The sequence below is a fragment of the Megascapheus bottae genome, chromosome 23, assembly GCF_031878675.1.
Source record: "Megascapheus bottae isolate mThoBot1 chromosome 23, mThoBot2.hap1, whole genome shotgun sequence".
Lineage (NCBI taxonomy): Eukaryota > Metazoa > Chordata > Mammalia > Rodentia > Geomyidae > Megascapheus > Megascapheus bottae.
In genome coordinates this window covers 25,960,907-26,032,995 of record NC_143531.1, presented here as the reverse complement: position 1 = coordinate 26,032,995, position 72,089 = coordinate 25,960,907, and the positions used below count along the sequence as shown (strand labels likewise).

General features: G+C 42.1%; 1 protein-coding gene across 2 annotated transcripts; it reads left to right on the top strand.

Moving 5' to 3' along the window:
• The first annotated feature begins 15,693 nt into the window (after positions 1 to 15,693).
• Positions 15,694 to 35,290, top strand: Usp38 (ubiquitin specific peptidase 38). 2 transcript variants are annotated; one of them, XM_090356899.1, is made up of 11 exons: positions 15,694 to 16,420; positions 18,262 to 18,397; positions 18,631 to 18,699; positions 19,814 to 19,943; positions 20,445 to 20,546; positions 24,640 to 24,798; positions 25,343 to 25,536; positions 26,821 to 26,914; positions 29,024 to 29,130; positions 31,057 to 32,416; positions 34,155 to 35,290. In XM_090356899.1, the coding sequence occupies exons 1-11, from the start codon at positions 15,739 to 15,741 to the stop codon at positions 34,314 to 34,316; spliced, it is 3,195 nt and encodes a 1,064-aa protein (XP_090213025.1). In that variant the 5' UTR covers positions 15,694 to 15,738; the 3' UTR covers positions 34,317 to 35,290. The 2 variants fall into 2 exon arrangements, with proteins under 2 accessions (XP_090213025.1, XP_090213026.1); XM_090356900.1 differs by lacking the exon at positions 18,631 to 18,699 and having other exon boundaries at positions 15,695 to 16,420.
• Positions 35,291 to 72,089: the final 36,799 nt, after the last annotated feature.

Here is a 72,089-nt window from a genome sequence, read left to right as displayed (position 1 = left end):
CAGAGGCTTCTGAATGCTCTCACTCTTGGACTTTTTCTCCCGACCAAGGTGTTTTTGTCTGTAGAACACTTCCTTTAGCTATGTGTGCCTCATCCTTTTTTTTTTTTTTTTTTTTTTGGTCGGTTGTATGGTTTGAACTCATGGCCTAGGCGCTATCCCTTAGCTCTTTGACTCAAGGCTAACTCTACCACTTTGACCATAGCACCATTTCTGTTTTTCCAGTGCTTCATGTAGATAAAAGTCTCACATTCTTATTTGCCTGGACAGGCTCTGAACTGTGATCCCCAGATCTCAGCCTCCTGAGTAGCTAGGATTACAGGTGTGAGCCACCTGGACCTGACTCTATTTCAGTCCTGTCTCTAAAGAAATCCTCCCAGTAACAGTGACCCAGAGGGTCATTCTGTCTAAAGTGCCACCGAAAATATCATTCCTTTTCTTTTTACTCCCACTATTCCTGTGTCTTGAAAATTAGTCTCTGCTCATCCTGCACTTTTAGTTGTTCTCCATTTTTCTAGTCATTCTTTATGTCAATCTGTGAAAATCTCTAGATATTTCATGAAGACAAAGTTTTAGAATCTGGTATACAGGCATTGATTTATGTTATCCTTGTGGAAATCACCAGGAGACTGAGTATTTCTGAAACTGTGTGAAATTAGTTTTCATCTCTGTTACATTTCTTCTCTAAATTGGATTGTGATGAAATAGTCCTATACTGGGAGACTGCACTGTTGCATTTTTATCTTAAACAAGGCTGACCATAAAACAAATTTGAATAGTTCTTCATGCTCTTGACAATTTCAACAACCTTCAAAGACTTAAATTTTTATAGCAAAGCTGCGTGTGTTGATATTGGCTAGGGGAGGAAAGAGAAAGGAGTTGCAATTGACAGAATGAAGCTACTTGATGGTACAACATGAAGTATGTTTAGCCTATCTTTAACATAATTTTTATGTTTATTGTATTATTTCTGTGTAGTTACCATTAGGTATCTTACTGTAGGAGTGGATTATAGGAATAGCTCTACTATCTACATTTTTATTTAACCTACTGTTTTGTAATGTGTTCTGTGTGATCTATGATAGAAGTAAATGGTAGATGAAACACAGTGATTAAAAATAGATGAAATAAGAAACCATCAAAAACAAACAACTGCAAAGAAAATGAGTCTAATCTAATAGAGATACAAATAATTTTTTCTAAGTAGAAGTACACTGGTTTCACCACTGCCATATCCTAACCACAAGTTATTCATGTATTTTTTTATGTATCAGCAAATTTACTTTGGAATTCCTATTCATTTGTTAGACATATTACCAGTTTCCTTATTTAATTAAATAAAACGTGTGATGCAAGATTGTTTTATATTTAAGAAAAGCCTGCTAAAAATAAATGTAACTTGCATAAAATTATGCTTTAACATTCTCATGCTACAGACAGTTTTACTATTACATTTCATTTCAAACTTGCTTTGGAGAGTTCTAAAATGCATGTTGAGAATGTCCTCTTTAGACTTATGAGAGGGAAAATAAAAGTGATTATGTAGTCATTGTGAGATCAGATAGCAGAGAACTTACTTCTTGCAAAGCTGGTTAAGTTGTTAGGATATTCTTATTCTTTTTTTTTTTTTTTTTTTGCCAGTCCTGGGTTTGAGCTCCGGGTCTGAGCACTGTCCTTGGACTTTCTCAAGGCTAGAGCTCTACCACTTGAGCCACAGCACCACTTCTGGCTTTTTCTATGTATGTGGTATCGAGGAATTGAACCTGGGTCTTTGTGTATGCTATGCGAGCACTCTACCACTAGGCCAAACTCCTGGCCCCAGGATATTCTTATTCTTATGGTTTTTAGTCAAGGAAAAAGTTACCCTAAGGAAGCTTTCAAATTTGTCAAGCTTTTTTTTTTTTTTTTTTTTTGCCAGTTCTGGGGCTTGAACTCAGGGCCTAAGCACTGTCCTTGGGCTTTCTCAAGGCTAGAGCTCTACCACTTGAGACTCAGCACCATTTCTGGCTTTTTTTTTTTTTTCTATGTATGTGGTGCTATAGAATTGAACCAGAACCCGGGTCTTCGTGCATGCTAGGCAAGCATTCTACCACTAGGCAAAACTCCCAACCCAAGCTGCTTTTTTTTTTTTTTTTTTTTTTTTGGTCAAGCTTTTAATCAGAAATGTTAATACTTTACCAGAGAGGTCATGAGACTATTTTATTAAGTTTGGGAATCATATCACAAACATGGTTAGAAGAGCTTAAGTTGTTGTTCCGTTTCTAGGCTTAATTTATTAGATTTACAAGAGCTGATTTCTTAAGGGAGCTTTGTTTGTTAAAGTCATAGTCTTGCTTAGTCAGGCATTTGAAGAATTTAAAAGGAGAATTAAGGATATTAAATTTATTAAATGCCATTTAGAATGTTTTAGGAAATGTAATTAAGTTTACAAATTGAATTTATTGTCCAAATGAGTTTAGTCTATTCAGCTGGATTAAATGACCATCTATCAAAAGCTCTTTAAAGATTATTGTTTTAACTTTTTCATATATTTTTATTGTAATTAATAGAAGGGTTACATTATATTCACCAGATAGAAGATGCATTACTTCACATACATTGATACCCTTTCTCATGTCTTGGTTCCCATTTCCCTCCCCCTACCTCCTGTTGTTTTAATTTTATAGATATCTATTTGATTTAGAAATTTTTAAAAATGTTTTATATTAACTGGTGATAAAGGTTTTAGAAATATTTAAAATTTATTTTTAATACATATTTGTCATAGTAAAAGACAAAATCTTAGCACCAGATTCTGGTGGCTTACATCTACCAAGATTTGAAGTCAGACCCAACAAAAAAGTCCATAGACTCCATTTTCAAAAGCTCTAGCGGGAGGTGTGGTTCAAGTAGTAGCAGACCAACTGTGAGTAAACAAGCCATAGCAAGCAAAAGGGAGTGTATCACACTGACATATCAAGGTACTTTCTCTAAAAAATAAATAACCAATTTTATAAATTGAAAATGATAATTTTGGGATCCAGTTAATCAATTTAGAAGTCTATGTGACAACAACAGGTCTGTGCCCCTTGTGAGTAGTCCATCTAAGCAGTCCTGGAAATGACTATGTCCAATTAAGAATGGTAGACTGAAGCTAGGGATGGTGGCTCACACCTGTAATCCTAGCTACTAAGAAGGCTAAGATCTGAGGATCAAGGTTCAAAGCCAGCCTGGACACTAAAGTCCATGAGACGCCCATCTTCAATTAACGAATAGAAAAGTGGAAATGGCGCTGTGGCTCAAAGGGTGAGGTGGTAGCCTTGAGCTGAACAGCGCCCAGGCCCAGAGTTCAAGTCCCACCACTGATTTCCCTCCCCCCCCCCCAAAAAAAATGTTAGACTGAACACTGAGGAAGCCTGGAATGGAGGAACTCAGCGATTCCAGGAAAAGAGCAATGACCTAGGAATCAAACATTCTAGTTTTGTATATATCTTAGAATTAACTATCTGCATCATGTAACAAGTATTTAAATCTCTTACAGTGTTTTTCCAACAAAACTGACAATACTGATTGACAAGTCTCTTCTGATTTTTTTTAGTTAACAAGTAAACTTGAAGCCGGAATTTTACAAAACAGTTGGAATGATTTCTATCTGCAGCATGATGAATTTGTGCCAAGCTATCGTATTACTTATTAATACATCTATCAAAGACCCTCGATATCCACTAAATGTGGGGCCATGTGATCCAGAGAAGGTAGCTGCCAGTCCCTGCTCCTGAGAAGATGGTAAGTGAAGGAAATTATACCAAATAGTTCACAACAGACCCTCCATGCCCTATGACAGTGTTATAGTATACTTCTTGGGGAAAGGGCTGCCCAGTCTTTTAAATGAATATTTGAGACTAGATTTTCTTGATTGATGAGTATTCCTCATCTATAATTTTTCCATTTGTAGTTTGTCTAGACTAGCTGTATAAGCATATATGGTACCTTTCCTTTTACAAACATTAAAAAAAAAAAACAACTTTACCTCTAAAGCCAATTGGGGGAATCCCTGTTTTTTTTAAGGAAAACAAATGTTCGATCTCTGCTAATTTATATGGTTCTAAAACCAAGCTACCTGGAAAATGAAGTTAGAAAAAATTCATTCACAGGAAGATATTGTTCATCTTGACATTTCATTCAATTTTTATAGGTTTTGTTTGCAGTTGAGTAGCTCAATTGAATCATAAGATATAAGCCTACCACAATGATTAAAAAAAAACGTTTTTAAACAAAACAAGTAAAAGCCAAACTGAGCTCATGGAATTTTATAATCTTAAATAATATCATAATTTTATCAATTTCCATAGTACTGAATTCTTCTGCAGTGTTCATATTTCACATATTCCATAAATCTTCATCAAATTTGTACTGAATAGAGAAGTGAACAAAGGAATGGATAAACTTAAGAGATAGGGAAAGATATTCAAAAAAAGCAAAGAAAAAGACAGGTAGAATTTAATTTTGGACTGGTTTTTTGACTTGCTTATACTTACAGAATGTATCAAAGTAATAGCATGTGATTTCAAAGTATTGGATTGAAACTTTTGAAACTATTCTCACTTTTGAATTTCTGCCTCAGATGATCTTACAAATGCAGCCGTACATATAAGAAAAGTTCCCCAACACTTCCAGTGTACAACTAGACAGACACACTTGCAGGGAAGGGGCTAGATTGCCACAGCTAGTTGAATGACTCCATAATAGACCAACAGAAAAACCACTCAGATGAGCCTAACAAGAGCAATTTAAAAATGGGGGGTGACGGAAGTATGAGGCTGCTTTGTTATGAATCAAAATATCTCATTAAGAAATTTGTACCTGAAAATAAATCCTGACAACAGAAATATGAGAAGTGCATTGTTGGATTTGAGACCACATAGCAAACAAAGACTTCAGAAGCATCAAGGATGAGTCAAAAATGATAAAACAGGGGCCAGGAGTTTGGCCTAGTGGTTAAAGTGCTTGCCTAGCATGCACGAAGACCCGGGTTAGATTCCTCGGCACCACATACATAGAAAAAAAAGCCAGAAGTGGTGCTGAGGCTCAAGTGGTAGAGCCCTAGGCTTGAGAAAGTCCAAGGACAGTGCTCAGGCCCTGAGCTCAAGACCAGGACTGGCAAAAAAAAACAAAACCTGTTGCCCTTGATGAATTAAGACTCCATCAAAGCATATAGGAACTGCCATGTTGACCCTTCTAGACTGTGTCATGTGTGTGTTTTCTGTTCTCACAATAGCATCCCCCCTCCAAAAAAAATGGTTGCTTTTTATTGGATATCAATACCAGGATTTAGAGAATTTTTCAAGTATGCAATATAAATTTTCTTTCCTAAGTATAATTTTGTTCACAGTGAAAGTGAAAAAGCTGTTTATTAAACCATCTAGTAGCCTATTTCTACTTTGCTATTCATTTTGCAGACCTACTTTTCTTTACCATTTGGTAATTTATTCATCATAAAATTTATTACAAAATCACAACACATGAAATATAAACAGAAGAAGGATGAATGAACTAGAGAACTCTGCAACATTTATTTATGGACAATAGCATGGAATGAATAATGATATTCACGATCTAGCTGAAAATGGTATGTCCTGAACATGGTCAGAATATCTGAATATTGTCAGATTCTATTTTGATAAGTTACCCATCATGTAACTGTGAAATTATAGAGAATGCCTATAGAGAATTCATATTAACACCCACAGACAAACTTGGGGAAATTTTCTCAATAATATGATTGATGATAAAAAAAATTTTGGCTGAAGGTTAAAACTGTACCCAGGACTTAATTACTCCAGGAAAGTCAAACATTAATTTTTTTCTCTGAAAATATTTAGCTTAAAAATCTTACATGGTTTCTTTATGTACACAATAAAACTTGTCTCAAAATCTATTTTTATTAGAATACCTAGCTACACAGCAATAATTTAAAAAATTATGTTATCTCCCTACTCCCTACTTTTCATGTTAATAAAACAATGCAAATCTCAGTGTTTCTAAACAATCCTGTTTTGGTTTTTCCAGCACTGTTGACTCACTGTCCTAAGTTCCTCATGTCATGTTCCTCAAATTCCCTTAAAAGATTTTATCACCTAAGACTTAAATAAAAGAGACATTTAGGAAAGAAAAATAGATTTCATAGAGCTCATCCAACTAAAAGAATCTGAAAACATCTCAGAAAGGGTAAACCTACAGAGCTTAAAACATCACCATCAAATAATAGCTCCAACCATCTCCCAGCCCTCAAAGTCTTTATATAACATCTGAAGAACAAGAACTTGTAGATCTAGCTTTGCTCATATAAAAGGCAGTGAAGAAAGGTTAATTGGAGGGACCCAAAAAAAACATATGAGTGTAGGGGAAAGTGGAAGCTGTTCCCACAAATAAAAGCTTGCTGGGGTAGGGAGGAATCTTCACAGAGAAAGCAAGATGATTGAACACAAACCCCACCAGCACTGCACACACCCATAAATACAACATGTATGCATCGCTATACAGACACCAGCCCTTCTCCATTTGTAAAATAGATGTTTCTCACTCCTCTCCTGTCTAGCTTGTGTTTGCCAATCTCTTCCTATACCATGAATATGTTTACCATGATTCTTCAGCATCCAAGATCTTTCTGTAAGGATTTTATCTCCCCTTATGACTATGCAAACATCTCTCCATGCCAAAAATAATTCCTTCCACCCTGGTAGTGCTGAAAAATAACTTGAGTTCTCCTTGCCAGTTAACCTCTGAGGAAGAGATGCCAGTGTAGTCTTGATTTCCTTATCCCTGCACCAAATTCCACTGCATTATGGCTCTGAAAATATACTCGGAATCAGCAACAATATTGGCTGATGGCTCCATGAAATATGTAGAATCCATGTCTTTAAGATGATGAAAATCATTTAAGAACATGAGTTGTATGGTCACTTTCGGATTTATCTTACCGCAGGCTATTTATTTCACTCCATGGTCTTGTCAATAAAATATTGTGAACAAAAAAAATATATCACATGTTTATCTTGAAAAAGTAATATATAAAAAAAGCTTAAAGAATTGGCTGGTATATGGTAAGTACCATGTAAATGTATCTATTATTTTATTGAACTTTTTATGACACTGGACATTCTTGAAATTCTCAATTCCTTGGACTTTTGTGACTCTTCAATTTCTTTCTTGCTCTGTTCCAAATTCTTCTCCCTCCATCTACCTCTCAAATACTGATGTACCCCCAGAGTTTCCTAGTCCCTCTTCTTTTTTCTCTGGAATATTTTACCATCCTCCCACAATGCTAACCACTAATATCTTCTCATGAGTTTCAATTCTCCTCTTTTTCTTTGTTGCTTTTCTCTCTAATCAACTTGCCCCTATCTGTATCATTCAGGAGAAAAGCATGCCACAAGAAAAGAATGGCTGTCAATTTCACAAAGCAAAACATGAAAATGTATACGTTATTAGTGCTTTTAAATCAAACATTAAACCATGTTCTAAAAAACATTCATAGAGCAGAATTTTTCTCTATTAAATCTTTTTAGAGTGGTCCTATGGCACAGTACCCATGCCCAGAGTTCAAGCTCTAAGACTGACCAAAAAAAATCTTTTTAGTCAACTTTAAAAAAATAGTATTTTCGGGGCCGGGAGTTTGGCCTAGTGGTTAAAGTGCTTGCCTAGCATGCATGAAGACCCGGGTTCGATTCCTCGGTACCACATACATAGAAAAAAGCCAGAAGTGGTGCTGAGGCTCAAGTGGTAGAGCTCTAGCCTTGAGAAAGTCCAAGAACAGTGCTCAGGCCCTGAGCTCAAGCCCAGGACTGGCAAAAAAAAAAAAAAATAGTATTTTCGGCCGGGAGTTTGGCCTAGTGGTTATAGTGCTTGCCTAGCATGCACGAAGACCCGGGTTCGATTCCTTGGTACCACATATATAGAAAAAGCCAGAAGTGGTGCTGAGGCTCAAGTGGTAGAGCTCTAGCCTTGAGAAAGTCCGAGGACAGTGCTCAGGCCCTGAGCTCAAGCCCAGGACTGGCAAAAAAAAAAAAATAGTATTTTCTCATCTTTAAAAACAATCTGAAAAAATATTCAGAACACCTTATTTTTCATAGTTGGATCAGTTCTATGCTGAAATGGTTCTGCAAATACCAAACCTTATGAAATAATAAATGTCTTCATTGCTGCTTTCATGGGAAACAATTTAATCTGTCACAAAATCCCATCTTGGGCTATGTTATTAGAAAGTTATAAAAGAGAGCGAGATTGGAAAATCAAGATTAGTTTCTCCACAGATGAAATCACAAAATCAATGAAGCATCATTATTCAGAGAAGGAAATGTACAGCTTTTACTGCTATTATACAAAACCGAATGTCAAAAGGCAGATTGTCCATATTATCATACAACAAGTCCTAGTCATAAATCTACATCAGTACATGTATGCAGCAGAGGAGAACGTGCTCAGGTTTTATTTTAATGCTTAGAACTGGAGTTGACTCTAAAAGGAAATCTAATTCTCAAAACTCTCATCCTAAAAACAAATTTCATTTCCAAAATAATTTGTTGGTAAATAGCACACTAACTTCTTCCTAGCCAGGCACCAAGAGCTGGTGCCTGTAATCCTAGTTACTCAGGAGGCTGAGATCTGAGGCTCATGGTTTGAAGCCATCCCAAGCAGAAGTCCTAGAGACACGGAATCACCAAAAAGTCAGAACTGGAGCTGTGGCTGAAGTGAGTAGAACACTAGCCTTGAGAAAGAAAAGCTCAGAGACAGCACCCAGGTTCTGAGTTCAAGTCCCAGAATTGATCCACATATATATATACTTTCCTTAGCTCTGTCTACAATAAAAAAAGGAACCTGAGGCTAAGGATAGATATGTTCACTTCTTGTGGAAGGCAGGCTTTTAATACAATATGAAGAAACTATAGTTTTTAACTCAAAATAATTTTCAAGACCTAGGTACTGTACCTCAGCCTCTTTGTGCTCATGCTCTACCACTTGAGCCACAGCACAACTTCCAGCTTTTTTTTTAGTAGTTAATTGAAGATAAGTCTCACAGGGACTTTTCTGCCTGGGCTGGCTTCAACTCTTGATCTCAGGCTCTTGAGTAGTCAGGATTACAGGCGTGAGCCACCTGCACCCAGCCATTCTACTTACTTTTAACATGACTTTCACTGAGACAGGAACTCACGGTTTCATTCAGGCTAACCTCAAACATGCTACATAACCCATCAAAGTGGCTTCAAACTCATGGTCCACCTGCTTGTATCTCCCAAGTGCTAGACTTACAGGCATGTTACCATCACGTTCAGTTTGTTCTGTTTATTGTGTTATTGTTAATATCTTCTGATGCCTAGTTTGTAAATTAAGCTTTATCACAGGTATGTATACATATATAGGAAAAACATAACGTATATGGATAGGGTTTAACACAATCACTTTAGGCACCAACTGAGGCATTGGGCCACATCCCTCATAGATAAGGGGAACAGCTGTACAGGGACTCAGAGCAGCCACCTGGCAGGAAGACATGAAGAAGACTGTCTTAAAGCTGATTTGCACATGAACATTATTTTCAGTTCCACTATGAATACAACATCTGTGTTTGTGCTGCACTTTGCAGTCAAGAACGCTGTTTAGGAGTGTAGGGTGTTTTTAATGCCACATATTTTTAAAATATGCTATATTTTTAAGTATCTTTCCAAGAGGCTGATGAAGACTTAAGGACCCTAAATTTACCTTTCTTTCATCACCTCAAACCATCTTTTAAACCATCATTGACTATTATCTTCCACATTATCTTCATTCTTGATTATCTGAGCACTTATAATGTTCCTTTCTCACAACTTCTGTCCTTCTCCAGATATCTACTGTAAGTGAAATTAAAAGAAAAATAGCTTATGCCCAACACCAAATTTTGACTAAAATCTCACTTTTCTTGAGTCAACAGTGTTGTACTATACAAGTTAATGCCTGTGTTCAGGAAGTTGGTTGAACTTGGGAAGATTCCTTATTCTGTTTATGCTTAAACCTTTCCATTGTCAAATAAAGACAACAGCAATAATCTAACCCAAGAGATTATAGCCAGGATTAAATAATGTAATAATAACTGACCCAGGGCAGTGCACGAAGCTAGGTGACATTATTAAGGTTAAAAAGGTACGATGGTATACATACAGCATTCCTACAGGCTACTGAACTGTAAACAACAGCCTCATAATTACTTCCACCAGATATCTGATAATTAAGTTCAACTCGGTGGCGCTCCATTATTCCATTATTCCATTTTGTTTTGTAGAAGTTCTATTTGATTTTCTCATTCTACAAATATTTATCAAGTGTTATGTGTCAGATGCTTTACTACAAACTGAGAATGCAATGGTAACTAAAAATACCCTTAGCCTTTAGCACTTGCAGAGACTGGGAAAAAGCACCACAAATCCAATAATCATAAAACAAATGGAAAACATTAGCTATCAAAAATGCTACAAGGTGAGGTACATGATGCTATAAGAAGGCCAATTTACCAAAAATCAATTTGCAGAAAGCCAATTTGCCAAGAGCCAATTTTCCAAATGACTGATTCACTGAATTCCCTAACACAATTCACTGAAAGCTACTTTGCCAAAAGCCAATTTCTAGAAAATCAATTTCATGAAAAGTAGACTGCCAAATCATCATTTCGCCAAATGACTGATCCACTGAAGTATTGAGAATTTTTCACATCTTCACAGAAGTTTTGATGCATTCTTTCAACACAGCTCTTACACCCCAAGTCTGACAGCCTGAGATGAATGTTCATTTCACGCTTTCACATTTTAAATGCCAACTCCTGTTCCACTACCCCAGTTATCTAGCATTTCGGTGTAAAATCGAGTGATAGGTCTCTCAGATGCAGTTTGCTGACTCTTCTGCTTGTCTCTGGCATTGCCAAAAAGATAGCTGCTGAGAACCAGCCTAGATTAGGATGATGAACAAATCTGCAAACGTTCTCTTGCCAAATTCTTGTCAGCAAACTGATTATTTGTGGAACTGACTCACAGCTTACCATTCTCCGTAAGATTACCTAAAGCCCAAGTGTTAAACTATAATTGAAGAAACGGGCCTCGTCAAATACTTGGAAGAGAATTTCACTTAAGAAAAAAATGAACTGGGGGCAGAAGAATAAAAATTAATCAAGCCAAAAGGAAAATGGAAGAATGTGAAGCAAAAGGAATAATGTCTGCAAAAAGGCATTTAGAAGAAAGAAGTACAGTGATTACCAGCATTGCCAAAGGCCAATGCAGATGGAATAGAGAACCAGAAGAGTCACAATGTGAACTAAGGCTAGAAATAAAGAGTTGGGAGCTAAAGACAAGGTCTTCCTTCATAGAACTATGATGGGGATTGGTGTTCCTATCTTAGGACTGAGGATCCTTAATGCTTCAAGTAGAATGAAAAAAAAAAACCCTCTAATAAGCTAAGTTTTTAAAAGATCATTTCATTAAGTGGTGCAAATTTTAAGTGGACTAGATTTTGAGAATGTACTTATATAGCCTATTTTCTTCCCTGGAAATTTATTATTGCTTTGGTTCAGGAGAGCATTGATAGTACTTTGGAAATGGGAAGATGTGGAACAAATTAAATCACTTTCAGAGTTGTTCATGAGGTGGGAGAAGATAGGATTTGTTATGATGATATTAGATATAGGGGTGGAGGGGAAAGTCTAATAAGCAGCCATATATTTATGGCTTACCTAATTATGTGCTGGTGTTGTTACTGCACAAGACACTACTAGGAGAAATCTAGGCTTGCATAATATCCTCTCTCAATGTATTGTTATACACGTATCTATTTCATGGCCTTTTATTTTGTCTTTCAAATTTTAAATCACTGAGGATTAAATGTAAGTTTAGTTGAGGAAGACAATTTGTAGCTTCAGGTGTATTGGCCAAATTGAATAAACTTTCTAAAATCCAGAGTCCATCACTTGACAATGAAATTCTTTCTGTACCCCAGTTTATTCAACTTGAATGTATACATTGTAATAGTGCCTTCCTGGAAAGAAATTACTTAACATACTCATAATTCATCTTCCTCATTTGAAGGAAAAAATCTGGGAAAGAAACAAGATGACCTAGTTAAATCTTCCCGTGAATATTTTAATGATAAACACTGGCAAACACATTAATTGCATTTGCTACAGCGAGTCCTAATTTATTGAAACTTCTCAGTGGAACATTCCATTGACTTTATGGTAAGAAAGCTTGTCTTCTCAAAATTATGCAACAGGGTCTGAAAAATGACATGTAAACTAGTAACTGAACATAAAATGGAAGTCATTACTGGAAAAGTTTCCATTTATGTAATAGAAATACATGCATCACCTATGTAAGATGCTAGCTTGTGCCAGAATGAATCCTAGAGTGACATGAAAGAACATGACACAGGAAGGAGGGAAAACAAGATGATTGGGAAGGGGTGGGGAGAGGGGTATCAATGTGTGAGAAGTAATGCACCTAACTGACGAATGTAACTGTAACCCCTCTATACATTATCCCAACAATTTAAAAAAAAAAAAAAAAAGGAAAAAATTCTCCTGCCAGAGGACTCAAGGACTTGACTTCTAGTAACATATTTTGGTAATGAGCTGGGTCAGATAACTCTGCTGCAGACTAGGGTTGAACAGGTCTGTCTCTGCATTCTCCCACCTCTGTCTGTGTGTTTTTCTACTGTTTGGGCTATGACTGCCTCTTTGCCTCAACCAGTATTTTCTTCAGGTGGCTCACAGGCATGGCTGGTTTTTTGAGGTTTTTTTCCCCCAGGGGTTATTAAATGCCAGGTGCCTCCTTCTACCAGCTTCTCAAATCTCCTGTATCTCCTGCTTTCCCCCTGTATCTCAATCTATAGCAGTATGCTTTATTGTACAAAGTTGCAAAAATGGTTGCTCATACCTGTAATCCAAACTAATCAGAAGTCCCTGTGTGACTCAACTCCAATTAAACATGAGGAAAAAAAAGTGGCCCTATTGCTCAACGTGGTAGAACACTTTCAAGTTCCATAACCCCCAAATTTAAAAAAAAATTAAGAGGAAAATTAATCTCCTAATCTTTTATAGTTGACCGTACATAACCACTGCTCTTAGAAATGCTTTTTCTCTTCACTTATCACAAACACATAAACATAGCAAGGTTTTAATTTAGGTTGTGATGGAAATAATAGAACTTCTGGAGTTGGACTTGGGTATTTGTCTCATAAATTTAGTACATCAATAAAATGCAGCTACTAATATCAACTTCCAAAAGCCTATTTTGAGAACCAAGGATAATATATAATATATTGAGGGTGTTTAATAATAATTCCTATCCTTTGCTTTTTATTTTTCATTCTTCCCACTTACATTCTTTCTCAGACTTAAGATATTTACAAAACCAGCTAATTAGCTATTGAGGCCTAAGCCTAACACTGAAACCAAAATCTTCAAGCACGTATGAACTGTACTTTCTAATTCAATGACTAGTGGCAAGGCTTGTTGCCACTAAACTTTTACACAGAGCTATTTTTTTTTAATGTGGTAGTGTTCAACTATGTTGAGTTATATTGTAAAAATAAGATCAAAATGTATCACTTTCCACTAAAAGTCCTTAAGAGTAATCTAATGAATATATTAAATATATTGGTAAATATCTAATTTAAAGGAGTGAAAGAAACAAAGGGACAGAAAGTTTTTTTTCTACAGGATATTATTTATTTATTTTGCCAGTCCTGGGGCTTGACCTCAGGGCCTGAGTACCGTCCTTGGGCTTTTTCCTCTAGGCTAGCACTCTGCCACTTGACCCACTGCACAATTTCCGGCTTTTTCTATGTATGTGGTACCAAGGAATTGAACCAGGGTCTTCATGCATGCTAGGCAAGCACTCTACCACTAGGCCAAACTCCCGGCCCTCTACTGGATATTGTAAATGAACTATTTTTTTTCCCCCTAAGTTCTGTCTGTAACATACTGTCTGATATCACAACTATATGAGTCAAGCTTTAATGGAGCTATAATTAGGCAGCATTTTCCAAAGTAAAGCCTTCTGATTTAAAAAAAACAAAACAAAATTCTTGCTGTAAATCTTTGGAATTCAAAGTGTACACCCACGATAATGGCACATCTATGTTACCATGTATATACGTTTTGTTTTCACTTGTTTATAATATATATACATACATACTTTCCTATGTATGTATATGATCTCTAAACATATGTAATATACTTACACCACATATATTAAGATACTTACAGGTAATATGTATTATGTTGCTGCTTACATCTTACCATTTGTACTAAATATGACTACACTATTGTAGCATATTACATAAAAATATTATATACTAAGCTATTACTATGTGTAATGTACTTAGGTGGTAAGTACACCTGAGTATCTCGTGTACTTACTGGACGTGGGTAGAACACAGAGACACCATACAAACACTGCCATTTCTTCCTCCCCCCCCCCCCCAGGACACCTGAAAACTAACCCGTGGCACCAACGTGGTGCCCAGCTGGGCCGGCCGCTGCCGCCACCACCCCGAGCCCCTGAGCGGCGGAGTGGGGGCGGGCGGGCCGCGGCTGGGCCCCGGCTGGACCCCGGCTGGACTCCGGCTGGGCCCCCGCTGGACCCCGGCTGGACCCCGGCTGGGCCCCCGCTGGACCCCGGCTGGACCCCGGCTGGGCCCCCGCTGGACCCCGGCTGGGCCCCCGCTGGGCCTCGGCTGGACTCCGGCTGGGCCGCGGCTGGGCCCCCGCTGGACCCCGGCTGGACTCCGGCTGGACCCACGCTGGGCCCCCGCTGGGCCCCCGCCCCCTCCTCCAGCCGAGTTTTCAGCGGTCCTCGCTCTTCCCCTCCCGTCCCCAGCTCCGGCCCCCTCACAAGACCTCACTAGCGCTTCCGCGCGCGAGACCCGACCCGGCGCGCGGTCGGCCGGAACTCCACATCCGGGTCACCGCAGAACTCCGCCCTGGAGTCTCCTCCCGGAAGTTCGCCTATGACTCGACACACGCTCTCCAGTGACGCCGGCACCGCCGCGGGGACTCGAGTGGCAGCAGCTGCGCCTGCGCCTCATCGAAGGGGCGGGGCGGAGAAGGGACGGGAAGCCGGCGAAGGAGCGGGAGGGGACGGGAGAAAAGGAAGGAGAGCGGGATTGGCCTGGGCGGGAGGAGGGCTGGGCCGGAGGGCTGGACCTTCCGGAAGTTCTTCGAGCTTCACTTCCGGCTGGCCGGCACTTTTGAATCCGGGTCAAGGGTGACCGCCCCCCGGCTTCCTCCCCGGCGGGTCGCGCGGCCCCGTCGGTGACAGCGCCTCCTGACTCAGCCCGGAGCCGGTTTCTCCGCCTCCCGCCGGCCGGAATCCGGACGCCCTCGCCTGCCGTGGGACGTGAAGGCGCTCCGCCGCGTCCAGCGCGCGGCCCCGGACCCCGAGCCCCCGCCCAAGCCGAGCGTCTCGCGGGCCGCTCCGCGCGGATGCCCGGGAGGACCACGGGGCCCGGGCCGGCGGCCGAGTCCCGGCCTGGGGCGCCTTAGGCCCGCCGCGCTCCGCGCCGGGCCGTGATGGGCCTCCGTCCCCGATAGATGCGACGGCGGCGGTGGCGGTGGCCGGTCCCGCTGCTGCTGCTGCTGCTGCTGCTGCGCTCCCCGCTCCCGGCTCCGCTCGGCCTCGGGGCCGCCGCCGCCGCCGCCCGATCCTCGCCCCCGGGCCGCCGCCCCGCGGCACGGCGACCATGGACAAGATCCTGGAGGGCCTGGTGAGCTCGTCGCACCCGCTGTCGCTGAAGCGGGTGATCGTGCGGAAGGTGGTGGAGTCGGCGGAGCACGGGCTGGACGAGGCGCAGTGCGAGGCCATGTTTGACCTGACGACCCGGCTCATCCTGGAGGGCCGCGATCCCTTCCAGCGCCAGGTGGGACACCAGGTGCTGGAGGCCTACGCCCGCTACCACCGGCCGGAGTTCGAGGCCTTCTTCAACAAGACCTTCGTGCTGGGGCTCCTGCAGCAGGGTTACCACTCGCTGGACAGGAAGGACGTGGCCATCCTGGACTACATTCACAATGGCCTGAAGCTGATCCTCAGCTGCCCGTCGGTGCTGGACCTCTTCAGCCTGCTGCAGGTGGAGGTGCTACGGCTGGTGTGCGAGAGGCCCGAGCCACCGTTCTGCGCCCGGCTCAGCGACCTGCTGACCGACTTCGTGCAGTGCATCCCCAAGGGGAAACTGTCGGTCACCTTCTGCCAGCAGCTGGTTCGAACCATCGGCCACTTCCAGTGCGCGTCCACCCAGGAGAAGGAGCTGCGGGAGTATGTGTCCCAGGTAACCAAAGTGAGCAACTTGCTGCAGAACATCTGGAAGGCCGAGCCCTCGACCCTGCTGCCCTCCCTGCAAGAAGTGTTCGCAAGCATCTCTTCTACAGGTAAAGGTCGTTCCAATTCTAAGGGAATATCGCACACCAAAGCAGTATGTCTGCCTCCGGGACACACACCCTGTTTACACAGTCCTGCCCTGAGCAAGAGCTTAATGGATGGCAAATTCGAATTCCCCCTCCCCCCCAGCCACCCCCCCCCCCCGTTCAGTTTTCTTCTAACCCACTGTCCCCTTTCGGATTGCCATTTGGTATCTTAAAACCAGGCAGCATCCCTGTTTTTTAGAGGTTGAGAATATCAAAGTTTCAGACTTTTGGTCAGTAAACAGGTTTCCCAATTCCCCAGCCTCTGCTCAAGTTACAGAATGCTTTGAGGATGACAGATAGGATGTAAAGCTTCTATTCATTAGTGACTAATAGTATAATAACAGGTTATCATGCTTTTGTTGACTATGTCCCTATCATCTTGTAATGAGGGCTTTTATTTGTCTGTTTTTGAAGTCCCATTTTTTTTTTTAAATTTTTAATGCATGGGTTCTGTCGTGGTCACTTTAGGTAGTTTTTAAATATTGGTATTCTCTGTCTATCAATAGTGTATGTGGTAATGTTAGCAGGAGTACAGGTAAAATAAGGAAACCAGGGGAACGAGGATGTTTTCCCGTCATGAGTTGCACCCTCAAACCGGGGAAGACTCAAGTGATAATTCCTGGCTAGAAAGTGCTTTCTCACCAGGAAGTTTACATGTATCTGTGTTCTTAAAAACCTTGGTACTTTGGAGTCTATAGCTTTCTAAATAATATAGGTCCAAAGCCAGATACACTTCTTTACTTGGCACAAGTATTCTCTCTAATTATACTACTCAGTATTCCAAATTACAGATTTCCTTATTTTAAGGACAAAAAATGAGAGTAGAATTCTGTGTAAATACTTTACACATTTATGGGGCCGGGAGTTTGGCCTAGTGAAAGAGTGCTTGCCTAGCATGCATGAAGACCTGGGTACCTCCGTACCACATACATAGCAAAAAGCCAGAAGTGGTGCTGTGGCTCAAGTGGTAGAGCCCTAGCCTTGAGAAAATCCAGGGACAGTGCTCAAGCCCTGAGCCCAAGGCCAGAACTGGCAAAAAAAAAAAAAAAAAACTTTACATGTTTAATACATACCATCTATATATTTACAATATTTGAATTGATTTAAAAAAAAAAAAAAACTGTAGGAAGAGGCGCTGTAACTTGAGATGAAGAGGCGCTGTAACTTGAGATGAAGAGCTCAATGACAGGGCCCAGGCCCAGAATTCAAGTCCCACAACCAACTTAAAAAACTAACAACAACAACAACAACAACAAAAAAACAACTTGTAGTTTACTTATCATAATTGTTAGATTTTCCCCTAGTTTTTTTCACCTGTGGTAATTAAGATGTTCAACTTGGATTTTTTTAAGTTTTATATATAGTTTAAGCAAAATAATAGCTTTTCACTAACTTTAATTTCTAAGTTTTAATCCTTTTAGAAATTTTTGAAACCTTTTTTCTGTTGTTTTTTTTTTTTTTTTTTTTTTGTGACAGTCCTGGGCATGAGCTTGGATTTTCTCAAGGATAAAGCTCTACTACTTGAGCCTCAGCACCACTTCCAGCTTTTTTCTATGTATGTGGTACCCAGGAATTGAACCTGGGTCTTCCTGCATGCTAGGCAAGCACTCTACCACTAGGCCAAACTCCCACCCCTTTGAAACCTTTCTTAAAGTATCCGAGAGCATTAAAATAGCCTGACATTTCTTTTCTGGACAGTGCTGTTACAAATGAATAGTTTGACACCTTTGTGTTCATACTAGATATATAGTTACTTTCTTTAAAGTGAAACATCATGACACTTGCTCTTCTTGTTTTAAAAATAGATGCATCCTTTGAACCTTCTGTAGCACTGGCGAGCCTGGTCCAGCATATTCCTCTCCAAATGATCACCGTCCTTATCAGGAGCCTCACCACAGATCCTAATGTGAAAGATGCAAGTATGACCCAAGCCCTTTGCAGGTACTTGTCCCTCACACACACGGTAGGTAGTCACTGTAGCTCAAAATAATGAAAGACACACAGAAACATTTAAAGCCAAAAGCATGAAGTAAATGCTTTCAAGTATTCTCCAAGTTAACCGGAATATTGTCTTACATATATATGTGTGTGCGTGTGTTTATGTGTGTATACATATATATAACAGACTTGGCACATTATTTTACCATCTTTTTGCTTGTCGTTGTTTCCTGTAGTCTGTTTCTTCCCTCTGGATTTTTTCCAAAGTACGCACTTCACTTACGCTTTTCACCTGGACTCAATGGGTAATATGTTCCTTGCTTTGCAAAAATTGTTTTTCTCCATCAGCCTTAAATGATTGGACAAGATACAGAATTCTGATTTGATAGCCATTTTTCAAATCACATGTATTGAATATTTAGCATGATTGCCAGGCAGTGTGCAGAGCCCTTGAACACACTGATAAAAATAGCTGCCCTTATTGGCTTACTGTATAGTTGGAAACGCTAAGAGTAATCTAATGACATGCTTCACTGAGACTAATATACAGCTTAATTTTCAAGGGGTTAAAATGTGGGAGTAGTAATAGTTGTCTAAGTTAAATTGCTTGACTTTTCTTACCTTAGTGCTACATAATTAACTATGTATCTTTAAAGTTTAGATTTTTGGAATATATTATATATTAACTAAGGTTGGATGATCATGCTGATTATGGTTTTAAAAATGGACAAAAAGGAACAGAGTATAAAAAAGTAGCTTTTTTCTTTTCTTTTGCTATTATCTGGGTTAGAATGCACTCAACTCGGCTTGCTTGCTTGTTTAGCTTGTACTCTACTACTTGACCCATGCTTGTTTCACAATTCATAATAGTACATTGTTACTAGCTTACATTCATTATGCAAGAGTGTGTTAAAGAGTGCATTTGTAATTGCACATATTATTTTAACACTGTATTCACCAAGAAGTCTTGATTGATACTCAGATGTCTAAATTTAGGTATCTATATTTGACCTGCTCTTGACAGAATAAATTTGTTTTATAAATTCCTAGTATCACATATAGTATCAATTTAAAAGTTGGAATTTATGAAAAATGAGAATTTATCAGAACTCTTTTTTAAGGATATGTGTGTCAGTTTCCAAGATTGGAAACACCTTGGTGACAAGTACCGAGTTGCATTCATTTCTGCATTTTCTTTTTGTATTGCTAGACAGGTTCTTGTGCATGCTAGACAAGTGCTCTACTAAACTCCTTTCCCCAGTACTCATTTCTACATCTCGATCAATGCTGCTTACTAGCAAGCTCAGTAAACGTTGAATCACAAATTGAGTGGTCATCTTCTATAACTCTCATTGTTCCTAAGTAAATCATGATAAGAAAATTTCAATACTGATAACTATATTTTTCTTTCATTTCCAGAATGATTGACTGGCTGTCATGGCCTTTGGCTCAGCATGTGGATACGTGGGTCATTGCACTTCTGAAAGGATTAGCAGCTGTTCAGAAGTTTACTATATTGATAGATGTTACTTTGCTGAAAATAGAACTGGTATGTTGGGGCTGTATCAATCTGGGACTCCTATAATCAGTATTTTTATTTTGGGGTGGTCTCTTTTAAAACATCTAGTTTTCTAATTGTTCTGGTTTTACTTGGAACAGGCCTTGGAAATTATTTAAAATGCCAGGTAATAAAAATTCTTCACTCTTTTCAAGTATTTGATATGAAAACATTTTTGTTAGTCTTAAAATCCATCTAATCTAAGCTTTTTACCCCCATTACTCCTCCAAAATTTCCTTTGATGTCAGTGCCTCCCAATATTGCTAAACCCAGAGATTATTGTTTCTCAGATCTTTTCTAACCTGCAGCAGCACTTGACACAATTTCTTCTCATTATTTCCTTTCACCAAAATTTTAATAACATCTCATGGTAAGACCTTTCAGGAAAAGGACATTGACCTAAATAAATTTCAACCATAGGGAAATAGCTACCGATTAGGTTAATAAATTTCTTACAAATCCTTCAGATGGATGTCTTGTCTTATTTTGAAGGTCTTTAATCGACTTTGGTTTCCTCTTGTGAGACCTGGTGCTCTTGCAGTTCTTTCTCACATGCTGCTTAGTTTTCAGCATTCACCAGAGGCGTTCCATTTGGTAAGTACTGAAACAAAACTTTTTCTACATTAGAAAAGCTATTTTTAAATGCAGTTTGTCATTGAGTCACCTTTGTATGTAATGAAGACTGTAAAGTAATCCTGTTTTTTGTAGCATTATGATTTCATAGACAGTAAGATTGTGAGATTTCCTCCCAGGGAATGTGCTTTCAGAGTACTTGATACCTCACCAAAATGCCCTGCTCATATCCAGTGCCAGCAGCCACCTTACCTCTGCCGGGGACTCATCACTGGGGGTGTCTGTTGTGCTTAACAATGCAGAAGATTTAAATGGTTGAAATGCTTTAAATTTTCAAACCATGAAAACGTCAGTCTTTGCTTTTGAGCCCCAACATTCGGGCTTTTCATTCTCTCTGTCCAGGATCCTATCCCTTTAAACCAGCTACATCACTTGTTTTTATTTTATTATATGAGATTTGCCCTCGTTACTTTCAAGTTAGTTAAGGCAAGAAATGACAGAGTCTTAGTTTGGGAACCTGTCCACTGCTCAGTGATCTAGAATATCACAGGAAAGTAGTGCTTTGGTTTTGTGATTTCTCTAAGGTCTTATACTCAGTTTTACAATCAAAACTCATCAATACCCTCACATTATTAAAACTGTAAGAAAATTTAGAGGAGACTAATTTTGAAGGGCAGAATTCAAATTAGCAGTTTTGAGTTAATAGTGTCACTACCTCAGAGAAGCCTGCACACACGCAAGCTGACCAGTGTCCTATGTCCTCTGAAGACAAAAGGCACTGCATTATATGTTTAAGATGAGTGATTTCTGTACTTAGTGAGTAGTTTGGTGAGTTACATAATCGAAACTTAAACAAAACGTTTAACAAAACCATATATTCCATTTGAGAAAGAGCTTGTTTTTAAGTTTTCTTGGAAGGAGGTTCTCCAACATTCTAATGTTACTTTCCACAGTTAGGGCACAGTAGTCATAATTGTTTTGAATAGAATGTATTTCCTTGCCCTGTAAGCTTTCTCTACGAAAAGAAGTTGAAATTTAAAAGGGGGTGGGGGAGATGTTTTGCTTTGTTAGTGAATTAAAGTAAGTTTTTTGGTTGGGTGGATTTTTGGAGGTGTTTGTGATTGAGTTCAGGACCTCACACTCACTAGTCACTCACTCCACTACTTGAACCACCATCCCCAGACCTAAATAAAAATACTTCTGAGATGGTTGCCAGTGACTCACACCTGTAATCCTAGCTATTCAAGAGGCTAAGATCTGAGGATCTTGGTTGGGAGCCAAGCCTGGCAGGAAAGCCTGTGGGACTCTTGCCTCCAATAAACTACTCGGAAAATGCGGGAAGTGGTGCTATGGCTCAAGTGGTATAGAACTAGCCTTGAGCACAGAGAAGCCCAGGGATGATGCCCAGCCCTGAGTTCAAACCCTCCCCGCAAAAAACATATTTGCTGGATGCTGATGGCTCACACCTGTTGTAATCTTAGCTATTCAGAAGGCTCAAGTCTAAGGATCACGGTTCGAAACTAGCCTGGTCAAGAAAGGCTGTGACCCTCTTATCTTCAATAAACTACCCAGAATAAGCTGGGGGTGGTGTTGTAGCTCAAGTAGTGGACATGTAGTAATGATAGTTAAATCAGCTATAACTCCAGATAACCCAGTGAAAGACTTTGGTTTAGATATTGCTAAGTATGAACACTAACCTTTCAGCATCATTATTATGCATTATTGTCTTTGTTGAGAATATTTTAGGACAAACCAAGACTGATATAATGTAGGACCAGCTTTTTCATAGTGAAAAAAATATTTTCAGTCAATGCTGTTGCAGATAGTTAAAACAAAAACAGAAACTCAAAACTATTAAACTTCATGCATTTCCTCAAACAAAAATTTATGTTTACTAAGTATTATAATTTTCTAAAAACACTTAATTTTACACATTCAATAAAACCCCAACTTTCAAGCATTTAAAAAGTAACAGCCTGCTTGGAAGCATGTCTAAGTCACTGAAGCACTTATCTGCCTTCTGCATCAGCAATTGTGGGAACCACTTCCCATACAGTAGTAGACAGCTGTACAGCCGATTGCAAAGACCAAACCTGTACTAGGAAAGCATGTGAGAGACTTGAAACTTTAACCTTAATAATCACCGTTAACATTCCTTCCTCTCTTCTCATTCTTGTCCTTACCTCTGAAGGGAAGTGAGCAAAATGATTTTAGACCTTTGACTATTTCATCCAGAAATGGGTCTTTATGACAGAACTATTATAAGCACAAGAGTAAACGCTAGACAGACAAAATAGAAAAAGTAATAATTTAGAATGTGATTTTTTTTTTTGCCAGGAATCGAACCCGGGTCTTCATGCATGCTAGGCAAGCACTTTAACCACTAGGCCAAACTCCCGGCCTAAAATGTGATTATTTTGGTCCAGGAGTTTGGCCTAGTAGTAGAGTGTTGCCTAGCATGCATGAAGATCTGGGTTCAATTCCTCGGTACCACATGTATAGAAGCTAGAAGTGGTGCTGTAGCTCAAGTGGTAGAGCTCTAGCCTTGAGAAAGCCTAAGGACAGTGCTCAGGCCGAGTTCAAGACCCAGGACTGGCAAAAAAAAAAAAAATTTAAATTAAATTTAAAAAAGAACGTGATTATTTTGAGCAGGAAGAGTTAATTGGGGCATTACCACAATTGTTGTGATTGTTATTTGTTTACGTGGCTCTAATAGAACTATATTTTCACTTTTAATCATGTGTTAACACAAAAAGTTATCATTAGAATCATTAGATGTAGATATCATTACATGTTATCATTAGAATAGTAATTAGTAGAAAAAAATAGCATCATGCTAATGGAAGGTACTATTTTTTTTATTTTTTTTATTGTAATTAGTAAAAGGGTTACATGATATTTGCCAGATAGAAGGTGCATTAATTCACATACATTGATACCCTTTCACATGTCTTGGTACCCGTATCCCTCCCCCCCCCATACCCCCCATGGAAGGTACTATTTTATAAAAGATTATTTTTTTCATTTTGGTAATAACTTCCTAAATATGTCATTGTCTCTGTTGGCCTTGTTAGCTAATTTTATAGTGAAAGAACATTTTTTTTTTTTTTTTTTTTTTTTTGCCAGTCCTGGGCTTGAGCTCAGGGTCTAAGTACTGTCCTTGGACTTTCTCAAGGCTAGAGCTCTACCACTTGAGCCTCAGCACCACTTCCGGCTTTTTTTTCTATGTATGTGGTACCAAGGAATCGAACCCAGGTCTTCATGCATGCTAGGCAAGCACTTTAACCACTAGGCCAAACTCCCGGCCCGTGAAAGAACATTTTTGTGTTGCTGTGTTTGTGACAATGAACATATAAAAATTTCCATTTCCTTAAAAATAATGGAAGTTTCCAGTTCCCTTTATTTCTAAAACTATCTCTTTTGGAGAGCTGGATCTTGTCAGTAAGAATATCCAGTCTAATGTAAGACATCATTCCTGTGTTTACCGTAAATAAAAATAGTCTAGTAGTTACATATACAAGTTATTTGACACTTTGAAGTAGACTTTAAGTTAACACTAGATGGAACCCTTGAGTTAATAAATCTAAGGAGTTTGGTTTGGTTTTGGTTTGGGGTTTGTTGTTGTTTCTATTAAATAACCTAATCAAACTGGAGGCTTTTTTTTGTAATTGATGACAATAACCGAGAATCCTATCTTATGCCTTGATTTGTGTTCTAGATGGAATGTAAGAGGGAGGAGTAGTATTAAGTTGAACTTATTAGTCCTATAACTTTTTTTTTTTTTTTTTGCCAATCCTGGGCTTGAACTCAGGGCCTGAGCACTGTCCTTGGACTTTCTCAAGGCTAGAGCTCTACCACTTGAGCCTCAGCACCACTTCTGGCTTTTTTTTTTTTTTCTATGTATGTGGTACCGAGGAATCGAACCCAGGTCCTCGTGCATGCTAGGCAAGCACTTTAACCACTAGGCCAAACTCCCCGCCCCTAGTCCTATAACTTTGAAAACCAGATTCTTTTAGAAAATGGCTGTGACTTGATCTGTGAGAGTTCCACCTCTACACTAGTTATTGTGTTGCTCCTTTGAAGAAATTAACAATTGTCCTTTCTTCTCCTCCAGATTGTACCTCATGTAGTTCATTTGGTTCACTCTTTTAAAAGCGATGGCCTGCCTTCCAGTGCAGCCTTTTTAGTTCAGTTAACAGAACTGGTACACTGTATGATGTATCATTATTCTGGATTTCCAGACCTCTATGAACCTATCCTGGACACAATAAAGGTATGGTGGTAGTATACCAATATTTGTGACATGGAAGGCAGTAATGTAGTAAATGAGCGTGTATTCGATGAATAAATATAAAACACTCCTATAATCAGCTATTCTGTTTCTTTTGTTTGGAAAATGCCATTAGGGTTAAGTCCCATTAATGTTTAGGAGATGGATCTTTTATTTGCTATATGCATTTAAATTACTAATCATCCTCAGCTCTGTAATGCCATTAATTATAAGGTGCATTTTTGGGGGACAGGGGGGCCGATTGTGGCACTTGAACTCTGGGGCCTGGGCACTGTCCCTGAGCTCTTCAACTCAAAGTTACCCCTGAGCCACAGCGCCATTTCCAGTTTTTTAGTGGTTTATTGGAAATAAGAGTCTCGTAGTTTTTAGTGCCCCAGCTGATTTTGAACCTCAGTCTTCAGATCTCAGTCTCCTGAATAGCTCAATTACAAGCGTGAGAGGCCACGCCCAGTTTATAAGGCTCAATTTTAAATTTGTAACAGCTTTGGGAACATTTTTAACTGTTACTTCTCTTTGTGACCCATAGGATTTTCCTAAACCCAGTGAAGAGAAGATTAAATTGATTCTCAACCAAAGTGCCTGGACGTCTCAATCCAATTCTTTGGCATCTTACTTGTCTAGACTTTCTGGAAAATCTGAAACTGGGAAAACTGGTCTTATTAATCTAGGAAACACATGTTATATGAACAGTGTTATCCAAGCATTGTTTATGGCTACAGAGTAAGTTTGAATGTGAACTTTTTCTTTTAACTATAGAACTTGGTATGCCTTGACAAACCAGAGATGGTGGGGATTATCTAATGCATTGTTTCTTATAAGTTGCAGCAGTACTAACATTTCCATATAGTTCCTTGATTCAAAATGAGGGTGCTTTTGTTGCTTAGTATGAACTATTAAAAAGTTAACTTACATAATACCTAATCCAGTGTCACTGCTTTTATAATTTTCATGACCTGATGTTTACAAATGTAACAGATGGACTGATTGGAGCTATTCCAAAGGGCTTGTCTCCCATAGACCTGTTCTTAACTATTATCCCAAAACATTGCTTCTGCTACCCCACCATGTTTTTCAACCTATATAATCTAATCTTTGGGGGATGGCATGTTGCATCTACTTGTAAGTATTCTAGTATTTAACAGATCAGTTTCTTTTTTAGTGTTTAAGAAGGGAATGGTCTGCTTCCACTTCAGATGATAGTTACTGAACAAGCATGGAAGTTTGTTCCTTTGGACTCTCCCTAAGTCTCTTGCAGATTCATTTTCTTTACAACTAAGCAAATAAGGAAACAAGGAATGTGAGTGATATAAATGCTGTTTGTAAAGGAATAAAATCATGACCAACTATTTCTAGATATAAAAGCATGGCTGAAATTTTCTCTTTAGTACCAATTAAGTATTCATGAAATTTGTCCAAAAATACTTTCGACTTGAATCCTAAGCTTTTGTTATATCTGCCTAGTGGACTCAGAAACTATTAGATGTAGACTTAGCTTTAGTTTATTTTCTGGCCCCAGGTTTTATTGTGAACATGAAGGGTACTTTGCAAGCAGTCTTAGGCATAACAAGAAATAGCCCATTTCTCACCACTAGAGGTCAGCTAGCCAGCCATCTCACTTTACAGATGACACAGTGCAAAGACTCAAAAGCAGTTATAACTGCCAAGAGCAATTCAAGCAACACATTGTATTTTGTGTCCAGTATTATTTCAGCATAGGAACATGCCAGTTTATTATAGGTAAAGAGCTAGCTCATAGTAAAGTTTTACTTTAAGGATAATAAATTCTTGAAAATCAGCTTTCTTTGTATCTTTTTTCATAAGTTAGTTGGATGTGGTGGTGTACACCTGTGCTGAATGGCTGAGGACGTGGTAGAACGATGGTTTAAGGCCAGCTCAGACTGCACAGGATGCTGTCTCAAGACGGCTCCCTACCCCTAAAAAAGCACGGCCTCTGTGTGCATGTGCACACACACCGAGAAGAATCACTGTCTTACTCTCTTTCAGTTTCAGAAGACAAGTATTATCTTTAAATCTGAATGGGTGCAATTCATTAATGAAAAAATTACAACATCTCTTTGCCTTTTTGGCTCACACACAGGTGAGTAGATGTGCATGCATGTGTTATCTTCATTAATGGTTTTTTTTTTTTACTTCGTTATTCGAGCCATCTATAATGAATCAAGTTGTTTATATCATATTTTTTTCCCAAGATAGCAAATTTACTTAGACATTTTAACTGCCTGAAATATCTAGATAACAGAATGTACCTCCAGCTTCTGTTGCTTCCTTTGCTTCCCATACTTGTATGTGAATATTATGTCAAACTACTGTTTTATGTGCCAGTACTGGGGCTTGAACTCAAGGCCTCTCACTGTCACTTGGCTTAAAAAGTGCAAGGCTGGAGTTCTAGCACTTGAGCCACTCCTCCACTTTCAGCTTTTTGCTAGTTAACTGGAGATAAGAGTTTCTCACTTTCCTGTTCATATTTATTCTTATATTTACATATTTCATTTATTATTTATATAGACTAAATAGAAAGCATTCTTGGTGTTTTGCTATAATTGCTGTGGTCTCCCAGAGGTAATGGAGAGTAGTAAATATAGCTAGAAAAGAGTTTCAGGACTGATGGAATTTGGTGGATGGGAATGTCTTCATTCCTATCTACAAGCAAGAGTTCAAGGCCAGCCTTGACTACATAGTGAGATCCTCCGTACCAAAAAAAAAAAAATCTCTTCATTTCCCCCTTGTGTTTTGGTAATTTTTGTTTCTGTGCTCTTTTTATTAGTAGTCTATGTTATCCATACATATATGTCTATGTATGTATGTGCAGATATCTTATTGCATTTGTTCCTTTTGCATAGCCATGAACATAATAATAATACCTGAGAGAACAGAACAGGGTAAAGGCGGACTGGGCTGGTGGTTTCAGAGGTGTCAGCACAGCCTGGCTGGGTGGTTGTGGTGGGGCCGCCCAGTCCATGTCCTCCTCTTCCAGGATAACCTCAGGGCCCGTCCACAGTCCCCTACAGCTACGTCCACCGACATGAATTTCCAGAAGCTTTCAAAATGGCTCCACCAAGTGGGAGCCAAACAGACTTTCAACACATGGTTCTGAAAGAGAAGCTTCATTTTTAGACCATGACAGTGACATACACTATATTAACTCCCAATCAGATCCATTAGAAAGTACCTTAAAGAAGCTTTCTTGCTCCCAAAAAAAGAAGAGATAACCAAAGGAGAACTAACTCAAGTTCTGTCACAGGTGAAACTTTCTCCATTAGCATTAGATTTGCTTGAACAGTAAAAAAGATTGTTTTTTTATTAGCATGTATTAGTTGGACTGGGGGAGTTTCATTTGATATTTCAATACATGCAACCTTCTAAAAATCTTTCTTATATAATTAATAAAGCTAAAAGTTATTTATATTTTTTAACCTTTTTGCTTGGGCTTTTATCTCCTAATCTTCAAAATCAGTAATTTAGGGACTGAACTATAACCCCAGTTGGCTTTTTAAAAAAAGAGAAGAAAAGCTTACGTGTTTCTGTTTGTGATACAGACAAGTATAGGCTTAGGATGTTAATGAGATGGCATGAAGGCCTGTGCTCAGTCAGTGTGCTGAACTTTATTCAGAATACCATATAACAGGGTAAAGTTTTGCTTAACTCGAATTGCAGAGTGGAAGTGGCACTGTGGCTCAAGGCCGGTAGCCTTTAGATGAAGAGCTCAGGGACAGCGCGCAGGCCCAGAGTTCAAACCCCAAAGCCCAACCAAAAAAAAAAAAGTTGTAGAATGCAGAGTAACTCAACTGAGATTCTCTATTTCTTACTCAGATTTGGTTTTTACAGAAGTGATACAAACAGATAACTGTCATAAAGGGATTATGTCAGGAACATTGTGTGAATTGTTAGAGACCCGGATTCTAATGTAATTTTTTCTGCCACTCATTTAGCTGTTTGACCTCAGGCAAGTCCTATACTTTTCCTAGAGCTCAGTCAGCTCTGGAGAGTACAGAGTTTTAGCAAAAGATGATCCAAACTTAGGCCTAATTAGTTTCATCTGCCTCTGAGTTAATTCCACAACAGGCGCTTTTTTTATAAAGATGGGATATAATTTTGCGTTGTTATTGAGCCTTATATAGTAAGATTTAGCTACTTGTCTGTGCTGTAAAGAATCACTTCCTTGTATTTTCTTTACTGCTGTCAAAAGAGGGAAGCGTACGCACCTAGAATATTCTTTGAGGCTTCCAGACCTCCATGGTTTACGCCCAGATCGCAGCAAGACTGTTCTGAATACCTCAGGTTTCTGCTAGACAGGTATGAAGTGTTTTTAAAGTTCTCATCTGAATTATGTCTTCTCATAACAGTTTATTTCTACTTAACATTAGGTAAACATTTTACATGTTAAATGTTGATCTTTAAAATACCCTTAGGTTTATTGTTGGCTTTTGTTTGGGTTTTTTGTTTTGTTTTTTGTTTGTTTAGGTTTTCTTTTGGTTCCTTTTACTGGGAGTCTCTTATGTTAGGCTGTTATTAAAGTATAAGAAGTTCCTAAAACATTCTTTTCTTTCCCTAGTCCAAAGTAATGGAAGGCCAGACTTTTCTCATATACTTCATCTAAAAAATAGAACAGTGGCTAGAATGCACCCCATGTACACCTACTCAACTGCTCTCTATGAAACCAGATACTTAACGTACTTGAAAAATACAAGATACATTGCTGTTGTTGTCATGCATGTAGGTGATTTTTAAAAATATAGTATAGCCTAGTGGTAGAGTACTTGCCTAGCATGCACAAAGCCCTGGGTTTGATTCTTCGGTACCACATACATAGAAAAAAAAAACCATAAGTGGTGCTGTGGCTCAAGTGGTAAAGCACTGACCTTGAACAAAAACAGCTCAAGAACAGTACCTAGGCCCTGAGTCCAAGCCCCAGAACTGAAAAAAGAAAGAAAGAAAGAAGTAATGAAAATATAACTTTCATTTAAAGTGTGATAAAGTTTATTACTGTTTTAAGTTAAATATTTAAATATTTCTTTGTTTTTTTAATATTATGAATATCAGTAAATATAGCCCACATAAAAAAGGCTCATGTGTTCCTTACTTGTTTTTGTTGTTTGTTTGTTTGGGTTTGTTTCTTTTTTGGGGGGGGATTGAACTCTGGGCCTGGGTGCTGTCCTCTACCACTTTGAGCTCCAGTGCCTCTTCCAGTTTTCTGGTGGTTAATTGAAGATGAGAGGCTCATGGACTTTCATGCCCTGGCTTGCTTTGATCTACAATCCTCAGATCTGAGCCTCCTGGGTAGCTGGGACTACAGGTGTGAGCCACCAGCACCTAGCTTCCTTAGTTATTTTTAAGAATGTAAAGGAGCCCTGAGAGCAAAAATTTAAGAGCTACTGTAATATATACTGCATTAGTGTATAATTGTACGGGTTTGGTTAATTTGATGTCTTGGCCACTTCACTAGTGATAAAGTGTGCTATCTTTGCATTGTACAGATGAGTAGCCTGGGGGTGTGTTCAGTGATGGTTTTGTGCCAGACTTTAGGAGTTGCTCAGCAGACAGACATAAATATAGTTAGGGGATGTGCAAAATTAATATAATGTCCTAAGTAAAATAGAGTGCATAAATAAAATGAGAATATACAGTAATAGTAATAAACCCCTCCCTGACTTTTCTTCTGGATTCTCTATTCAGTTTTTTTCTTTTTTTTTGCCAGTCCTGGCTTGAGCTCAGGGCCTGAGCACTGTCCTTGGACTTTCTCAAGGTTTTAGAGCTCTACCACTTCTGGCTTTTTCTATATATGTGGTACCAAGAAATTGAACCCGGGTCTTCGTGCATGCTAGGCAAGCACTTTAACCACTAGGCCAAACTCCCGGCCCCCTATTCAGTTTTTTTCTTGATTAAAAGAGAAGAAATTTGGGCCGGAAGTTTGGCCTAGTGGTAGGGTGCTTGCCTAGCATGCACGAAGACCCGGGTTCGATTCCTCAGTACCACATACATAGAAAAAAGCCAGAAGTGGTGCTGAGGCTCCAGCGGTAGAGCTCTAGCCTTGAGAAAGTCCAAGGACTCAAGCCCAGGACTGGCCCAAAAAAAAAAAAGAAGGAAGAAACTTATTTTTTTTTAATTAGGTACTATGTTTGATTATGCTAATGTAACTGTTGGTATAAGCCACTAAGATTTTTTAAAAGATGTCGTATGAGCATAAGAGAAGTAGCTATATAATGATATCCTCTTCTGCAGGCTCCATGAAGAAGAAAAGATCTTGAAAGTTCAGTCTTCCCACAGGCCGCCGGAGAGTCTGGGATGTGGAGAGACATCTTTGCAAGAGGTAGCCAGTAAGGCAGCCATCCTATCAGACACCTCTTACACAAGCGAGAGTGAGAAGACTTTAATAGAAAAGATGTTTGGAGGAAAGCTAAGGACTCACATATGTTGCTTGAACTGCAGGAGTACCTCACAGAAAGTGGAAGCCTTCACAGATCTCTCACTGGCCTTTTGTCCTTCCCCGTCCATGGAAGACTTAACCTTCCAAGACCCAGCATCCTTACCCCATGCCCAGGATGGCAGCCTGATGTGTGCCAGCGTACCTGGTCCTGCAGAAGACCCTGTAGCTTATAATCCAGCAACGGCTGCCTTTGTCTGTGACTCCGCGATGAATGAGCGAATGAGCAGCGCTCCTGAGGCATTTCACTGTCCCGAAACCACTTCTGTCCCCAGTGAATCTGCCAAGATTCTTGTCAGTAAAGATGTACCTCAGAAACTCGGAGGGGAGAGCACACCTTCCGTAACAGACTTACTAAATTATTTTTTGGCTCCAGAAATTCTTACTGGTGACAACCAATATTATTGTGAAAATTGTGCCTCTCTGCAGAATGCTGAGAAAACTATGCAAATCACGGAGGAACCTGAATACCTTATTCTTACTCTCTTGAGATTTTCATATGATCAGAAGTGTCATGTGAGAAGAAAAATTCTGGACAATGTGTCACTGCCACTGGTTTTGGAACTGCCAGTCAAACGAACTACTTCCATTTCTTCCTTGTCAGAAAATTGGTCTGTAGATGTTGATTTCACTGATACTAGTGAGAACTTAGCTAAAAAACTAAAGCCTTCTGGGACCGAAGAAACTTTCTGTCCACAATTGGTGCCCTATGTATTGAGTTCTGTTGTTGTTCACTCGGGGGTGTCCTCTGAGAGCGGGCATTACTACTCCTACGCTAGAAATACCACGGGCACAGAGTCCTCGTTCCACATGTGCCACCAGCCAGAGCCGCTGGCATTAGCCCCCTCCCAGAATCACTCACTAGGAAGAGACGGCCCTACCACTGTTATGGAACAGGATTTGGAAAATAAGGAAATGTCAAAAGAATGGTTTTTATTTAATGACAGCAGAGTGACATTTACTTCATTTCAGTCAGTCCAGAAAATTACAAGTAGGTTTCCAAAAGACACGGCGTATGTGCTTTTGTATAAAAAACAGAATAGCACTGGTAGTTTAAATGCTAATAATCCAACCAGTGGACTCTGGGTAAATGGAGACCCCCCTCTACAGAAAGAACTTATGGATGCTATAACAAAAGACAATAAGCTATATTTACAGGTAAGTTATGGAAGATACTAAATCATTGACAGTTAATTGGGTGCTCTATCTTTTACGTGTTCAAGAAATTCTGAAGCTTGAGGCTAGAGTCATATGAAATGAGTTCAGCCTGTGAAATTAAATTGTCATCATGTGTATTAGGAAACATATCGATTAAATACAATATGAAAGACGTTTGATTTTAAGTACAAAAGATGTGCTTCTCGTTAGAAAAGATTATACAATCATGTCACAGGGAAGCAAAGTTGAATGAATGGAAGTATTTTCCTTCCCCTGTCCCAGCAACAGAGGAAACAACAGCTAAAGGTGCTAATGTCTGCAAGTTCTTTGAGTCAGTACTCTAAAGTCTCCTTATTGATCTTCAGATGGTAAAGAACACTATAAAAGGTGAATGTATAAAAAAGAAAGGATATTTGTAATTCTTTAAGAATCTGAGCAACAAAATCAAGGCAGTTAGTAAATAAAAACTGTGAAGTAAACATGTCTTATAGAGGAATTTATTCAAGAATATACTTTTTCCAAATTATTACTTTAAATTAAACCTGCCAACTTGCTACCAAAAAGAACCAACAGCAAACTAGAGGTGAAACTAAGAAAAGAAATGATGAGAACAGTGATTAGAGAGTTCAGGTATATTTTGTGAGTTTAAATGAGTACATTTTTTAGAAACAAAATACATTTGGAAACCATAGACCTCCTAAAAACATAGACAAGGAAGAAATGAGCCATCATACTACACATTTTCAGTTACTTTCTCAAAGGCTTTCAAGTTTGCTACATTACAAAATATCCGGAAATAACACATGATACATTTTAAAGGAATATAGAATTGCTCTGAAGTAATATGAGAACTTTACAGAGAATAATTCAAAATTCTGAGTACTTTCTAGAACTAGTTCACTGTGAGGGATTTAGCACCCAGTAGGATAGCTTATTATGAGGGTAGCAGTATGAGCACTATTATAAAGGGCCGGGACTGTGGCCTAGTGGTAGAGTGCTCACCTAGCACACATGAAGCCCTGGGTCTGATTCCTTGGTACTACATACTCAGAAAAGGCTGGGAAGTGGCGCTGTTGCTCACAAGATCGCTAGCCTTGAGCAAAAAAATGCCAGTGCCCAGTCCCTGAGTTCAAGCCCCAGGACTGGCCAAAAAAAAAAAAAAACAAAAGAATTTACAGTAAGACTCAGATTGATCTGAGTGACATACTGGACAGATGGCAGGTCAGGTGTGGTAGCTTGTGCCTGTAATCCCAGCTGTTTGGAAGGCCAAGACCAACCAGCCTGAGAAGATAATGACATCCCATTCAACCTAAATGTCAGTGTGGCAGTGTACACATGAGATAGTAGCTCTGTAAGAAATGCAAGTAGAGCATAGATCTATCACAAGACTTTATCCAAAAAAAAATAAAGCAAAAACAGGCCAGGGGTGTGGTAGAGGCAGTGCCACAAAGAGAAAACGAGAACATCAAGTAGGATAAGAATTTTTAAAAGAAGCGCTTGGTAGTGGTGTCTGTAAGACCTGCTGTTCCCTTAGAGATACATGAAGACTTTACTCTCTGCTTGTCTTGCTCCAGTGGTAATTATGTACTTTAGTAGGTTGGGGGTAGGTATCCTGGTATCAGTGTTGTTAAAAGTTTGAAGAACACGTAGGATTGAGACGGTTTTAGAATATTGGTGTGTATGATGACATCTGTTGTGTTTAGCATTAGTAATTTCATAAAAACCACTTTAATTTTAGGAACAAGAGTTGAACGCTCGAGCCCGGGCCCTCCAAGCTGCGTCTGCCTCTTGTTCATTCCGACCCCATGGATTTGACGATAACGATCCACCAGGAAGCTGTGGGCCAACTGGTGGAGGAGGGGGAGGCGGATTTAATACAGTTGGCAGACTCGTGTTTTGATCCTGGGAGCCCAGAATGCACTAATACTATGACTGTTAAAATGTCAGGCTGTAACAAGTACCATATCTATTATTTTTCTTTTCATTAGACCCTTATGCTTTAAGAAAAACACACTCAGTGCTTGTTTTTATTTTCTACACAATACATTTATTAACAAAATGCATCATGGGAAAAAAATCTACCTCTTAAAATTCCATTTGTGGTTAAATATGCTTGACCAAAAACATTGAAAGGAAAAAAAAGGATCTGGTCCCTAATTAAGCTGCATTAAATTTGGTAGAATTACTTAAATAGTGTATATTCAGTTCCAGTGAACCAAAAATATAATTCATTTGCATTCTTTAAAAAATGGATTCCAGAGATATGAGAAATGCTGTTCTGTTTTGTTTTTTTTTTTTTTAAGTCCTTTATTTCTGATGTAGTTACCCATTGTTTGATTCAGGTCTTTGAAAATACTGGAGGATCCAGTCTCCAATGATGGCAATAACATAAAATGTACCAAGCTGTCATACCTCTCAGAATTCTGTTTAGTCTGTCTGCAATGACCCTGTATCTGCACTTCAAGTACAGATGCTTTTTTTTAAAAAAGGAATATTTATACATATGGACTGAATTGATTTTAAGAAAGGTGCATGGTCCCATAGGAGCAATGATTTTCTCTAAAAGTTGCTAACTTTGTAGTATTTCTAATGGCTGGAGGATTTTAAAGTTGTGTTTCAGGGAGCTTCTGTCTTGTGTGTGTTCTGAATGAGGTGAGTTCTATATGTGCCTTGCAATATTGTAATTCAGAAAGAAGTCTTTTTTAAAAATGAAATGTCAAGAAGTAATTTTGTGCTCACATTAAAATTACAACTTTTTGAAAGGTATTAGATTTTCCAGAAGTAAAATCTAATGGTTCTAAATCAAAGTGTGGTAGTAAATTTTTAACTCTTAGAAAAATTCAGAAGAAATTAAACCTAGTTAAATAAAAATCTTTTCCATATGTTACTTAATCATTAAAACATTAATAACATTTTTAGAGTTGTACATCTGAGATTTTATTTGAGTCATGTGTTACACGGTTATTTCTATATTGTAGTTTCAGGAAAAGTGTTAAAATGCCAGACTATCCATTAGCACTTTTTTTTTTTTGCCAAGATACTGGAAATAGGTCAAGTCTCCTGGGTCCTGATTGTACAGTATTCAATATTTACCCCAAATATCCTTTTTCCTGAAGGTTTTAACTTATCCATGTTCATCCATTGTTCTGAAGATCAGTCCCATATTTATTTTGAAAACATTTTAAGGAAATAGTGTTCTTTGGTGATCTGGAGTTTTATCATTTTCCCAGGCTTTTGTAGCACTCAAAAAAATAACTCCATCTTTATTCTACTACCTTCCACTGTTAACCTTCAGTTATCAAGAAGATTAGGAACAAGGATTGAATTTAAAATCAGACATGCTTTACAGAGTTAATCAAGATTCATCTTCACTATAAGTGAATGGAATACAGAATTTTTTCCTGTGGGCTTCCTCTTGTCCTAATAGTACTGTTCTGAGTTACCCATGTGTTCATTTATTCATTGGTTATATCACTATACCAGAGTTCGTGAACTTGATTAAGTCATTTAACATTTGGATAAATCATCAATAAAATGCTTCTGGGAGCATCGTGAAAAAAAATTTCCATGAAAGCAATAAGCCCCCATAATTTTATCTGTGAATGTCTTCGTAGTGCAAAGATTGTAGTATGAACTATAGCTGGGTATGATGTACACATCTGTGTACAGGCTACTCAGAAGGCAGAAGGTTTGGTCTGCGCAAGGCCAGCCCAAACAGAGCAGTTAGAAGACCCTTCTCAAGCAACATAGCACAAGAAGGGCTGAGGCAGACGGCTCAAGTAGTAGATCGTGTGGCCAGCTTGCTTGAGGCCCTGGCAATCCCCAGTGCCACACAAAAGGGCTAAATTCTCAAAATGATAAAGATTCAACTGGTTCTGTAATGATATGAGGACCATTTAAATTAAAACGTTATCAGTGACTTGAAGATTTTTAGATTAAAACTATAGTAATATTATGAGCTTAATTTAATGGGACCTGAGTAAGCTTCATGAATCTAAACTTTTTAATAAGGTGATGCTTTTAATTTTTATGATATCCACACATCTGTTATTTAATTGCCATCCTGCTTGTCATGTTAAATCTTTTCTCTGTTTTCAATGTGTATATTTTCCTCCCCTGCTTGTAAAAGTTGTTTTGAGTTCCAGCTGAAGGCTCATTACTATTGCTATTTCTCTTTACTTCAATCCAAGTTCAGCTTAAGTGAAGTAGTTGCTTGTTTCTGCCAGAGAGAGAGCACAGTTAGCCTTTACTGCAAACAAAAATGAAAAGCTAGTCAGGCTCTGATGGCTTAGGCCTGTAATCCTAACTCCAGGACCTGAAAATCATGGTTCAAAGCCAGCCCAGGCAGGAAGGCCTGTGACACTCTTACCTCTATTAACCACCAGAAAGGTGGAAGTGGCACTTTGGCTCAAATAATAGTAGGATACTGTGAGCAAAAGAGCTCGGGGACGGCACCCAGACCCAAAGGACTGACACACAAAAAAAAGAAAAACTAAATTCAAAGGCTTGTTTCTTTGAAAGATGTTTGTGGGTGGATGGAAGACAGGAAAAAGAAATTTCTATAACAGTTCAAAACAGTATCTTTGATTTGGCCTTGGAAGCCCTGTAGCATGTCTTGTGACTCAACACAGTTAGGTATCGAGTTGGAGGAAGGATTCTGGCTCATTCCAGGCATCTTTCCACTGCCTTGTCTTCCAGATAAATAAGGGAGACAGGGCAGCTACAGGACTAAAGGTTCCTGACCTTTGATCCCCCTTACGATGCCAGTACAACCCTTTGGCGCATGGAAATAAAGATCTTGTGTGTGAAGAGGTGATTCTTAAGGCAGATCCAAACAGTCCATTAGCTCTCGTGGGGGAAGGAGAAAAGTATCTCCAATGTATAATTAATGTTCTCTCTCATTAGTTCATTATTTTTATGGTAATGTTATCTACAAAATATTTTCATTTTATATACTGTCACTTTAATGTCCTCTTATAAATGGGGCTGGGAGTGTGGCCTAGTGATAGATTGCTTGCCTAGCATGCACAAAGCTCTGGGTTCAATTCCTCGGTCCCCATATTCAGAAAAAGCCAGAAGTGGTACTGTTGTTCAAGTGGTAGAGCACTAGCCTTGAGAAAGCTCAAAGACAATTGCCAGGCTCTGGGTTCAAGCCCCAAGACTGGCACCAAAAAAAAGGAAGGAAAGAAAGGATTGGTTATTCTGTGCCCAGTACAATTTAAAGGAAAATCTCCAGGGAACTCTCGTGTTACTGGAAATTACTATTGATGTGGAATGCTTCATTCTAAGCGCATACTTCCCATATAATACACTGTAGGCCATGACTACTTCAGAGGAAATCACACTGTAAATGTATAGACAGCATCTCTCCTGTTTACATGCTGCACTTCGTATGCCCTAAAAACTTGGTATGAAGACATAGGTTGTGGGGGGGGGGGGCTTAAACTGTGTCACTGAGGTCTTCAGCTCAAGGCTACCTCCCTACCCCTTGAGCCACACCACCACTTCCGGTTTTCTGGTAATTGGTGATAAGAGTCTCACAGTCTTTAGTGCGTGGGTTGGCTTTGAACTATGATCCTCAGATATCAGCCTTCTGAGTAGCTAGGATTATAGGCATGAGCCACCATGCCCAGCTCGTAGGTAAATCTTGTATAAATGATTCTATAACATGTTCAAGTACAACCACAAGGAAGTTTAAACAAAGAGATCTAAAAGGTAAAAGATAAATTATAAGCTACAAGTCATTCTATATATACATGAGCATTTCCCAAACTATTATGTCTATTATAACTTCATATTATATGCTATTTTCAAAGAAATAAGGATCAACATTTTTATGAAATCAATCTGCATTTCAGAAATTCAAAAGGACTTGTTATGTAAAATCTTTAGCCCCAATGTTATATAACCAATGTGGATTCAACATTAAAAATAGAACCTCAGAAGTCAGCCAAGGGGATTGCCAGCTCTCCGTGTCTGTTACAGCCTGCAGTTGTTTGTCTTTTAGTAAATACATTTTCATGTTTTCCCTTGTGTACTAGACACACACACACCTCCCTTTAGAGGAATGAAAGGTCCTGTGGTGGCTCAGTCAGCAGTTTTCAACTTTAAAATCACTTGGAAAGCCTTTTGTTTAAAAACTACATTCAGGCCTCATCCACGACCATTTAAGCTACGTGGCCACTTGACATCCACATTTTTAACTTCTTCATGTGATTTTAATGTGCAGCCTGGGTTGACATCACTAGGCTATTTTTCGGAACTAAGTTGAGTATTCTTCCAGGTGTAAACATGGGTGTCTTGAATTCACACTAGCGCTCTATGAGTGGGTCCGGTCTACAGCCACACTCCCTCTCACCTCTTAGGACTAACCCTAAGGAACCTGCTTAACTTTGTAGCTAGTGATGATCAGAACTACGATTTTTAACCCAAGACTTCAGCTAGGTAAAGGAAATAACTCTCATAACTTGTTTGACCCGTCAGGGCATCTTGTCTCCTTTTTGTTTTTCTTAGTGGGGTTAAGCTCTGTCCTTCACTTCCTGCCTCTCACCCTGGTTTCTTAAGCAGACAGTAATAAAGGGATGTTTTTCAGGGTGCCTGTTTAGATGGTCTTGATATCAAGATGCCAGCATTCCATGGCAGAGCACCCTGCACTGTGACCCTTCCCTTTCTCCATGATCCATCCACACGTGGCTAAGGGCAGGACGTGGGTATGAATGCCATTCATGCTCTAGTTTTGGTAGTTTTGTGTTTTCCAGACAACTTCATTTTCAGGTATGAAAGAAAAGCTTGAGCTCAATTTGGTTCTGTCTGGAGCAGTTTGTTGTCAAACCACGGTCCAGAGTTAACGAGGAACATATTGAGATCTAGGCTCAGAACATGAAAACTACCTGTTGCTGAAATTGATGGTATATCTGTTTTAGCTGGGAGAGGGGGTGTTGGTTTTGGTTTTGTGGGTCATGGGGCTTAGCTCAGGGCCTGAGCACTGTCCTTGGACTTTCTCAAGGCCAGAGCTCTACCACTTGAGCCTCAGCACCACTTCCAGCTTTTTTCTATGTATGTGGTACCAAGGAATTGAACCCGGGTCTTTGTGCATGCTAGGCAAGCACCCTACCAGTAGGCCAAACTCCTGGCCTATCTATATTATTTTTGCAAAATAATTTCCCTGGATAATTTCTAATTTCTGCATAAATTTTTAGCCAGCATTAGATAAATAGTAATAAAAATAATGTAACATTTGAGTCCCATTCCACTGTAAGTATCCTCAAAGTAATAGTAGGAAAAAAAAAATTCCAGACTAAACTTAGCATCTTGCTTTGGGATGGCCCAAAATTCTTTTTTTTTTTTTTTTTTTGTCAGCCCTGGGGCTTGAACTCGGGGCCTGAGCACTGTCCTTGGACTTTCTCAAGGCTAGAGCTCTACCACTTGAGCCTCAGCATCACTTCTGGCTTTTTTCTAAGTATGTGGTACCAAGGAATTGAACTCAGGTCTTTGTGCATGCTAGGCAAGCACTCCACCACTAGGCCAAACTCCTGACCCCGACTGCCCAAAATGCTGTACTTGATCTTCATGGAAGATACTGGATGCCAGTAAACAGGTTATCAATTATTTGGAACAATTAATGAATATTTCACTATTATAGGAACATAATAGCCCTTGTAGCTGCAAGTACTTGTAGACTTTTAGTACACAACAAGCTAAGTTTGTGTTAGAGACAAAATAGACCGGCTGCCATCTGGCAAACCACCTTCCTGGATCCACTTCTGAGCCGTCGTGGTTTCATCCTCTAATCCTGATCTTCTAGGCAGCTCAGCATCAACAACTCCACGATTGGTTTTCAAATACAATGAGAATAGTCATGGTTGATCAGCCGTGGGCTTTGAACTCTGGGCACAGTCCCTGAGCTCTTTAGTTCAAGGCTACCCTTTGAGCCACAGTGCCACTTCTGGTTGTCTGGACTTTCCTGCTCAGACTGGCTTTGAACCAAGATGCTCAGATGCCTGCCTCCTGTGCAGCTAGGATGACAGAAGTGAGCCACCGGCATCCAGCTTTTTATAAAGAGGATTGTCATTTTTGAAAAAATGCATATAAGCACAATTGGCAAGAGTTTGGTGATAACCTTCAAGATTCATGTTAATGTCTTACTGTCCCCCAGAATTTCCAGAGCTGCTAAACAAGGAGCTAGAAGAAGAGTGTTGGTTTCCTTTGTTTCCTGCCCCTCTCAATCATTTGAGACTTGAAGGAGGGTGGTAGGATAATGTGCTAAAAGTTGACCTGAAGGCTTCACATGAGCTAGGCAAGCACTCAACCACTGAGCTACCCTATTCAACTGCATTTACAATACAGTCACACTACAGCTAGGTGTAGAATTTGCACTCTGCCCGACTGAGGCCAGGAAAAACAGGCTAACCAAAATTAGTCACTCTGAGAACTAGTACGTGGTCATACATCATCACGGACTTGGCTTAGAAAGGCACTTGGCTTTGTAAGTAGAACTACAATATCTCTTCACACGGACACAGCTGACTTCTTGGGTGACTTTTTTCCCCATGGTGTCTTGTCCTCTGCTTCTCTTCTGTGTCACTGTCTCCTTCCGAAGGCAGCACTGGGTATCTCCATAGAAACGTCTTCCTCCCAGGTTACTCATGCATGCCCTTGGGGTGACTGGCCGACCGGGTGGAATCGCTGAAAGCACAGCTCTGATGCTGGCCAGCCACAGAACCACAGCTTACCCTCGAGACACTCCAGCATCAGACACTCCTGCAAGACAGCTGCACATGTCAGAAAGACAGTGGACTTTGCACAACACTTAATAACATTCGTGCAATTCTGTCAGTGCAAAAAGCGCTTTGTTCTCTGCATATGCACTTAACAGGAACTTTTGCAGAATCTAGTGCTAATCTTCTGATTTTAAAAACATAAAAGGTTTTTGTGGATGAGTCAGTCGTGGGGACTTGAATTCAGGGCTTGGACACTACCTTGAGCTTCTTTACTTAAGGCTAACACTGCCACTTTGAGCCACGGCACCATTTCTAGCTTTTAGGTAGTTAAATGGAGATTGAAGAGTCTCACAGACTTTTCCACCCAGGCTGGCTTTGAACTGTGATCCTCGGGTCTCAGCCTCTTGAATAGCTAGGATTATAGGCATGAGCCATGAGTGTCCAGTTTCATAAAAGCATTTTTTTTCTTATTCTAAAAAGAGATCTCTTTCAGGTCTACTAATTCTACTAGTACCATAGTGGAAAACAAAAGTGAGCACAAGGTTTTCAAGGGAAATTATTTGATGCAACTATGCTTTAAACTATTTAATTGTATAGCAGATTTAAAAAATCATTGGGAGAAATTATTTTAGTCATTTTGTATTGAATTTCTTGAAGATTTTCTCAGTACAGATTCATCTATCAAGTCTTTTGCCTTCCTCCTGAGAAATCCTTTCCACTCTGTCCCACAGAAAGAGACTATCTGAAGTGCACTGCACCCAAGGCCAGCTGACATTTGGATTTACTCTGGCCTTGAAGGCAGAATTGACCAAGATTTCTTAGGAACCAACTGAATTGCTGACAAAAGGGAAAAAAAGATACAGAAAGAAGTGGCAGGCTTTGAAGACTTGTTGCATTTTTATAATTTTATTTCATCCTTAAAAGTATTTGGGGGGGCTGGGAGCATAGCCTAGTGGTAGAGTGCTCACCTAGCATTCACAAAGCCCTGGGTTTGAATCCTCAGTATCACATACATAGAAAAAACCGGGAAGTGGTGCTGTTGTTCAAGTGGTGGAGAACTAAAAAAAAAAAAAAAAGTGTCCAAGGACAGTACCCAGGCCCTGAGTTCAAGCCCCACGACTTGCAAAACAAAATAAAACAAAAAAGTGTGTTTTTGTTGGGGATTCATGGCTCATGCCTCGCGCCTCGCTACTTGGGAGACTGAGATCTGAGGATTGTGGTTCAAAGCCAACCTAGGCTGAAAAGTTACCATGAGACTTTTATTTCCAGTGAGCCACCAGAAAACCACAAGTGGCTCTATGGCTCAAAGTGGTAGAGTGCCCGCCTTGAGCAAAAGAGTTCAGGGACAGAGCCCAGGCCCTGAGTTCAAGCCTTATGACCAACCGGGGAAAAAAAAAAGCATACTTTTGCCAAGTGATAGGGGCTCATGCCTGTGATCCCAACCGTGACACTGAGCAGAGACGAGGCAAAACCAGAATCATCGACTTGTGCCTGTTCCTAAACGTCAGTTTTACAGCATGTTGTGGGAAACTGGGTGATGAGCTCATGCTCCACTAACTCAGAGGTTGGGGTGTTTATCTAGAATAACGAAACTTCTCCAGTTGTCAGAACCAAGACACAATTCTTTAAGACCGAAACATAAAGAGCACATGACAGCCACTCTTGCTTAGAACTTTCCTTGTGCTGTCTGTCTGTCCGTCAGGAAGTCGCCGCCGTGGGTCCGCAGGACACCTAAGGGACGCTGGGCTGGGCCTTTCGGGCGGCCCCACGGCAGGACCCAGGACCGCGCGCTGTTTCACCTGCGCATGTTTTTCCGGGTTTTGTTTTAATTGGTTCCTTAAAAACAATCCAAGGGGGACCCAGACGCGTGGAAGGACCCAGTGTACGGGAGTCAAGCACCCTCCACCGGGCGAGTGTAACAGACGTCTAAAAACCCCAGGCCTCCCCTGCTCCTCCCGGTGTCGCCACGAATCCTGGCCAAAGCTTTGTCCCCGCGCACCTCCAGGACCGGCCCCCCCTCCCCTCCCCTCCCCTGTGGCTCCCGCCCCTCCCCGCCCCTCCCCTCCCCTGTGGCTCCCGCCCCTCCCCGCCCCTCCCCTGTGGCTCCCGCCCCTCCCCTCCCCTCCCCTCCGCTGCTGCGGGTCCTCGTCCACGGGGAGGTCCGCTGGCCCCGGGACCCCTCCTCCTTGGGAGCCCACGATGGTCCGGGTGGCCACGGCCTCGCCGCCCCGGTCCCCCCCCTCCCCGCCTCCTCCTCCTCCTCCTCCCCCTCCCCCCCCCCCCCCCCCGCCTCCCCATCTGCCCCGTCCCAGCCGGCCCCTCCCTCCACCCTGGGCTGCAGGGAGCCTCAGCCCGCAAGGGACCAGCGGGTGGCCGGCCGGACGGGCGCGCACGGGCGGAGCGCGGCCCCGGAGCCGGAGCGCGGATGACCCGCGTGGGGCGCGGGGCCCTCGGCAGCCTGGGCGCCGAGGACGCGGTGCGGGCCGGGCCGGCGGGAGCGGCCGCCGGGGCTCGAGGGGGAGCGCGGGCCTGGAGCCGGAGGAAGCCAGGGGGACCCCGGAACAAACCCGCCGGGCTGGGGGCTGGGGCTCGAGGCCGCCGGGCGGACAGGCCAGCCGGCCAGCCAGGAAGGAAAGGAGGGGAGCCAGGGGTAGAGCTGGGGAGGACGGGAGGAGCCAGAGAGGGGGAGGGGGGAGAGGGAGGGGGAGGAGGGGGAGGGAAGGGAGGACCCCGCGGGTGGCCGGCCCTCCCCGCTCCCTGGGGTCCCTGGCCGCCTCTTCTGGCGGCCTCCCCACTGGGGCCCCAGACCCTGGACGCAACCCCGCAGGCCTCCCCGCCCCCCCCTCCTCCCGGCCACCCAGGCCGCAGGCTCCACGTGGGAGGGAGGGAGAGCCAGGCAGGGCCAGCGGGGCCAGCGGGGCGGCCACCTACGTGGAGAGCAGCCGGGCCGCCCCTCCACCCCACCCTCCTACCCCTCACCACTACGCCCCCTTCCTGCTGAGAACACACAGCTTTCCCAGGGAAAACAACTAAACACCACCATACACACACAGACACACACACAATCACACACACACACACAGACACACACACACACAGACACACACACAATCACACACACAGACACACAGACACACACACACAGACACACACAGTCACAGACAGACACACAGACACACACACAGTCACAGACAGACACACACAGTCACAGACACACACACACACAGAGTCTCACACACAGTCTCACACACAGACACACACACAGACACACAGACACACACAGTCACAGACACACACACACGGACACAGTCACAGACAGACACACAGACACACACAGTCACAGACACACAGACACACACACAGTCACAGACACACACAGATACACACAGACACATAGTCACAGACAATCACAGACACACAGGCACAGATAGTCACACACACACAGACACAGACACACACACAGACACATACATACAGACACACACAGAGACACACAGACACACACATACACACACACACAGGGCCTGCCAAGAGCAACAGGGCCAGGTGGGCAGGAGGAGGGGTGTCAGGGTTTTTACAGGACTTCTCCTTGGCTGGGTGAAGACAGAAATACCTCGAGAACCAGCCAGAGCACCAGGCCCTATTGAACCACACAGGAACTTGTCAGGAGAGAGACTGTGTGTGTGTGTGTGTGATTGTGTGTGTGTGTGTGTCTGTGTGTTTGTGTGTGTGTATTTCCTTTGGGAAAATTCTCTAAAGTGGTATTACTCAACCAAGGTACATGAGTCTCTTTGTATCTGTCACTAAATATTTTCTCACCACCCCCCTTTCCTGAAATGCTCCTGGCTCTAAACTTTGTCTCTGAACTTTTTTTTAAAATCCTTTATTATTTTTTAATATTTTTTTTACCAGTCCTGGGCTTGAGCTCAGGGCCTGAGCACTGTCCTTGGGCTTTCTCAAGGCTGGAGCTCTACCACTTGAGCCTCAGCACCACTTCCGGCTTTTTTCTATGTACGTGGTACCAAGGAATCAAACCCGGGTCTTCGTGCATGCTAGGCAAGCACTTTAACCACTAGGCCAAACTCCCGGCCCTTTTTACTTTTTTTTTTTTTTTTTTTTTTTTTGCCAGTCCTGGCCTTGAGCTCAGGGCCTGAGCACTGTCCTTGGACTTTCTCAAGGCTAGCACTCTACCACTTGAGCCTCAGCACAACTTCCGACTTTTTGCTATGTATGTGGGGTACCGAGGAATCAAACCCAGGTCTTCGTGCATGCTAGGCAAGCACTCTACCACTAGGCCAGACTCCCGGCCCTTGTCTCTGAACTTTAACTCAAGTGATATCAAGTGGTCACTCTAAATTGCATTTCTTCCATTACTAACAGGAGCGTAATTCCTGTGTGTGTGTGTGTGTGTGTGTGCGTGTGTGCGTGTGCGCATGTGCTGGTCCTAGAGCTTAAACTCAGGGCCTGGGCACTGTCCTCAAGCCTCTTTGTTCATGGCTAGCGCTCTACCACTTGAGCCACAGTGCCACTTGCAGCTTTTTCTGAGTCATTTATTGGAGTTAAGAATCTCATGGACTTTCCTGCCTGGGTCGGCTTTGAATTGCCACCCTCAGATCTCAGCCTCTTAAGTAACTAGACTACAGTCATGAGCTACCAGAGTCCACTTAAGCTTAATTCCTTCATTAAGTCACTTTTATCCATTAGTAAAAAAATCTATTATTAGTAGCAAATACCCTCAATTCTCTTCTATAGCCACAAAATGACTACATAATATAGGATACAATAATTATTCCACTAGAGGCCTGCTATTTAATAAACAGCAAAGTGTATAATCTTTCTTGAGTTGGAGAAATCATTCAAGGCAAAAAAGAATAGAAAAAAAAGTCTTTGTAGACTTTGAAGTCAGGTTATTGTTGAATATTAGTGAGATAGTCCCCAAAGTAATGTGGAGGTATTTTACTAAAATGTTTTATGAAAATGTGACTCCTATGATAAGCTAATAATGAGACTTCAAATTGACTTCTTATGTATTCTCTCTTCTTGAGAGTTAATGGCCTTTCAGTTGGAAAACATCATTACTGAAGTATCTAGAATTTCTCTTGATCATTGAATAATTCAACAAGTCTACCTATCTAGCTAAGGGAAAAAAACAGTGTTCACACCCTTAAATGAATTAATCAGCAGGACTCAGCTCTCATAGAAAATGCTGTTATCATCTGAGATTACTTAGGATCTGAAAACAAATTGCTAAAAACAGCCAAAAGCAGAGAGATTCCCAAAGGCCCTGAAATGGTCTTTGGACTGAAACCTTGACTGATATTTTCCTTCCTGATGTACACATCCAGACTTGGACCCATTATTGTCACATAGAAGTTCTTGTTTGTCAGGCACTGAGAGCCGTTATTTGGAACTCTCTGCAGGAAGCAGATCCTAAGGAACAGGAAGACTGTAAAAACAAATTTTTTGAAACCCTAATCTGTCCTTTCAGGAAAAAGAATAGAAGTCAGGAAATATAAACCAGGAAGATACACTTGGGAGGAGGGATTTCCCTTGTGCTAATCCATGGCTACCCACCCTCTGCTGAAAGCCGCTGACTTTTAAAAGACTCCTTTGATCCAGCCATCAGAGCCAATCAATCAACTTCCCGATTGTGGAGAATATCGTTCTGATCATTTTCATCTCTTCCTTATTTTTATTTTCAGGACTTAAACGACCATCAGTTATTTACCCACCCATCTTCCTCACTTGGGGGAGAGAGAACCAGTCCTATGCTTTTGCTGACTCCTGCTCACCGTCTTCAGTGTTCTGAAGAGTTAAATATTAGATGTTAACTTCCACTTTGTGTCCGTGGAAGCACGTGGAAGGGACTGCGGGCGGCCTGGGTAATAAAATTGCACAGGCCTCTGTCCATGACTTAGCGTTCTGAATGGGTGGGAGATAGACTTGACCTGCAGTCATAGTACCCTGCCTGCCCTGTGTGGGGAGCAGGGGTGTTTGCTGGGGATTTGTTTTCATGGCACAGCCATGATCCCCTAGGTACACTGAAGTGGGATGTGTTTATTCAGTGGCGTTCTGATTGAGACTGAAGATGAATTCCTGGAAACCGACGAGGCTCACCGGTCAATTACTAATCTCAGGCTTTCACGAGAATTACTGGATCCCCACTCCAACGCTGTCTACTGCAAAGTCCCCGGAGACTTCCCACAGCCACTGGATGGGACTTTGGCTTTTCTACCAACCAGTTTAATTGACATGACCAGTGTCATTGTACCTTTGAAGAATATCTTGCTACTGATTTAAAACAAATTATTGTTACAAAATTTATTGTTATAGCCGGGCCCTGTTGGCTCACGCTTGTCATCCTAGCTACTCGGGAGGCTGAGATCTGAGGATTACAGTTCAAAGCCAACCTGGGCACAAAAGTCCAGGAGACTCTTATCTCCAATGAACCACCGGAAAACTGGAAGTGGTGCTGTGGCTTAAGTGATAGAGCACTAGCCTTGAGCTGAAGAGCTTGTACAGGGCCCAGGCCCAGAGTTCAAACCCCAGGACCGATCACAAACAGAATTATTGTTATAAAGGAGATAAATGGGGCTGGGGTGGAGGTTACAGTTACGTAAGTAAAGAGTATATTTCTTTTGGATGCCACCCGTTTCCTGGCTCTCTCTCAGTCTTGCCCTCCCGTCCCCCCAGGTTGAATAGTTCATTTTCAACACTGTCCAGCAAGGAGCACTGCTGCATTTGTTCACCCTTCGTCCCTCCATTCCTGTGTCTCTTCTGACACTCCCAAAGAGGGATAAATGAACAAAAAGAAAACAAAAACAGCAAAAAGGAAAAAAAAATCAAAAGCTCTTATTTTCACTTCCCAGCACTATAGATTTCTAACGCAGACTGTTTGCGGTTCTGATACTGCGTGGCCTTTTGCACGCGTGAATTCATGAACGGGGCCTGCAAATGCCATGGCATTCATGGCAGCCGAGAAAGCCATGGAATGCACCCCGGAGCCCCAACCTACATCCAGTACGCACTGAGCAGGAAGATTTAGCTACAGAAAGAAAACCAAACGAGCCAGGCAAGATGCCATACATAACCCTACATGGTGCTACACTAGAGCCCTAGCACTGGGATGCTCAAGAGAAAACATCCCCAATGACCAACAATATATCCCCTTGAAGTAAATGCTTGTCTTTTAAAATCTCGACATTAGGGAAGTGAGAAGTGAGAAAATGTGACTGGCAAGGCGTGAAGGATGGAGCAGGGAGAAGCCAGCACAGCGATGTGGTCATCTCACTGCTGCATCATTTTGAAGGAATGGTAGCCCTCAAATTTGGCAAAAGATGGGTCTACACAGAGAAGAAAACCTTCAGGATGCTATAGAAGCCTGAAAGTTCTCAGCTTTGACACCAAGAGCACAATTCATTTTTAAAAAATAATTGCTCAATGGAACCCCACAAAATGCGAAAGCTTTGACTCTGTAAAAGCTCAGATAAAGAGGATGAAGAGAGACTCCAGAGCCAAGAACTTGATTACAGACCACGCACCCAGAATACATCAGGAAGGCTCTCTCAAAATGAAATAGGAGCCTGGGCACCTGTCATCCTAGCTACTCAGGAGGTGAGATCTGAGGATCAAGGATCAAAGCCAGCCTGGGCACAAAAGAATCTGAGACTCTTATCTCCAATTAACCTCTAGAAAAGGGGCAGTGGGGCTTGGCTCAAGAGTAGAGCGGTAGCCTTGAGCTGAAGAGCTCAGGGACAGCGCCCATGCTGAGTTCAAGTTCCATGACTGACAAAAACAAAAAACAAAACAAACAAAACCAAAAACAAAACCGCAATAGGCAAAAGAACCTACCTAGGTAACAGGCAAAGACCATGGCCAGATATTTCACAGAGAAAGGTACAGAGATGGTAAAAAAGGACAAAAGCAAAAAACAAACAAATGAACAAAACCTCATTAGTTATTAGAGAAATGCATATTCAATCTATCAGTACAATTATAATGAAAGATAGGGGCAATACCAAATTCTGGTCAGAATGTGGAGAAGCTAATCATTCACTATATATGTGTGTGTGGTGTGTGTGTGGTGTGTGTGTGTGTATGTGTGCATATAGAGGGAGGGGGGTGGGGGTTATTGCTAATATACTGACCAATAGTCCCAGTTACAGGAGAAACACAAAAATGAAAAAAAAAGAAAAAGAAAAAAGCCAGGTGACAGCAGGAAGCCCTGGTATGCACTGGTGTCAACCAGACAAAAAGAGAACAAAGCGAAGGAAGTCCAATTTTCCTTACTAAGCTGCTCTGGGAGTACAAAATGCTGCTCAAGGATGCAGGAAATACCTTACAACAAAGGGGAACACAAAACACACGAGTCCAGAAGGCACCATATGAATTTTGAGCTTGGCAAAGTCCAGCACTGCACTCCCAGACGGAGGGACCAGATGTGCCCCGGGGAAAAGATCACACTAGAAGCCCAGTGGCCCAGCTTCGCTGAGAGAGTAAATGGAACAATAGCTAAGCAGAAACCACCTTTGGGAAACTACATCCAGAAGGCAGACCTGAGCAAGATCCAGCCGAAAAGGGAAAGCCCCTTCAAAAGGGAAGATGCGCTAACAAGTGGGCCTGCTTGACATGGACAAGCTCTACTTGGAAAGTATCAGTGTCCTGTAATTTCCTGCGTCTTATGGTAAAGGCAATCATGCGTTTACACACACACAGATACACAGATGCCCTAATGCACATAGTATTACAGGCAAGTTACAGCCTGACAGCAGGCTCTGTATTCTGTACTGCAAAACTGTTTAGGGCAATGCCTAGAAAGCAGTATGTTTTCCATCCTTCTTGCAAAAAACAGCTAGACAGAACCCAGCTCTTCTGAGCAGTGACTCAGAGCCACCCAGAACATTCCACTTTCTACGACATCCTTGTTGAAGAAGTCCTGATTAAGGCTATGTCCACTGCAGAGCCTAAGAGGATTAGGAGGGATAGGATGGTAAGCAGACTCCCTTGTTGTAGAATGATCTGTTACTCCTAACATTCTGGTTTCCTTGAAGAATCAATTATCATTCTGCAAAACCAAAAAAAATCCCAATTTTCAGTTGTCTAAGGCTTCCTGCAAATGACATTCTATGGGAAATGAGCAGTTCACTGTCAAAAATCACAAGACATGGGGCCGGGAGTTTGGCCTAGTGGTAGAGTGCTTGCCTAGCATGCACGAAGACCCAGGTTCGATTCCTCGGTACCACATACATAGAAAAAAGCCGGAAGTGGTGCTGAGGCTCAAGTGGTAGAGCTCTAGCTTTGAGAAAGTCCAAGGACAGTGCTCAAGCCCTTAGCCCAAGCCCAGGACTGGCAAAAAAAAAAAAAATCACAAGACATATATAGAGAAGAGGCATCCCGTGAGAACTCGTGAGCTGCTCTATTGAATTCCGATTGCAGGGTTAGGTGTGGTGGCTTTGTGTAACTGGCTGTGTTTAGGTGCCCTTGCCATCAGGACAGGCTGTGCCACAGAGGTCAGGGGCTTGAGAGGCAGGCAAGCATCAGTGGTCACCTGCAGTGGACTTGAGGTGTTGTCTGCTGACACTTCACCCGTGGGAAGCCCAGACCCCACCTGCAATGGCTCTCGTCCCCTCCTTCCTAGTTTAGCTTGCTGACTCCTGAGGAAGTCAGCAGAGCCCGCCCTCAGTGGACCAGATTTAGTCCACCCAGCTCAGCTCTGGCCTAAGAACTTCCCTTCCTGCCCTGTGCATCTCACTCACACTCCAGACTGAGAGGCGGACAAGAGCTGCACAGAAACCATCTCACCGTTTCTCAGCCTTCATAAGCTATTCCCTGAGGCCATCTGTGTGTGTGCATTTGTGCAGTCATGGAGGGAAGAGGCCAGGGAATGCACGGGGATGAAGACACAGGGAAGTGTGTTGATGCAACAGGCATGCACATAGCCACTGTCAGATGCTGGGGAAGAGGTGAGAGTCGCACTCCCTCTCCAAGTTCCAGGTTCACATGCTTGCCTAGGATCAACAGTAGACTAAGGGGCCGGGGAGTTTGTCCTAGTGGTAGGTAGAGTGCTTGCCTAGCATGCATGAAGATGCGGGTTTGATTCCTCTGTACCATATGCATAGAAAAAAGCCAGAAGTGGTGCTGTGGCTCAAGTGGTAGAGCTCTAGCCTTGAGAAAACCCAAGGACAGTGCTCAGGCCCAGAGTTCAAGGCCCAGGACTGGCACCAAAAAAAAGAGAGTAGACTAAGAAAACTGACAACTTCCCCAGGAGCCGATGTCAATAGTGAGCCACCAGCAGTGTCTCATAGAGGGAAGAGAGACCTGAAAGCTGATGTGAAGACGCTGCTGAGAGCTAGGCCGGAGCAGGAATCCTACCACCTCACACACCAAGCTCAAGGTGGAGTTTGATCTCGAGGCACACTAGAGGTTATCATTCACAACAAACCCCAATCTAGATCCGATCCTGTGATGGGGCTCACTCGGCCCCACAATGAGGCTGGCCAGGAAAGGCATGCCTGCTCTCAGACGTCAAAGCCACTGCTCTCTAACACACCACGTCCCGCCTGCCGTTCTGCATTTGCCTGCCAAGAAAGGGCAAGGAAGAAAGGAAAGAAAAATTGTGAACGTTTAACAGAGCAACGTTGAAAGCCTAGGACAGAAACTCGTGCCTCTAATCCCAGCTACTCAAGAGGCTGAGGTCTGAGGGACTGTGATTCAAAGCCAGCCCAAGGCAGAAGAATCTGAGACTTGTATCTCCAATTAACTACCAAAAGCTGAACGTGCACGTATGGCTCAAGTGGCACAGTACCAGCTTTGGGCAAAAAAAAAGCAAAGCAAGACTTCAAGGCCATGCGTTCAAGCCCCAGTACAAGCAATAACTAACTACATAATTAACTAATGAAATAAATGAAATAAAACCCTATTGAGTTAACAAATAAGAAGTGGAAACACTGGACCAATCACCAATATGTTAAGACCTTCAACCTCATGAGCAAGTGGAGAAATGCACATTAAAAACTACACAGATACCAGCACACACGTATCAGTTCTGCAAAAACGAACGTCGGCAACGTCCAATACAGGCTTCATAGGACAGAGCACTGGGAACAAGAAAGGGACACAGAGGGGGAACTCCCCAGACATGCAGCGTCTCCTTCAATAACTCATCAGAGCTCTGCATGGCCCCAGAGCAGGCCACCCACGTTCAGGGGAAAAACGGCAAGATCACAGTGACTCCTACATGCCAGGCAGGTGAACAGCTAGGTCTGGTCTTCACAGTTACCTGGAAGATTGACAAGGCCTTCATTGCCAGATGTGGAAGACAGTCATGGCTTCTCTGGGATTTCACCGCTGGTTTAGGTCAGTTCCTGGATTCAGGATTACGTCTTCGGACTCCAGAGCCCATGGGTTTTGCAGAACACTGCTGTCTCTCCTTACAACGCAGCCAGGGACAGACAACACTGCTAGGACTGGTTTTTCTGTTCTTTGCTTACTGGCTGGTGAACTTGCTCAACATAAGTTACTGGAACTTGCACTCATTGCTTAGCATTGCATGTCTTTATTATTATTCATGAGTACCGAGGTATCATGCATCCTGCCACTCAAAGTCTACTTTCTTCACAGAGAAGGCATAGTTCTACCAGTCAAGGAGCAACTGAGAGCTTACAATATACCAAATTTTGCTGGCCGCGGTGGCTCACGCCTGTAATTCTAGCTACTCAGGAGACTGAGATCTGAGGATCGCTGTTCAAAGCCAGCCCAGGCACTAAAAAGTCTTATCTCCAATTAACTACCAGAAAACAGGAAGTGGTGCTGTGGCTCAAGGGGTAGGGTGGTAGCCTTGAGCTGAAGAGCTCAGAGACAGTGCCCAGGCCCAAAGTTCAAGTCCCACAACTGACCAAAAACAAAAAATATGTATATATATACATATATATGTATGCATATATATACATATATATATATGTATGCACACACCAAATTTTGTCAGAGAATTACATACCATTTTACATCATTGTTTTTTTGAAATTATGTTTTCTTCTATAAAACTTTTTCTAGATTCAAGAATGATACTAACCTGGGCACTAATGCTTTGTGCCAGTAAGCTCAACTACTTAGGAGACTGAAATTTGAGAATTCAAAGCCAGCCGGGGCAAGGGGTCCATGAGCCTCTTATCGCCAAGTAACCATCACATCAAAAAGCCACAACTGGAGATGTGATTCAAGTGGTAGAGCACCAACCTTGAGTGAAAACGTGCTCAGGCCCTGAGTTCAAACCCCAGTACACACACACACACACACACACACACACACACACACACACACACACAAATACATGCTCAAGCATTGATTTTGGTCCATCAGAATAAATGATGGAAAAAGAAAGGTATTTCTTTTTCATTCGCTTATATTACTTGTATTAAATAATGGGTTTTACAACAGTTTTACACACACATAAAATGCATCAGAATAAATGATGGAAAAAGGGAGGTATTTCTTTTTCATTCGCTTATATTAATTGTACGAGATAATAGGTTTTACAACAGTTTTACACACACATAAAATACGGTGATCATACTCAACCTCATTACTCTCCCACATCCTCTCCTCCCTCCCCCTCATTCCCTCCCTTTACCCTAAATAGACTCATTTCTACTTTGATGCTCTCTCTACCCCACTCCCACCCCTTCCCCATTCCTACCCTCAGAGCCCACATGGGAGAGAAAACATGGGATACTTGTCTAAGTCTGGCTTACTTTACTTAAAATAATGATCTCCAGACCCTTGCATTTTCCTGCAGAACGCATGATTTTATTCTTTATTGCATTCTGCCTTGTCTGAATTCAAATTAGTGGCCACTTCAAGGCAGGAAGCTATCTTGGTAATTTCACAACCTAGGGGTTAAAGAAATGTTTGTGCCTGTGAAGATTTATTCTAAGGTTTTTTGTTTTGTTTTATTTTTCTGGTGCTGGTCTGTATGATGTGGCCAATGGCACAGAGACACTATTCCTGAGATTTGTCTCTTGCTCCATCCAGGATGGAGGACCTGGAATGAAACCAAAGATGTTTTCTGGTCCTGCCAGACCCGAACAAAGACCCGCCGCGACAACTCCCAGGTGTAAATCACTAGGGGAACCTGACAGGCTTCTCCCTAGAGCCATGCAAGAAGGTTCAGGAAAAACATGTTTTGAGTGTTAATTGATCTGCTCATTTGGCAAAGGCTAGATAGACTGGAGTTCATGTTCGATGTGGATTTGCAGTTCAGAGTATGAGACTGTAGAAATCTACTTAAATGTGGGGGAAAAAAAACCCGTGTGGAACAAAACAAGTGATAGCCCCGAGAAAAGCACAATGGTGTCTTATGTTGAAAGAAGGAAGAACATGATCCCACTGCAAGTGAAATTTATGTGGTCAATAGAATTGTTTTGGAAAAGAGAGTGCTAAGCATTTTAGTTAGGTCATCCTAACAATTCCTGTAAGAACCTGAATGCAAGATTGTTTTACCTTCATTCCATGGAGAACTGAAGATTAGAACTGGCTGAATGCTGGTGGCCTGCCATCCTCAGGGGGCTGAGATCTGAAGATCAAGATTTGAAGCCAGTCTGAGCAAGAAAGTCCATGAGATACATCTCCAATTAAACACACACACACACACACACACACACACACACACACACACACACGCTGTAAGTGGCTCTGTGGCTCAAGTAGTAGAGTGACAATCTTTAGCAAAATGAGTCAAGTGAGAATGGGTACAAAGCACTGAGTTCAAACTCCACTACCAGCACAAAAGAAAAAACAAATAAAAAAAACAGAGAGGGAGAAAACCTGAGTTCAAGCCCCACTAGCAGCACAAAAAACAGTGTGATAATCTAGTAGTTGGCTACAGATACCAAATGGACCATGAGCCTAAAATAGTTCCTAGTTGATCGCTTAAAAGTTTGGCAACCTCTTCTCAACACCAATTTAGTTTGGTAATGGAGATTTTTTTTTTTACAGCATCATTAAAAAAATAATCCCAGTTTTAGAAGACGTTATCTTTTTTCTAGATATAATCAATATTCCTGAAAATTTGTTTTCTCTTTCAGATTATGTCATGCTCTCTAATTTAGCCTTATTACTCCATTTAACTGACAAGGAAAAGAAAAAGTAAGTACACAGGTGTGGCTGCTGGCTTCTTGGTAAATCATGGATTTCTGCCATGACTGATGACAGGAATCATGAGAAGTCAGGAGGGAAAGAGAGGGGTGGGGGAGGGAGGGAGGGAGGAGAGAGAGAGAGAGAGAGAGAGAGAGAGAGAGAGAGAGAGAGAGAGAGAGAGAGAGAGAGAGAAACCACTTCAGTTTGAAAAGAGAACTTTTCAAACTGTATGATCCTATGAGAAAAAGAATAACCAAATGATGGCAAAGTAAATCCCAGCACCGTACCACAGGCAAAACAATTAACCTATTACAAACTCTTGTTTAAATGGCTGTTTCCAGTGCGTTTCTTGCATCTCTCTGCCAATCACTCTACTGATCATTATGTAAAATGTTCTGGGAAGCCAGCAGTCCCTTCCCAGCATTCCAGGTCCAGCCTCCTAGCACTATTCAAAATGTGCCAGTCACCTTCCAGTAATCCCCTCCGACAGTGGAAAGAGGCCAACTCTGGAGAACCCCAGCTAGGACTGAGAACAATTCAGTAGTTCAAGACTAGGGGCAGCCTGTTTCACCAGTTGTTGCTTTCCGCCTCTCAGAGCAGCCTCCACGGACAGTCTTCTAGAACTTTCCAGTCTCATCCAATTTGCAATGTTTCTCTGACTTTTGCCATCCTCTAAAAGAACGCACTGGACTAATGCTGAAAAACTATTAACAGGCTGGAAGAACACACCCCCGTGCATAATGGGGCAGAAGTTTCTACGCCAAGATAAACTTTGGAAGGTAGAATTTTATGTCTTAGATTGTCACTGATTTGATTTTTCCTTCTGTCTTTAGCCAATTCTCTTTGCAAAGCAACTTTCGTACACAATTTATTTTTCATGAAAAAAAAAAACTTCATTTCTCCATTTGCCTGGCCTCCCAGTTTTTCTAACACATTTACTATTTCCTCATCTGCCAAAGTCAAAAAGAACTCAGATACACCCTGCAGCAAGCATTCTCATATTCAGACCAGCTTGATCTCATGCGGTTGAATGTTGACAGGCGAGCCAAAAGAAAATGACTGCAGTCAGAAGCAGCCTTGATTCCAAACATTCTCGTCTCTCCTCTTTCCTAAAGGGAGTTCCAGAAAAAATACATTTAATTCTTGAGTGCCTCTTTTGGAAATTGTTTCTTTTTCCATTCTTTATCATTCTCTGTGAGATCCCAAAAGGCCACTGAAAAGAATGTTCCAGGACCAGAGGCTTATTTTTTTTTTTCTTCATGTGGATGGGCCTCAGTTCAGGGGGCAGGGGAGTTTAGGGTTTACTTGAGTCCCTAGCCTCAGGAAAGTTACCTCCTTTCGTCTCCATCTAAGTCCAATTTGGAAAGTTCTCTTTAAGCCTCTTAATAATATGCCAGAAATGACATAGATAACTAGATGGTACAGGACCAAAACTCATACTCCTTTAGGAAGAAAAACAAGCTTTTAAAAAGGAGAGACCCAATGAGAGCAAAGATAACCCTTTAAAATGCAGAAAGGGGCTGAGTCAGCTGTTGTCAGCCAGCTTCTCAGAGGCCCAAAGACATGTAGCAACATGAGGGTTTGGCTGTTAAAAAAAAAAAAAAACTAATGCAGCAATTTTTATCCAAAGATTCTGAAGTGTTCTGAAAAAGTAAAATTGGCTAATATTGCATTAGGGAGAGACAATGTTAAAATACAACCCCTATATCTTTAAATCAGGGTTTTTTCAACCCCTGTACTATGGACATTCTGATTGTTATTTTCTGTCCTGTGCAATGAAGAGTGATTAGTGACATTTCTGACTTTTGCCCACCAGGTGCATACTGTGATTTGCAATGATAAAAACATCATCATCAACAACAATAACTCCCCTCCAGACTGCTAAGTATCCTGTGATAGAAGGCCATAAAAATAGACCCAAGTGGAGAAACTGCACTTTATGAGTGTGTGAAGCAGTGAATAGATGCATACGCCAGCACCCAGCAGAAATCACAGTCCTCAAACCAGAAAAAGAAAACAGTGACTCTCAATTCCAAGCAAGAGACTAGTTCACTGCCCGCATCAGTGGAGACTCTCTCACACCCCGGAGTCCTTTATTTGTTCTGATGTTCATGACTTCTGCAAGCCCATCTATCAGGACTTGCCTGTCAGTACAAATTCATGCTGGCTGACCCAGTAAGTGATGATGGTGATGATGGTGGTGGTGATGGTGGTGATGATGACGATGTGTGTGCATATGTCTGATTAGTTTTATTCTCCAGAAATCCCTGTGAAATCTTGAGTCTCTCATAAAGGGAGCAAGTCTATAGAACATAATATGGGCTATAAGTCTGGATGCTAGTGGCTCACACCTGTGATCCTAGCTGCTCAAGAGGCTGAGACCTGACGTCTGTGGTTCAAAGCCAGCCCCAGCAGGAAATTCTGTGAGACTCATCTCCAACAAAAACCAGAAAACCAGAAGTGGCCCTGTGGCTCAAAGTGGTAGAGCACTCGCCTTGAGCATAAAAGTTCAAGGTCAGCATCCAGGCCACATGACAAAAAAAAAAGGCCAGAAGTAACTCTCATTGCTCATGTAGCTTAAAGCCTTTATGAAGTGCAGAGTGGCTTGATGAACAGGCTGAGATGGGATAAGGAGTGTATGGTTTTCTTAGCTAAGCATAAACACTTTTAGATTCGATTATCCGGAAAGTCTTTCAAGTAACTACATCATGATGTTTTTTGGTGGAACATTTCTTGGAAATGATTGGAACACGTGCATCTTGTTCATTGATTTATTTAAGCATAACCCTTCATTTATTTGCATGTAAAATTGTGGATAGGTCAGTGCTTGTCTTCTGATAAATTATCAACCGCCTGCCTCTCCCTCTTCTTTCTCCACATCAGTATGTGAACTCGCTGATCCACTAGTGAGTCACTGAAATCAGGCAGAGATGAACTTTAGCAATGCACCACTTCAAGCATTTGGGGAAGAGACAGTTGTAAAAAAAATTCCCTCCCTCATTATTTTTGTTGTTGTTGTTGTTGTTGCATAACCTAAAAGGAAAACCAATCCTCACACGTGATAGCAGATGCATCGATGATTATGCCTAGGCAAAAGCCAAGCCGTGTCTTTGAGGGGAGCAGATGAAGCCTGTCTTTGGCTTTCACCATTTTTGGTCTCATGATATGGCCAAGAATGAAGTTTTCATCACAAGGGAGACAGGCAATCTCCCTGAGGACACCTTTAGAGTCACAAACTATAGGCAGAGTCGGGTGCCAAAGGCTTCTGTCTGTAATCATCGCTACACAGAAGGCTGAGCACTGAGGCCCCGGATTGGAAATCATCCTGGGATGAAAGTTCCGAAAGACACTTGTCTCCAATTAACCAGCAAAATTCTAGAACTGGAGCTGTGGATCAAGTGGTAGAGCATAGCCATGAGTGAAAATGCTAAAGGACAGTGCCCAGGCCCTGAATTCAAGTCCCAGTACTGAGAAATATGGGCATATGCATATATGCATGCATGTACATGTGTACACACTCACATGTACACACGCACATGTACACACACACACACACACACACACACACACACACACACACACACACCCCTCTTGGCTGAAATCTACAGCTTCTATTTCCTAGTTGTCCAGGTCAGAGGATGTTACTTTACCTCTCTGAGCTCCTTTCCTTGTTCCCAGAAAGTAATCATATCTCAGAGGGAAACGAAGAAGAGAATAAATTTCACTAAACTTTCAGGAAAACAATATAGCATATAATATTCTTAATAGATTGCAGTTATACTTTATTGAAGGAATAACTTACACCAAGTCCTTTAGTATATTAACTGTAAATTACTCAACGTCCTTTAGTACACTAACTGCAAGTTACACAAAATCTTTTAGTACATCACACGGAGTCCTTCAATATACTAGCAGCAAGTTACACAATAATCCTCTGAAATCCGCCTTTGGGCAGACTCTATGGAGCCATCTGAACCTGAGCCTATTTCTTGAACACACACGCATGCATCATTTCCACATCACCAGCACAGCGTTTCACCATAGCATCTATTTTACATGAAGGACAAGAGTGTGAAGGAACCTGTTAACCTGGTGCCTGCTGAAATCTGGGCGTTAACAAAATAACCATCAAGGAAAATAACATTCATTTATCAGATTTAATAAAGATAAGCTATTGCCAACAGGATTTTTAAGAAAATGAGGCAAAGGTAACGTAAAAGTAGAGACAAAAACCAAATATAAGGATGTATGTAGACTAAAATCCTAGCCTCTTTTTTTGTGTGTGTGTGTGTCAGCTCTTCAGCTCAAGGCTACCATTCTACCCCTTGAGCCACAGCGCCACTTCCGGTTTTCTGGTGATTAATTGGAGATAAGAGTCTCACAGACTTTTTAGTGCCTATGCTGGTTTTGAACCAAGATCCTCAGATCTCAGCCTCCCGAGTAGCTAGAATTATAAGCATGAGCCACTGTGCCCAGTCCTTTTTTTGTTTTGTTTTGTTTTTAAATTGGCAAATTTCCATACATGGGCAAATGTGGGCTTGAAAACCTCAGGAACTTCTCAAAGTTAATGCAACGTTTGTACTCAGTTCCTAGCAGAACTCTGTTGTGCTGAGAAGAGGAGGAGGAGGAGGAGGAGGAGGAGGAGGAGGAGGAGGAGGAGGAGGAGGAGGAGGAGGAAAGAAAGAAGAAAGCAAGCAAGCAAGCAAGCAAGCAAGCAAGAGAGAAAGAAAGAAAGAAAGAAGCAGGAGAAGAAACTATCACTGTATTCCAAGATGTGAACAAAGAGTTCTTCTTGAGAAATGAAAAAAAAAATATTTTCCTTTTGACAGGTGATAGCATAATGTACCAAGGGAAAGCTATTTATTTTTATACTTGACTGGTTGGAAAGATTGCTTTTCTGGAAGGGAACAAGGAAGATTTAAAGCTACTGGCTTTATGAAGCTGTATTTCATGGGAAATGTATGCTCTACCACTGCTTCATGGATGACAACACTGAGGTGCAGCGACTCTTGTTCTCCAGGAGTGTTCACTTGTGTGGCTTTGTGATGACAGGCCACCTCGAAGGCTGCGCATGTCCCTGCTAGCTCTACCTACCTCTGTCTGCCCGGTTCCCGAATCACTGCATCACTCTCCACTGGGCATGCTCAACGTGACCCCCACATTTGCCTGTGTCCCAGAGAAGAAGCACCAGCTGATTGACACACACGCTAGCTCTGAAGGTCTTTTTGCGTTGACCCCCAGCATCCCATGGCAAGCATCCCATTTACAAGTTTTCAGCGAAATCCTACCACACAGACACAGGCACTGCACTACAGGGGAATTGTTCCCATCATGCCAGGGGAATTTCTCCTTGGCCTTAGCAAAGAATTGGGAAGAAAAAAAAAATGATAAGGGGAGAGGGAAATAAAGGACATACTATAGCTTCCAAATTCCATGCGCTCTGGATTATCTATTGCTGTCCTCCAGAAAGACAGGCAATGGGGTTAGCTCAATCTCTGACCTTACAACACAGCTGAAAGCTGGGTATTAGCCTATTTTTATAGATGATGAAAATAAGTCTCAGAAGTTAAGCAACTCTGCCCCCAGGCCATCACTAGTAGGTGCCAAAACGCAGGCTCTTCAACCTCACTTACCTTTGGTAAGACATTCCCCTCCCAGTAAAACAAACAGCAGAGTGAAATGAAGAGGAAATACTACTTCTCCTTCAAAGCATAATTAAGTCACTAAAAGTTGGGCTCAGTTATCCAAACAATCACTTCACCATCTACCTAGGGTGAATGTTATACTTTATTCTCTTCCTTGTATCTGGCTACTTTCTGGCCCCTGGCATGGCATGTGCTCATCCAACAGAGGATTCAGATTTAGAACTGATCAACAACATAAACAAACACCCAAAGAGCGAAGAAGCCCATCAGTCAGTGGTCCAATGGACAGAGTGTACGCTTTTCAAAAGAAGCGGCAGGAGGGCTGGGAACGCGGCTTAGTGGTGGAGTGCTTGCCTAGCACATATTAAGCTCTGGGTTCCATTCCTCCATACCACATAAACAGAAATAAACAGAAAAAGCCAGAAATGGTGCTGTGGCTCAAGTGGTACAATGTTAGCTTTGAACAAAAGCAGCTCAGGAACAGTGCCCAGGCCCTGAATTCAAGCCCCAGGACTGGCGAAAGAAATAACAAAAACAAAAACAGTGGCAGGAGAAGGGAAAGGAACCAGATGCCATTTCTATAACCATCTTGTCTACCTAATTACAGGGAGGGAGGGAGGGAAGGAGGGAAAGAAATGAAAGTAATCACCCTTACTCTTCCTCTCTCATAAAGAGCGGATAGTTGTTCCTCCCTTCTGTGAGTAAATAACCTTCAACGTGCCACTCTCAATAGAATCACATGCTCTGCCAGATGAGTTACATTTTGCAAAACGTATTTACCATTAAATAAAGGAAGTGACATAGCTTCTAAAAATATTGTTACAGGAATTCTGTTCTTGTTGTCTTATGCCAATACTGGGTGTTGACTAGGGGGCCTGACCCTTTGTTTGTTGTTTTTTACTCAAGGAGGCATTCTATCATTTGAGCCATACCTCTACTTTGGGCTTTTTTGCTGGTTCATTGGAGATCAGACATCCTCAGATCTCTGCCTCCTGAGTAGCTAGGATTATAGATGTGAGCCACCAGCACCCAGCTTTTACAGAAAATTTTGACCGACTTAGAGCTTCATGCACAAAAGCAATCACCATAATGACTCCATTGTTTTTTTTTCTCTTTAGACCTCTGATTCTGAAAGTGCTTTTAACCATGAAAATTAGGGAGAATGGAGTTCGTTCTATAATGCATTTGATGTTTGCTCGAATGACTACAGTATTGATTTCTTTCACCTCAAATGACATTAAACATCACTGCTTCCCACTGGAATGGTAGCTTGCAAAGTTTCAGAAGCTGGAACATGGAGTATTTTTAGCTTGGAAGCTATGTGACAGGCTGGAGTGTCTGTAGGAAACGTCCCCTCCAGGATCCAAAATACCTTGATTGATGAACGCAAACAACTTTGAGGGGAAAAAAAGAACAAGACCCTGGTGGAGTTTGGAAAATCCAAAGTAAGCCAAACCCAGAAAAGCTAGGCCCCTTCCACTCATGGCTGGTCCAGTTCCAGAGAAACGCCTTGGCCTTAGCGGAGCCTGCAAAGGCTCTGCTCTAATTGGCAGAAATCCAAAGTCCATTTCTTCTTCTGTGGCTGCTCCCAGGCTCCCTGGGGGACTCAGTCCTCTACAGTGATCTGGGGGTGGGGTACAGCTCAAGAGACCCCAAGGGCCCTGTTAGGAAGAAGCTCAGCGTCCTGCTCTGCCTTCCAGAACTTTAAAAGGGAGCAGCATGGGAAAGAAATACAACACTTGGCTACAAGTATCTACTGTGCTGGTTAAAATGACATTACGTGATGTTCTCTCACCGCCGGGGAAATCAGGGATCATGGGCCCATCCCTAGCACATGAAGAACAGAAGGGGGCTTCGGGAGGAGAAGCCACAACAGGCTAGCATCACGTAACACCTACGTGGCAGAAGACCCGGGAGCAGGGGGGGAAGCAAGGGTGCCATTTCAATGTGCCATAACCATCTTGTCCACCAGATCCTGAACTACAAGAATCAGCTCTGCACTCCTAAGTTACTGAAGCACTTCTGGCACTGAGTGGGGAACAATTCATTTGCAGGTTTTGTCTCAATGTTAGCTGTGATTCCCAGTGCCAGCTCCTCAAACAACGCCCCCCCAACACACACACACATATCCATCCCCACCATGTCTCCTGGTCCCCCAGGCCTATATGGGCTCTTTAGAGCTTCACTCTCCATGTAACTGGGCTCAACAGAAAGAACAAAATGTTACCTCAGTGACTGCATGTTCTAAATGATAAATCGCTTCAACCATTCCAAGAAATATATGGATTTTAGAAGAAGGGCTTATCATGAATCTCCAACTATGTGGGAATGTTATAAGTTTTAGATTTTTTTTAATTTGTGTTGATCCTAGGTGCTATCCTGGAGTTTTGTTTGTTTGTTTGATTTTTCTCTACCACTTGAGTCACAGCTTCCATTCTGGCTTTCGAGTGGTTAACTGGATATAAGAGTCTCGGGACTCTGCCTGGGCTGCTTTTGAACTGTGATCCTCAGATCTTAGCCTTCGAAGTAGCTAAGATTACAGGCAGGAGCCCGTAGGGCCTGGCCAAGCTGTCACTTTTGCCCCTCATTCTTCAATCATCCAAGAGGCAGTCAGACATACGTTGTCCCCATTAGGGAGGTTTTTCCAACATTTGAGCTAACATAGTGGGGGTTTTCTATGATTTCTTCTGAATTAAAGATTTAATATTCCCGTGGATACTCTTTGCTTCCCAATGGGAAAATGCCAAGAAAACCTACAGAGTTCAAAGCCCCATAGGACTTGCCCAAATTCGACAAGACTTACAGGATTACATGCCTGTCAGCTCAGTACCAGTACAGGTGACACTGTGCTATCCAGGTGTGGGAAGGATGTGCGGGAGGAGGGGGAGGGCGCCCCAGCCAGCCCCCCGGACAGCTCAGTGCAGTGGATCATCTTCTCTCTGCAGGGACAGCTGTGCCAGCGGTGTCATTCAGCTTTTCCATTCAAGGCTGGTCCTCTGCCACTTGAGCCATATCTGTGTTTCTGGGTTTTTGGCTGTGTGTGTGTGTGTGTGTGTGTGTGTGTGTGTGATTCATTGGAGACTAGAGTCTCATGGATTTTCCTGCCTAGGCTGGCTTTGAAACCGTGAGCCTCAGATCTCAGCCTCCTGAGTAACTGGGATTATAGGCATGAGCTGCTGGTGCCTGGCTGTTTTTGCTTTTTTAATGTCTTAAAAAAGAAGAAGAAGAAGAACAAAGAAAAAAAATGCAGCAGGCAGTCTGGCGGGAGCAATAGCTCATGGTCTGCAGTGTCTGTTCCTTAAAGTCCCAGCCCCACAGAGGCCAGGCTTAAATACCAATATGACTCAGGGCGATGCTGCAACTAGACAGGAGGAAACTTGCTTGTGTTATTATTTTCCATCATCCCGGGTATAGGATGCTACTTTACAGACTATATTTCAAGGAACGACACATATTTGTGGTTAAATGAACATCTTGGACTTTTAAAAAGAAAACTATAAAAACAGAGCAGAACTTACTGTAAATTCATAGACTAGCAAACGCGAGTTGATGAGTCTCCACTGGAGTCTGCAGCTGGGAGGAAAGGCTGCTGGGAGTCGGTGGGACCTGTGGACACCATGGAGGAACAGTAAAGAGAGGCAGCGACTCACACCTGAGCATTACCCACCTCGCCTCAATGGTACACACAACTATGGCTGGGTTTTTGGTTAATTTATGGTTAGAAGGTCCAGAAAGGAAAGGTCCAAAGAAAAAGATTAAGAATCAGACATCAAAACCTCCAGGGCTCAGCAGGCGGAGGCAAGAGGGTAGCCAGTTCATGGCCTCTATACAGAGACCATGTTTCAAAGACAGAGAGAGAGAGAGAGAGAGAGATGGGGGGGGGGAGGGGAAGGGAGAGTAAGACAGAGAGTAGGAGAGGGGGAGGGAGAGGAAGATGGGGAGTGGTTGGAGGGAGGGAAGGAAGGAAGGAAGGAAGGAAGGGAAAGGGAGAGGATGAAAGGGAAGGAGAGGGAGAGGGAGGGAAGGGAAAGGGAGAGGGGAGGGAAAAGGGAGAGAGAGAATGGGAAGGAAGTGGAGGGGGAGGGGGGAAAGGACACTAGGGTACCATTTAGCCAAATATTTATAGTCATCTAATTCTGGGTTTCTCACACTGGCTTAAACACAAGCTCAAGTTTTGGCTTCTTAAGTATAAAGTTAGGCTGTGTGTCTCCCATTCTTTCATAAACATGTAATTTTTCAATACATTTGGATTTCTCACAAATAGTTCCCAGGGCTGGTGCCAAGATCGATGCCTCCCTGGGCATTTCACTCGGGCTGCTCTGCACCACACAGTGATTTATGACCCGCCCGTGGAGCTGAGCCTCTCCTTGTGTGACTAACAGGAAGAGAAGCTTGGCAGCAGCATGGCCTTAATGAATGAAAAATGCAAACCTTGCAAATCCCTCTGCACTTCAGTCCTCCACAGCCCTGAGAGAGACTCACTGGCCACGAGCACGCCTTTCCAAGATGCAATTTACTGTCCTCGGCGGCTCCGGGCAGGCCTTCCAAAGTACATAGGGTGTTTAAAAAAAAAAAAAGATTTTATCAGCCAAGCAACCATACTGATTTCTTTAATATTATTATTACAAAATGTAGAGCACTGATGAAATGAGAAACTGTGATGGGAAGTGATAAATCACATGTTTTGCATATCTCAATCGTCCTCAGGGTCAGGACAGAAGGGAACTGACCTCTGTCCCCACCGAGTTTCCCAGCATGTCCTCAGAGCAGCCAGGAGGCCACTTCAGGCTCGTTGTTCCTCTGCATGAGAACATCCTTTCCCAGAAACACAGATGTAGATTGAGGGAGAAAGGACTGCGGAATTCTCTTGGTAGTAGCTAGTCATCTGTTTTCTCTTGTAGACTTGAACTCAATGAGACAGAGACTCTTACACAGTAGAGGAAAGCTGGTTCTTTGTGAGTATACAGCAAATGGCTTCCTACAGTAGGGAAATACAGAATCCAATCCAATGCCAGTGTGAGCCTAGAACCCACTGTTCAAAACCTTGAGACCAGATGTCTTTCAGAACTTAGGCTGGGAATGTGGCTTAGTGGTAGGGTGTTCGCCTAACATGCATGAAGCTCTGGGTTTGATTCCTAAGTACCAAATAATCAGAAAAGGCTGGAAGTGATACTGTGGCTCAATGGTAGAGTGCTAGCCTTGAGCACAAAAAGCTCCGGGACACGGGCTGGGAGTTTGGCCTAGTGGTAGAGTGCTTGCCTAGCATGCACGAAGACCCAGGTTCGATTCCTCAGTACCACATACAAAGAAAAAAGCCGAAAATGGTGCTGTGCCTCATGTGGTAGAGCTCTAGCCTTGAGAAAGCCTAAGGACAGTGCTCAGGCCCTGAGTTCAAGCCCAGGACTGGCAAAAAAAAAAAGAGTTCTTGGAAAATTCACAGGAATTTACATGCTACCCTAAGAACGAACAGTGTACTGTAATCAAGCACTGTATTAGTCACTGCATTAGCCCTTAGTTGCCTGTGTGCTGTGACCCCAGAAGTAAGTAGCTCGTTCAAGCAAGATGGTGAGATGGTGAGCAATTTTCAGAATAGGGAAAAGATCCTGGAGAAACTACCTCGTGAGTGTGAGTGTGAGTGTGTGTGTGTGTGAATATGAATTCAAAAACAGAAGACAAGCATACTCCTATTAAAAATGTCATATTCAGGGCCGGGAGTTTGGCCTAGTGGTAGAGTGCTTGCCTAGCATGCACAAAGACCCGGGTTCGATTCCTCAGTACTACATACATAGGAAAAAAGCTGGAAGTGGTGCTGAGGCTCAAGTAGTAGAGTGCTAAGTCGTGAGAAAGTCCAAGGACAGTGCTCAGGCCCTGAGCCCAAGCCCAGGACTGGCAAAAAATAATAAAACAAAAATAAAAATGTCATCTTCTTATGCTCCATCCTTCCTTCTTCTTAAAAGAAGGAAATGGAAAACAATATTGTTGATGTGAGGTTGTATCTGAATTGTTCACTTGAGATCAGAAATTGAGTCTTTGTTTATATCTTATTCATTCCCTACCATCTTACTGGAGTGCAATAAATAAATAATAAAGGTGATGGTGAGAAAAAAACTGAAGACAAGAATCCCACCTTTAGGGTCAAAACAACACAAATGAACAAACTACAAATCAGGGAGACTTCATGAGGGTCGTCGATCTGTAGCCTGGAGTGAGAGCTTGGGTATCATACCTGACACCTGTACGTAAAACAGTAATACCGCACCTGTCCTGAGGTCTGGGGTAGCCTCTGCCTCGAGTCAGGATGGCTTTGCCATATGCGCAGAGCTGAGCAGTGTGGGAGACATTCAAAGCTCTCCCTACCAATCCCCTCCCCAACCCTACCCCTACCCCCCCACAGGCCCTGGTTGCAGCAGGGGCCAGGAAAACACACCCCAGCAAGGGAAAGAAATTCAACTGCTTCTCTGCGTGTTCGTCACTTGAGACTGTTGATCTAGAATCACAGCCATCCATCACTGAGAGCGCTAAGAAAAACAAACCATAATCCGACTCTGTTTTTTTTTGTTTTTAAGAGTTCCTTCTATTTGTGAAAAGTACAAAATTGAGTGCTAGCCCCCTTCTGGGCTGTATACTCCACTGATGGTGTTGTAACGTGATATAAGGTTATGTTTTGGGGTTTATGGTTCCTGATGGCCTCTGGGAAGACCTCTGACTATCAATATTAAAAAGACTTGGAAACGGCTTTGTGATCCAGGCTTCCTGTGGACCTGAACCCAGCCCACAGGGTGAAGACTCTTAGGGCTCCATCAAAGAGGGTGTTCCCTTTTCAGAGGTAGTGTGTCATTGCTCCTTCCTGTTCTTCTGCAGCCCAGAGCTTATATGAAAGCCTCTCTGGCCCTTGGAGATTTGGGTAAACTTGGTTTGAACCCCCAGAGTGGCAGTGTAATATGTTTCCAAAAATTCCTGGCCTTTCCACTTTGTAGTTTCTCTCCATAGAACCACATCTGTTTCTGTAACCTGGCTTTTGTCCTAGTAAGGGTTGCTTCAAGGAAGATGTGTGGAAGTTCTAGCCTCAGCACCTCAGAATGTGGCCTTATTTGGACGTAGCCAAGTTACCATGCAGTCAGGTTAAAGATGAAGTCATGGTGTCAGGCCTTCATCCAATTTGACTGATGTCCTCATAAAAAGAGAAAATTAGATGCAGAGATAGACATAGAGGGGGAGATAAAGTGTGCAGAGCATGAAGGAAACATTATCATCTAGAAAGCCAAGGAAGCCTGAGGCCAGCAGGCAGGAGTTCTTCCCGAACGTCTTCCAAGGGAAAATGGGGCTTCCTTGACCCTGGAGACACATTTCCATTATTCTAAGCCACCTGAAATGTTATTATAACAGCTCTACACACACACACACACACACACACACACACACACACACACACACACACACACACACGTACTCTACTGAACTGGGCTCCAAGCTCTGTCTCTCGCTCATGAGAAACCAACCAATCTGTTTATGTCAGGTATTTCAACAAGCTTTGTGTTGCTCACGCAAAACACTTAAAAGAGGAGATTTCAAAGGGTATCAATGTATGTGAAGTAATGCACCTTCCATCTGGCGAATGTAACGTAACCCTTCTATTAATTACAATAAAAAATATATGGGAAAAAAATAAAAAGAGGAAAAAAAAGAGATTTCAGCCCATGGTTGTTTTGAGGGGAGGGAGAGGTAGCAAAGCTGTTTCTCATGGCAGCCAGGAAGCAGAGGCAGGAAAAAGCCAGGGTCCTCTGACTTTCGATGGTGTGCACCCAATCATCTTTCCCTCCTGCTGAGCCCCTTGTCCCAAGGCTCCTTTGTCCAAAGCAAGCCATGGGCTGAGAGGTTGAGCCTGTAGCCCCTCGGCCTTTGGAGGACCTTTGAGGTCCAAACAACAGTAGTGAGCTTCCCCTGAGTTCAGTAACCTAGGGTTATCAAAAGCATGGACTGACTAGACAACTCTGTGTACTACACACACCCGCAGCCTCTGCCTTCCGGGTTCCAGTGTCTAAGCCTTGGCTTTAGGCTGCTACTTGGATTTGTACCTACTGCTTTGTCCATGGAAAACACACACACACACACACAAAGGCAGAACGCTGTGGGTGTTTCCATAGTGAGAGAGGAGAAGAAAGACTGGGGCCTTCTCACGACTTTGGAGACACAGCTTTGTCTCAACCACAACACACCCAGAAATAGCTGTACAGCAAGCACTGTGCATGATCAACTGAGCATGATTTTAAACCAAATGATTAATCCATGGACCCTATGAATTTGTAATATAAAATACAGCTGTCAAGCACATTGAAACACACGTATAATCTCTCTCTCCTCACAAGTAAGAGACCCTTATGACAAGGCAAGCCTTGATATAGTCGGAATGATTTGTAGACATCCATTCTTTTTTTTTTTTTGCCAGTCCTGGGCTTGAGCTCAGGGCCTGAGCACTGTCCTTGGACTTTCTCAAGGTTAGAGCTCTACCACTTGAGCCTCAGCACCACTTCCAGCTTTTTTTCTATGTATGTGGTACCAAGGAATCGAACCCGGGCCTTCATGCATGCTAGGCAAGCACTTTAACCACTAGGCCAAACTCCCAGCCCCTAGACATCCATTCTTACATACATCAAATCAGGGTTGCAGGTAACATACTCTGATTATAGTCACTAAAATCGTGAACTCCAGAGTCAGAATGGAGCTTGACTCACAACTCCTCTACTTCATACCTATATAACTTTGGGAACATATTAAGACACTCCTTATAATGAGCTGTAATAATTGCATGAGCTAACAATGCATGGTAAGTGCTTAACATAAGGCTACCAGCTCGTACCAGGTACTCAGGGTTTTTGTTTTTTTTGTTGTTGTTGTTGTTTTTTTTTTTTTTTTTTTTTTTTTTTTTGCCAGTCCTGGGCTTCAGCTCAGGGCCTGAGCACTGTCCTTGGACTTTCTCAAGGCTAGAGCTCTACCACTTGAGCCTCAGCACCATTTCCAGCTTTTTTGTATGTATGTGGTACCAAGGAATCGAACCCGGGTCTTTGCGAATGCTAGGCAAGCACTTTAACCACTAGGCCAAACTCCCGGCCTCAGGGGTTTTGTTTAGTTGAAATAAACAATTATAGATTAAACCAAGCAGAAGATATTCTGTCTGTGTCTGTGTCTGTGTCTGTCTCTCTGCAAATATGGGCAGCAGAGGGCAGAAATAAATCTCACAGCCCTCTGAGACCCAAAATCCTATTGATCTTTGTTCAGGTTTTACATGGATTCCTTCTTCCAAGCCCCTTTGCAAGGCAAGATGGGGCCCCAGCCATGACACCTGTATCACTGTCTGTCCTGTCAATGAACCAACTTAGGAGTTGAGGATGTAGCCCCAGTGACAGAGTGTTTTCCTGGTATGCTGGGGGGTGGGGGGCAGGCAAGAATCTGCAAGGAACTTACCTGGAGACTCAACTGAAATCTCCAGTTTACATTGCATGAGGCAGACAGTCACTGCATTACACCCCTACCTGTAATGCAGGCTAAGAGAGGTATAAAATAAGAGTTCCCTTAACAGAGCACAAAGAGGAGAGTGAATCTTGATAGATAAGACTAGTCTCTGCAACAAGAGCCTTTTTCCTTTTCTAGCTCAATCTTAGAGCTATAATGAACTGGGGCTGCCAGGCTCATGAAAGAGTTTTCTAATGGCAGCTGATCATCAAATCCTGATTTTCTTTCTTTTCTTCTCTCTCTTTGTTGTTTTGGTCATGGGGCTGGAACTCTGGGCCCGGGCCCTGTCCCTGAGCTCTTCAGCTCAGGGCTACTGCCCTACCCCTAGGGCCACAGTGTCACTTCCATTTTTCTAGTGGTTAATTGGAGATAAGAGTCTCACGAACTTTACGTTTTAGTGCCTGGGCTGGCTTTGAACCGTGACCCGCAGGTCTCAGCCTCCTGAATAGCTAGGATTACAGGCATGAGGCATTGTGCTTGGCCAAATCCTTGTTTTCTCAAAAAATAAAATAAAGAGTGCCACAAGCCAACACATCAGCAATGTCATTCTGTACTGTAACTAAGATAGTTCTCAAGTCAACGGACCTCAAAAGAATTAGAAGACGCGGAGCAGAACCACGAGGAAGGAATTCATGGCAGTCAGATGACCTCCTGGGCCTTCGTTTTCTCACTTTGTGGTGTCGTTTTTATGTCACCACAGGCCCATTGGAAGGGGTAAAAGCGGTGGTTTGAGGTGGTGGGTAAAAGCTGAGGCCTCAGAATGAGCCAGATTTTAGCTTCAGTCTTGACTCTGCCCCATCACTGCCCCCCCCCCTTTTTTTTGTTTTTTTGGTCGAGGGCTTGAACTTCAGGCCTGAGTGCTGTCCTTGAGCTTCTGTGCCCTAAGATAGCCCTCTACCATGTGGGTTACTGCTAGATGAAAGTAAATTAAGCCAAATGTTTAAGGTAGGATCAAATACACTAAACATCAAGGACAGGAAGGACGGGGCATTTGGCTTAATTTGATTCCATCTAGCATACTGAGACGCATTCCTTTTCTCAGCAAACATTATCTTGTATCCATTTACTCATACTAGAAGCCATCATCCACACCCCTGCTCATCCCCCCTTTCTCCCTCACATTCTGTAGCCTTGCCCACATCCTCACTACCCCTACCCTAGTAGAAGGATAGATAGATGGAGAGATGAGGGAATTTGACTCCTGTTAACAAATATCAGAAGGGCTGGGCTCAGAAGTTGAAACCAGGAAGTAAATTGAAGAGGAAGAAATTAAGTCTCGCCTTCAACTGTACCCTTTTTAGAGAATGCTAAACTACAAGAACTGAGAGGCATAAAAAGAGTATTTCTTAATCTTCCCTTTCTTCTGAATTGTTAAATGCTTCAAAAGTTACAAGTGGGTAGAGACAGAAAGATAAGACATATATCTTGAAAAAGAAAGCCCTAAAACTCATTGTCCTTGTATTCTAGGTAGGTCCACATGTATCTGCCTATCTGCCTATTTATTTATTTTGGTCACCCATGAAGCTTGAACTCAGCATGCTGTCCCTGAGCTCTTTTGCTCAAGGCTAACACTCTCCCACTTCCAGTTTTCTGATAGTTCATTATAAGAGCCTCAAGAACTTTCCTGCCTAGGCTGGCTTTGAACCATAACCCACAGACCTCAGC

Coding starts and splice junctions, on each gene's coding strand:
- Usp38 (XM_090356899.1), top strand. CDS start 15,739: ATGGACAAGATCCTGGAGGGCCTGGTGAGCTCGTCGCACCCGCTGTCG. Junction 16,421..18,261: donor CGCAAGCATCTCTTCTACAG/GTAAAGGTCGTT, acceptor TTTTAAAAATAG/ATGCATCCTTTGAACCTTCT. Junction 24,799..25,342: donor CTATCCTGGACACAATAAAG/GTATGGTGGTAG, acceptor TGTGACCCATAG/GATTTTCCTAAACCCAGTGA.